General features: G+C 48.0%; 1 protein-coding gene and 1 long non-coding RNA gene across 2 annotated transcripts; both read left to right on the top strand.

The window, feature by feature from the left end:
• The first annotated feature begins 11,492 nt into the window (after positions 1 to 11,492).
• On the top strand, positions 11,493 to 30,569 carry LOC131279014 (uncharacterized). The gene is made up of 4 exons (XR_009186357.1): positions 11,493 to 11,608; positions 11,838 to 11,935; positions 29,736 to 29,807; positions 30,500 to 30,569. It is a non-coding gene; the product is annotated as an uncharacterized lncRNA (long non-coding RNA).
• Positions 30,570 to 31,757: 1,188 nt separating this feature from the next.
• Positions 31,758 to 47,256, top strand: LOC111763913 (anthrax toxin receptor-like). The gene is made up of 10 exons (XM_058299561.2): positions 31,758 to 31,836; positions 31,943 to 31,976; positions 41,253 to 41,332; positions 41,410 to 41,478; positions 41,789 to 41,869; positions 42,124 to 42,184; positions 43,520 to 43,618; positions 45,186 to 45,255; positions 46,154 to 46,318; positions 47,055 to 47,256. The coding sequence occupies exons 1-10, from the start codon at positions 31,816 to 31,818 to the stop codon at positions 47,254 to 47,256; spliced, it is 882 nt and encodes a 293-aa protein (XP_058155544.1). The 5' UTR covers positions 31,758 to 31,815.
• The last annotated feature ends 21,727 nt before the right edge of the window (positions 47,257 to 68,983 follow it).

Genomic DNA, 68,983 nt, shown 5'->3' with positions numbered 1-68,983 from the left:
AGCTGGGACCGCAGAGCCTGAAGAGGACAAAGGCAGGCTGAACCCTCATAGACATCACCTGCCATATTGCTTCAGCATTCGGCCAGTGGCTTTGGGTGGAAAGTACTTCTCATGGTACCTTGAGTTGGGCACTTTAGGGCCTGGTAACTTAAAGCTTCTTCCCCAAATAAATACCCTTTATCAAAGCTAACATATTTCTGATACTTTGCATCAGCACCCCTTTGGCTGACTAATACAATAACCAAAAGCTCTCAAATTTGATGAAAGACATGAATATACACATCCAAGTAGACCAATAAATTCCAAATAGGGTAAACTTAAAGAGATCCACACAGAGACTGATTATTATTAAACTGTCCAAGGGCAAAGAGAAAGAGAAAATCCAGAAAGTAGCAAGAGAGGTGTGACTCATCACATACATGGGAATCCTCAATAAGATTTAGCACCTAATTCCCATCAGAAATGAGGGGAAAGAGCAAGCAGGATTTGAAGTGCTGAAAGAAAAAAATAAAGCCCCAAAATGTATATCCAGCAAAACTGACCTTTAAAAATGAGTCTTACTGTAAGACATTCCCAGATAAACAAAAGCTGAGGAAGTTCAAAAACTACTAAATCTGCTCTGCAAACATCTTAAAAGGAGGTCTTCAGGTTGAAAGGAAAGGTAGGCAGTAGCTTGAAGCCTTAGGAAGAAACGAAGTTCTCCAATAAAGGTTCTCCAGCAAAGGTAACAACATGGGTAATTATAAATGCCTGGATTACTACACTCTTGCTATGTAACTCTACTTTTTTTTTTCTCACATAATCTAAACTACAAAGGCATAAAAATAATCCTATTTCAGGTAACTGGAAATACATAATGTAAAGAGCTAATTTGTGAAAAGAACTAAAAAGAGGGAACAGAGGGGTATAGAAGCAGAGATTGCATATGGTTTTGAAGTTTTTATCAGTTCAAACTACATTGTTATATTCTTAGGATGGTAAATATAAAACTCATAGTAACCACTAAGAAAATATTTTTAAATATACAAAAAAGGTAATGTGAAGAGAATTTCAACACAAAAGCAGTTTCAATACAAAAGATCAACTATACACAAAAGAGGAAGCAGGGAAATGAGGGACAAAAAAGGTATAAGATGTACAAGAAAAAAATGACAAAATGGCTTTACTACATCCTGCATTATCAGCCATTACTTTGAGTGCAAATGGATTAACCTCTCTAGTCAACAAACAGAGATTAGCAGAATGGATACAAGAGCAAGATAGAACTATATGTTATTTAGAAGAAATACACCACAAATAAGTTGAACATAAAAGGATGAAAAAAAAAATCCATGTATATAGTAACCAAGAGAGTTAGGGTGGCTATACTAAAATCAGAAAATAAACTTTGTGAAAGGTTGGGTTATGAACCCCAGGGGAAAAAGGATGTTCTTAATCTTAATCTCATTCATGTGGGAGAACTCTTTTTAAGTAGTACCATTTGAAGATGTTATTTTTAGTTAAAGAATGGCCCAACTGAATCAGAACGGGTCTTAACCCTTTTACTGGAGGCCTATTAAAAAAAAAGGCCCCAGGGAGGAGCAGGAAGTTAGAAGTCAGTGGAACCCAGAAGAGAAAGGAGAGAAAATCACCATGTGATAGCAAAGTCAAAGAACCCAGGAATTACCATCCAGTCTGGACAATACCAACCCAAGGGAGAAGCAGTCCTCTTAGTCTTTGAACCAATGGGCCAATAAATTCCTGTTGTTATGCCAACCTATTTTATGGCCTTTGTCATAACAGCCAGAAAATTAAGATGGACTCTAAATCAAAATCTGTTACAAGAGACAAAAAAGGGACACTATATATTAATAAGAGGGTCAATGCAACAAGAAGATATAACAAATATAAGCATATGATCACCTAATAATAGAGCTCCAATACATAAAACAAACATTGGTGAAAATGAAAGAAGTAGACAGTACTACATAATAGTTGGAGATATTGATGCGCCACTTTCATAAGTGGATAGAACATCTAGACTGAAAATCAATAAGGAAACAGAGGACTTGAATAATACCGTAAGCCAATTAGACCTATATGACATATAGAAAACCATCCACCCAATTACAGCCTAATACACATTCTACTCTGTACATGGATCATTCTCCAGGACAGAATGTATGTTAGGGCATAAGACCAGTGTCAAATTTTAAAACATTGAAATCATACATATTATCTTCTCCAACCACAGAAGAATGAAATTAGAAATCAAAAACAGAAGGAAAACTGAAAAAACTCATAAATATGTGGAAATTACACAATATATTCTTAAATAACCAATGGGTCAAAGAAAAATTTACAAGGGGAATAAGAAAATTTTTAGAGATTAATGAATGTTAAGGAAGACACAACATACCAAATCTATGGGAAGCAACAAAGGCAGTGCTTAGAATGAAGTTTATAGCTATAAATGTCAACATTTTAGAAGAGATCATCCATAAATTAACTACACATCTTGAGGAACTAGAAAAGAGTAAGGTAAACCTAAAGTTACCAGAAGGCAGGAAGTAATAAAGATCAGAGCAGAGATAGAGAATAGAAACACAATCAAGAAAATCAACACCAAAAGTTAGTTCTTTGAAAAGATTTTTTTTTAATTGACAAAATCTTTAGCTGCTCTCACAAAGAAAAAAAGAGAGATGATGCAAATAAACAAATTCAGAAATGAAAGTGAGGACATTCTAATAATCTTACAGAAATTAAGAGTATAAGAGAATACTTATGAGCAATCATATGCCAATAAATCGGATAACCTAGAAGAAATAGACAAATTCTTAGAAATGTAACCTTACCTAAACTAACTACTCTTGCTTCTCTCTGGGTTCAGGGTTCCTCTCTTCCTGGGGCTCAAGCTTAAGGCTTTGGCTTCAAACTCCAGCATCAAAAACCCCTAACTCTCTCCTTTGCCATGCCTTTTATCTGTGAGATCCCACCCACCAAAGGGTGGGGACTCAATGCCCTACTGGCAAGAGAGGATTACATGACTACACAATCAAGCAAACCTCTGAATCCAATATAATCTAATATGCTCAGAGGAAAAGATCAGTTTACAAACATAATCCAAAATTTCTTTTTGGAATTTATCAATAATATCAAACTGCTACAACATCTTTCCAACAAGACTACATTTTCAAAGATGCAATAAAAATGCCTTGAGATAGAATACTTTTACCTTATTCCTCAAAAATCAATCAGCTTTGTTTTTCTAGGCTTCTTAATGTGTCTAAGAAAATCTTTGATATTATAAGATGAAATATTTTCACCCTGGTCCATAATGTATACAAAAACATTAATTTCGAATGCCACAATTATTGCTAAAAAACGTGTAATGGCTCACTCAACAGTGATTATGTCACTTAATTTCTGAATGTCAGCTGCTCTGAGAAGTATATAGGTATTTTAGACATTTATAGTTAATCCCTTGTGTCAACTCTCACCCAAAGTGTTTCAAGGGCAAAGCTCGGCCTCCCTATTGTCCTCCCAGAACCAGCGCTCCACCAGGCCCTGCCCCTCCACAGGAGGAGGGCGTGGGTGGGCTTGTCCCCACGGAAGGCTGAGCTCCTGCCAGGTGGGCGCTCTGTGCCCTTACAAAGGCAAGATGCCGAGAAGAGGTTTGATCAACGCGTCGTCTCAAACCAGCTATTTCCTTCAGCTCCCCCTGAAAACTCCAGAGATTTATGATTTGACCGTGTGTGTATTTTCCCACGATAGGCAATGAACAGATTTTTGGCTATCAAGTGGCGCAAGCTTTACCCCAGCGCCCCGCACAAGCCGTGGCTGAGCATAATGGAGCGGCAGCCACGGGTGGACAGACCGACGGATGGAGGACGGGGGAATGAATGAAAGAACTGCAGCCGAGCTGTCAGCCTAGGAGAAAAAAAAAACAAACGCAGAATCTCGTGTGTGGAGAAGACAGGAAACACGATGAAGACAGACCAGAAGACGTGGAGGTGGGAGGAGAGGGAGGCAGGCGGAGACCGGAAGACGGGAGTGCGCCCAGGGCCGGGCGGAGCGGGCCCCCGGGCCCCGCGTCCCTCGCCCCAGGCGACAGGAGGGCGCTCCCCACCGGGGCTCTCCGGGCGCGCTCCCGGCGCGGGGCCCGCGATGCGGGCGGGCGCACGACCGTGGCCTTGACTCCGCCCCTCCCCCCCGCCCCCCCCCCCCCCCCGCCGCAGTGAACTCAGCGCGGGAGCCGGGGACCGCCAGGTCCCGCCTTCCCGGGCTGCTCCGCCTCCGGGGCGGGGTCTCCGGGCGGGAAGGAACAAATGAATTAAATAAATAAGAAAATATAATAGTAATAACGAGGCAAAATTTGTTTGAAAACTATCCTAACACAAAAATAGTCTTGTAAAATTGAATATAAAGCAAACAGTGTTTCTCATCCTTTTTTTTTTCATTATAGCCCCCTCATAAGAAACATTTTTTCACTTTTTCGTAGTTAATCCCATGACGTTTTTTATGTTCTGTTTTGTTTTAAAGACGCACCAGGGATTGAACCCTGGACTTGGTACTTGGGAAACAGGTGCTCACTACTGAGCTACACTGCTCCCCTCTCATGAAATGTTAATACCACAGATGTGCCCTTTACCTCTTATGTGCTGTATGTGCATCTGCGCTTCACCCGAAGAATGAAGAAGAATCCCCTCTCTCCAAAAAACTAATGTTTGCCCCCTTTTGACGGATACTGTCCTTGTTGAGAATGTATACATTTAGAGAAGGCACAATTAAGCAATAATAGGAATAAGGTATAACTATAAATAGAGCAGAAATACTTTAAAAAGTCAAATATTCTGAACGACTTTACATCAACATGTGAATTAATAATCAAATTCCCAAGTACATAACCTGAGCCAGCTTTTAAAGGAAATGGAAACAATAAGGCTGGAGCTGCTAAATAAACTGCATTTATTTAGATCTAAATAATCTTCTCACAGAGAAAACACTAGGCTCAGATGATATCATGCCAAATATTCACGCAGATTATGTTGGTCATGTACAAAAAGTTTTCAAGGATAAAGTAAGAAAATACTCTCCTAGGTGCACTGAATGAGAATAGTACTACCAAAATATCAAGGTCAGTTAAGGATGGCACAAAAATAGATTACAGGTCAGCTTCCCTCATGCATGATTATAGATGAAAAAAATTCTAAACTATTAGCAAACTCGGTCCATCAGAATTAAGAAAAAAATCATCACAATCAAAGTTTATTTCAAAAATTTAAAATTAGTTAGCATTAAAAATGGATTAATGTAATTGTCCATATTAATAGAGTACTGGAGAAAAATATGGTCACAAAATGTGAATAACAGTATTTAGATAAAATTCAACACTCACTCATGATACGTGGCAAACTTAGAAGATCCGGGTAAAGGATTTCTGCCAAAAGTCTTCTTCAGCGTTGTTGCTAGTAACATATTAGAAGCCCACTACCTGAAATCAAGCCTGCCTCTATCATAGCATCTATTCAAAAACTCATTGAGGACAAGGCAGCACGCTCATTCATCTTTCCTTTCATCTTACACAGACACCCAAGCGATACATCAGGCAATTGTTACAAGTAAGAAGAGAGTATGCAAGGTGGCTGGATTTGTCATTAAATAAAACAAAGTATGTCATGACAGCAATAAGCAGTTGCAAAACAATACAAAACTACTCTAACAAAAGCAGCAAAATATAGGGTATTTGGGGGAGATGCTTGAAAAATGCTAGTTAAGACCCAATGAATGAGATGTCCAATCAACAGGCCAAAATAATAAAATATGACAATTCTGATGGCATGAAGGATGTCAGCCAGGAGACTCCTATAAGCATGTTAGAGTTCACCAATTCTAAAATACTGTTTCTCCAAGATACTCTCTTATTTTAAAGACCTCTACAAAGACGAAAAAACCACGTGTTACACATAATGAAACTTATACCTCTTAGAATTAAATAAGGCTTTTTAAATGTTTTTTTAATCAATTTGTATTCCCTTCCCCCCATTCCCCAGCCTCCCACAAGATGGCGCCCTCATCTGTCGGCTCATTGTCTGTCCCCTTTAACTGATGACCAAACCCAGGACCTCCCGAGTAGGAGAAGCTCACTCCCTTAAATAAGAATTTTATTGTATATCACTCTTGCACATACAAAAACTACTTTGGTTAAGGTATTTCTACATGTTTTTACGTGCGCAGGTTGACATTTTTGAAGTTCTTGCAATGCAGAGTTGTCTGTGCCCCGTGTTGCGCAGTGGACTCTCCAGGCCACTGAAAGCACTGGGGAGGCAGCAGCTTTAAAATCTGGTGGAAGTGCCTGGGCGTCCTCCATGGAGAGGCGGGTCCTGTGTCCCCCCGGCTGACCCCGGCAGGCTCCTGACTTGGGCCAGCAGAGTCCAGGGAAGTGACACGTCTGACGGGTGAGGTGACATCACAAAGGCCAAACCCTTTCTGCCTTTTTCCCTGGAGGCAGAGCTCCTGGAGGCCTGAGCACCTCGTAGGCGTCCAGTCCCTCAAAACCTCGGGGCTGGGGGGAGCCAGGTCAGCTGGCAGGCCCGGGCGGGGTGTCCCTCACAGTCCCAGCTGAGCCCACATCCTGGCCTTCCCCACCCAGGTCCCAGCCCTGGAGGGGAGAAGCCCTGGGATGACCAGTCCCCGCCCCTCGGGGGCTGGCGGCTGCTGGGGTCTTGGTGTCTGAGCCCTGGGGTGTGGAGCTGGGAGCAGCCGTCCCGTGTGAGCCTAGAACCTGTGAGCATGACCCAAGGGCTGCAGCTGCGTGTCCTGAAGGCTGGGGGTCTGTCCCTCAGCCCTGACCCCGGAGCACCCTCATTCCACAGGCCTGGGGCCTCCTGCACAGCCCCCTCCTCAGCCCAGACCCTGCCACCGCGGGTGGCTTCAAGGTCAACCCGAGTGACCTTGAGCACTCTGACCTCCCAGGCCACAGGCCTCCTCATGCCCCGTGAAGTCCCCGTCCCCCACTCCAGGGTCCTGGCTCCTGGTGACACTCTGCACTTTGTGGACCCTGGAACCTCTGGCACCCTAAATCAACATCCTACTCTGATCGACCTCGGCTCCGGGGGCTTATTTTTAACCAACCCCCCTCCAGCGTGATGCCTTCTCCCAGGGGCTCCAGGCACCCTCTGCCTGCCCCTTCTCCCCCAGCAACTGGGATCCTAGGCCCTCCCTTCAACAAGACGTGCTCGCACCCCAAGCCCCTGCACGCCAGCTTCACACTCCCTCCCTCAGCAAACATTTCAGCCCTGGATGAACCCCGTGTCCCCCCAGGAAGCTGCGTGGAGGAGAAAGGCCCCAAAGTACCAGTGGCCCCATGGGGCAGCCCCACCACCGCCTCCACGAGGCCCAGCGCCACTGGCATCTGACTCCAAGGTGTGGGGACGGCTGGTCCCAGGGCCCGAGGCTCCTGGTCTGATAAGGGCTGTGCACAGGGCTCCCCTCCTCCATGCACAGGGCACTTCCCCGCCCCCGCAGCCAGAGGAGGCGGTGGTCGCAGTGCTAAGCCCGTGCCCCCGTCACTGCACCCCCAGCCCAGAGCCAGCTCCAGGCGCCAGTGGACTCAGAAGGACCCTGGGCGCAGGGATTCAGACACTGCACTAACCACCTGGAAATTTTTAATTTCCTCTTGAACTTGTGTTTTGTGGTGACATCTGATGGGACAAGGAGCATAAGTTGGGGCTTGGAGGCTTGGCTCTCAGGCTGGTTCCCAATTCCACCAGACAGGGTCTGCCATCCCCAGGTCCCCAGCCCCATCCAGTCTCCCACTCATTTCTCCCACACAGTGACAGCTGCCACCATCCATCCCCAAGTGGACTGGGCAAGGGGCAGGGTGACATGCTGTACTGGGCATGGGGGGTGCATCCCCAGACCTGGCTGGCAGACCACTCTGTGTCTGCCGAGCAAGTCGGTGGGGGAGCCTCTCTCACCCCGATTCTGATGCTGAGCATATCCTGGCCACCGTGTGGGAGGGGTGGGCAGCCGCAAGCAAAGGAGAGCCTGGCTGACTTCCCTGCACCTTCCGCCAGGGCACGGCACGATGGAGGGTGGAGGCAGAAGGGAAACTCAGGAGCTGGTGGGCTGCACAGGGGGTACAGTCTCAGGGCAGCAGGGCCTCTAAGGAGCCCACTCCCCCAGGGAGTATCCCCAAGCCTGAGGGAACACACATTAAGTAACAACAACAACAAAAAACCAGAAACACCACACCTTGATGGGCCACTCCTTTCTGCACAGGGCCCAGGAGCTAGGCTGTCAGCTCTGCCCTGGCACCAACCACAGGGCCTCATAAGTGTCCACCGAATAAAAGAAGGGCCACAGTGTCCTTTCCAACACACAGTGCAGAACCGGCCCTGCCTGCAGATGGCCTCCGGGGACACTGAGCCATACTCCAGGGGCTGCGTGCTGCACCCAGGGATGGCTGGGGATGGCCTGGGGATTAAGGCAGGGGCAAGCTGCTCCCACTCCCTTGCCGCCGCGCAGACCCAAGTGGGCTCTGCTATGCCCACTGCTTGGTCCAAAGCCAGTCCCCACGCTGCACCCCCACCCATGCCTTGTGCTGAAGGCCTGAAGGTGCCTCCTGAGGGGTCCTTGGGCAGTGCTCTGTGAGGCTGTGTGCTACCCAGGCCTCTCCTGTCCACTCCCAGAAGCGCCCTTCCCAGCTCTGACCCTCAGACCTCAGCACCAGGCTCTGGGCTGAGCAGGACCCCCCCGCCCCTGGAAAAGCAGGCCTGGGGCTTCTTGCCTGGAAACCTTTGTCTACGTCAGTCCTGGCCCTGAAATGCCTAGTTAAGTGACCTTGGCATTGTCCTTAACCTCTCTGAGCCTCAGTTTCCTCCCCTTTGAAATGGGAGTTAGAATACCTTCATATACCTGATGATTAGAAATCATATGTCCAGTCTGTGGGGGTCTCCACCTGTCACCAGGGATGGCACCTGCCACCTGGAAATGTCAAGACCTGGATGATTCCAAAGAGGGAAGGACTGGGTAGCCTGGGAGTCTTCTCTCCATTTAATACCCCCACCTCCAACGCCATCTATTCCTAAGTTCTTAGGGTTTCTCTACAGGATTCCATTCAGGGGTCCCACAGGGGCCACAGGGCTCTGAAGAGGTGCCCTCCCTGACGGGACCACTGAGAGGAAGACGGTGGTTGGGTCAGGCAGGTGAGAGGCCAGGGGCAGCACTTGGGGGCCCCGGATGGGGCGGCACCAGGCCTGCATGCCGCGACCCGCTGCATTTGCTTCCCTTTCTCTGGCTAAAGATGCGTTGGTGGCATCTGCCTCCAACAGGGCCCAAACTTCCTTGAGCCAGTGACAATAAGAACAATGTCCCCAGAGCTGAGCGTGTGACTCTGTGCCTTAGAAAATCTGGGCTCCAAAGTTCAGGCCCTGCTCCCAGTTTAGATTCTTCCTCCACTGCCAACCGGAGGCATGTGCTGTGGCTTTAATGAGAGAGATTGGGGGGTGGGGGTGACAACTCAGGCAGCGAAACAGTCCTGGCCTCTTCAACCCACCTTCCAATATCTCAGGGACACCCCCTGGAGATGCCAGAGGCAACCAGGACCACGGAAAAGACAGGGGCCACCTGGAAAATGAAACGGCCCCATCATCCGGGTAAGTAAAGCCTGGGCTACGTGACCCCAGAGGCAGGGAGGCCCCAAGGGGACTGGGGAGCACCACAGCCAAGCCCGAGCTTCCTCTGACCCCTCAAGGCCCTTGCCCTCCTGGACAAGGGATGAGCCCACCCCCCGCCGCCCACCTGCCGCAGGGGCTCCTCCCGTCCCCTCTGCACACAGGGCTCGTCAGTGGTCCGTGCCCCGGGGCTGCCCGGCACCACGTGCAAAGCCCACCTGCAGCCCTTCTGCTCTCCCCCATGCCTTCCCGTGAGAGCGCCCATGGCTTGCTCGCATCGCCACAGCTTCTCTGTCCTCTCACCCAACACCCGCCATGTTGCATCACCCCGAGGATGGGTTCCGGCTTGCACCCCTTTCCTCCAGTCTGCTTTTCCCAGTATCCGGTCCCTGGGATGCGGCGCATAGTAGGAGCTCCTAAAGGGCTAAGTGGCAGGTGAGGGCAATGGCAGCTGGGCCTCCGGGACCCTGTGTCTTGCGGGTTTCTCATGAAGCAGGGGCCAGCTGGGGGCTGCACGAGGTGGGGAGGGGTCCGCAGAGGCTGTCACCATGGTCACACACGCCCCCGCCCCCCAGGCCTATGGGAGTGGGAGGGCGCTCTTCTGGAATCATCCAGCTCTTGGCCTGGGGCCCGCAGTTCGCAGGGTGCAGGCTGAGGCGCTGTGGGCATTTCAGGGTGGGTGCAGGGCAGCATCAAGGGCGACCTTCTCGGGCCTGGGGAAGGAAAGGCGACGGGGCAGGGTGGGGTGGGGATCGTGGGAGGCTGCTGAGGACCCTCCTACCCGCTGGCTCTGGGCTGGTGCTGGGCGCCCCCCAGCACTGTCCAGTGACACCTTGGAAGGGAGCTGAGCGGTGGTGGGGTTGGGTCTCCACCGTTCCTGGGGCTCGGTCTGCACCAGCCCCAGCAGAGCTTTCTCTCCAGGAGAAATGGCCCTTGTGCCCTGGGAAAGAGCCCCTCGGGACAGACAGGGGCTCCCAGGACCCCTCCCACTCCCCCAGATGCAGGCCCACAGCAGAGCTGGCAGACCCTCGGAGCCCGTGGCTGGCTCCGGCCTGCCCCCACTGCCTGCTGCAGGCCCTCGGCGCTGGCCCCTCCTGCAGGGCCTCGGTTTCCCTCTGGAGCTGGTCAGGGGAGGACCGCCTCCCACTGGGTGAGGAGAGGGAGGCGTCCTCAGCCTGCGAGCACCCTCTGGGTTTCACTTGCAGCCCCCGCAGGACTGAGAATAACTGCTGACCACAGAGATGCCTGAGCCCAACCTCTGCCTCCAGACTCTGCTCCCAGGCCGGGGTGGGGAGAGCGGGTGGGGGGGGCAGGGCGTGGCGAGGGAGTGCCGGGTACTCATCCACAAACACCCAGAACCTAGTAACAAGAAATCAATAAAATGCAGCGATTTTGAGGGTCCTAGTGGCCCTCTGTGAGGGTCTGGGGGAAAAGAGGGCCTGTTTAGCCCCCTCCTACCCCGCAAAGATTCTGTGACTCCCCCTTGCTATTGTGAACTGCCCCGCAGAGCAGCAGGTCACAAAGTGGCCAGGTCAACCTCATGGCCGTCATAATAACTGGGCCCCAGGGCGGGGGAAGGGGGTGAGCAGGCAGGTGCGGCCGGTGCCCAGAGCCAGCCGCTGCCCCTCTTGGCACGCTGCGCGGGTGCGTGGCGAGGACGTGCGGGCCTAGGCCAAAGGCGCGGGCCGGGGCCGTTCTGCACGGGCGGAGGCGGAGGCGGCGCCTGGCGGCGGCCCTGGTGCCTCCGGGGAGCCCAGGGAGATGGGGAGCCGCGCCCCCCAGGTGCCCGGGCCCGCCCTCTTCTGGCTGCTGCTGCTGCTCCTGCCGCCACAGCTGCTGAGCTCGGGACACAGACCCCGCCGCCTTCCAGGCGGGAGGAGCGCTTTGCTCGAAACGGGAGAGCAAAAGGAAAGCTGCAATTCTGAGTTTGACCTCTACTTCATCCTGGACATGTAAGTGGGCGGCGCCGGGAGCAGGGGCCCGGGAGCCGGCGGCGGGCGGTGGGCGGAGCAGGACCCAGCTCTGCAGCAGGTGCCCCGCGGCCCTTCTCTCGCCTGGCTCCGGGGGGCGCTGCGTGCCGTGCTTCCATCAGGCACGACCAGAGAAGGCCCTGGGAACTCCTCGGTTCCGGAGGCAGAAGGATGCTCCAGGCTTTTGTGTCCAAACACTTTTCCTTTTCAGGGGAACAAAGCCACCGTCGTGTTTCTGGAAGGCGTCCGTCCCTCCATCAGGTGGACTGGTCCTTGTCCTACTTCGCCTTAAGCAGGCAGCAAGGGCAGGTGATGGCTAGAGCTCCCTCCTCACTCACCAGTTGGTAGAAGCTCCCAGTGGAGGCTGTTTTCTTTTGGGCTTTGCAGGTCCCAAAGAAGCTGCTCCGTGGCTTCTTGGGGCATTTTAAGTGTCACTAGTGCTCGGAAAGTCTTCTGCTTTGCTTCTTCTGGTGGCTTTGCTTCCTTCTTCAGTCACTTTCAGGAGCAGCTGGCGGGTCTGCTTGTGGCCTTGACCCCTGGGCTGTGGCTCACGTGCCTCCTGGCCCCTGTGGAGTTGTTCCTGACTGCACTGTTGGACAAAGAAGGAAAGGGAGGTGCAGGGTCAGCCTTGGAGAGATTGTCTTGCTTCTACCTTCAGCTCCTCCTGTTGGGTTGACAGTGAACATTGCGTTCATTGACTAGTAACAGAAGTGCAACCAGTGGTAATTCTGCTGGAGCACTTACAGTTTCACCACCCTGGAATGGAGAGGAGCAAAGGGGGGTGTCCATCCAAGTCTGGGTGGGAGGGGTGAGGCCCCAGGGTTGAGTGAGGGACCCAGGAGCAAGTGATGGAGGCAGATCTTGGAAGAGAATCCCTTCCTCTGCCCAGTGGGGGGACTTCTGACACAGCCTGGACAGGTCTCGCCTGGTTGACGTCCCCTTGGAGAGTGGATCAGGGTTGGAGGACAGCTGGGTCTGGAGGGGATGGCAGCCTCTCTAGTTCAGTCTTTCCGGAAAGGGCAGTGAGGCCAGAGGGTCCCCCGCTGCTGGGCAGCCATCCTACTGCTCTCGCAGGCTCTGCTGTTTGGCCCAGTGGGGGCACAGCCCAGCCTGGGATGGAGGAGGAGCTTGGCACCGGTGGGGTGTGAAATCACATCAATTGAGCACTTACTACATGCTAAGCAACGTACTGGACACTAGTCCCCGACAACTGAGGGAGTGCGTTCAATTCCCCTCTTTTAGGATGACACAACTCAGGCTTGGAGGGGCTAAGTGGGTTGGTCGAGGCCAGCTAAACCTAGTTTGCAATAATTCATCAGAAAGTGGAGGATCTTCTCCTATCCTGTCTCCCAAGAAGATGGGGGACTAGAAAGGGGTAAGAATGGATGGCTGAGTGACATTGTCCCCACCGCCCTCTCCACACATGACTACTGTATTCTCTTGGGTTTTGTTTTTTTTTTAATTCTTATTCATTCTACATCCACTGAACAACCCCCACCCCTTCCCATCCCCTGGTAGCCTCCAATCTGCTTTCTGTCTCTATGAATTTGCTATTTGAGATATCTCATGTCAATGTCATCATATACACCTATTCTTATGTTCCCTGCTTCTGCCACTCAGTCTAATATGAGTTTTCAAGGTTCATCCATGTTGCAGCAGGTCTCAGAGTGTCATTCTTATTTATGGCTGAAGAATGTTCCATTGTGTGTATGTACCACATTTTGTTTATAAATTCATATGTTGATGGATGCTTGAGTTGTTTCCACCTTTTAGCTATTGTGCTGCTGTGAGCAGTTATACAGGGGTCTGGAGGAGGCCCTGTCTTCATTTTTTTTAAAATTAAATACTGAGGTGTGGAATTGATAGACTGCATGGTCCTTCTATATTTAAGTTGTTGGGGAACCACCACACTGCTTTCCACAGTGGCTATACCCTTTTAATTTCCATCAACAGTGTACTAGAGTCTAATTCCTCCATAGCCTCTCCAACACTTATTTTCCTTAGTAAAAAAATAGCCATCCTTGTTAGTATGAAGTTTTTCTTCTGGTTTTAATTTATATTTCCTGTATTGCTTATAGTTTTCTTTCCTTGTGATGTTTTTATCAGGCTTTGCTATCAGGGTCATGCTGTCTTCATAGAATGAATTAGGAAGTTTCCCCTCCTCTTGAATTTTTTGGAAGAGTTATAGAAGAATTGATATTAATTCCTCAAATATTTGGCAGAATTCACCAGTAATGCCATCTGCTGGCGGACTTTTCCTTGGAGGAAATTTTTTGATTATTGACTCAGTGTCTGTATTTGTCATAGATTTGTTGAGGTTTTTATTTCTTCTTGGATCAGTTTAGGTAATTTGTGAGTTTGCAGGAATTTTTCCAAATCTAAATTATATTGTTTGTTGGTGCACAATTGTTCATAGCATTCCCTTATAATCCTTTTTATTTCTGTAAGTTCAGTAGTGATAAGACCATTTTTGTTTTTGATTTTTGTTATTTGTTCCTTTTCTCTTTTTTATTTGTTAGCCTAGTTCACCAACTTTTAATTTTGTTGATTCCCTCAGATGTTTTTCTTTTCGCTCCACTCTAATCTTAATTATTGCTTTCTTTCTGCTAACTTCGGAGTTAATTCGCTATCTTTGTAGTTCTTCAAGAAGTGGAGTCAATTTGTTGATGTGCGATCTTTTTCTTTTTTATATAAGGCATTCATAGCTATAGATTTTCCTCTGAGGATTACCTTCATTGTATCACATAAGTTTTGGCATGTTGGGTTTTTGTTTTCATTCATTCTGAGAATTTATAAGAGAGAGTCTATGTTAGGACACAAGAAAGCCTCAATACATTTCAAAAGATTGAAATCAGACTAATACTAGGTAAATTCTCTCTGAACAGTGCAATGAAGCTAGCTCAAAATCAATTAACAGAAGGAAAATCGAACAATTTACAAAATATGTGAAAAAAGCAATCTTGAGCATCCAATAGTTTAAAGATGATTCAAAAGTTAAATTAAAAAACTCTCAATATGAATGAAAACAAAAACCCAATATGCCAAAACTTACGTGATACAATGAAGGCAATCCTAAGAGGAAAATTTGTAGCTATGAGTGCCCATGTGCACTTGAGAAAGATGTGTGTTTTGCTGTTGTTGAGTGAAGTGTTCTATATATGCCTGTTAGATCTAGGTGGTTTATGGAGTTGAGTCCTCTATTTCCATGGTGATATTCTGCCTCAGTCTTCTACTCAGTACTGTAAGTGGTTATTGAAATTTCCTACTATTATTCTAGAGGTATCTATCTCTCCCCTTAATTCTGTCAATGTTTGCTTCATGTATTTGGGGGCCCTGTTAGGAGCATATATGTTTATAATTGTTACATCTTCTTATCGAATTGATGCTTTTATCAATAAATAATGTCCTTATTTCTCTCTTATAAGTTTTTTGAGTTAATGTCTATTTTGTCTTATATTAGTATAGCTACCCTGGCTCTCTCTGGTTATAATTTGCAATTTGTAGGTTAGTTTTTCCCCTTTCTTTTCACTTTCAACCTATATGGTTCTTTAGATCTAAAATGTGTCTCTTGGTGCGCGCGTCGCCACGCGCCAAGCGACACTTACATCCACCTGCCTCCCCACAGGGCTCTGAGCAGAGGCGTCTTTCCCGCCCGCTGTGCTGCGCAGGCGCGCCCCGCCGCGCGCGTCCCGTCTCCTGGCAACCGCCTCTCTCCACTTCTTTCCCTTGTCTTCCGGGCCTTGACAGAGCGGGCATGCGCACAGCAGTCCCTCGTCGTGCCTTCCCTCGGCTCTGAAACGCCTGCAGCGCGGTGCGCCCCTGTCCTCCGCGGTCGCGCGCGGTTCTGGACTCGCCTTTAGTCAGGCGGTTCCTCCCCGGCGCTGCTCCTTGGCGCTCGGAGGTTGGCGCGCTCTCCTGCGTTTGGGGGAGCCCCCCAGGTCTCTGGGGCAGAGCCAGCCTGTCCCGATGAAATAGACACTAGTGTTTTACAGCAGTTCTCGGATGGTCTTGATAGGGTATAGGCCTAGGCATTTCAAAAGGAAGCTCACGCTTTGAAGAGACACAATTCCTAGCATTGCCAGCAACCAAGTTGAAGAAACGTTTCTCCTACCTACAAAAGTACCTGAAAGCCACGTTGATATTTGTTCACCTGTCCCAATGGGATTTCCTCTTAGTAAGTCTGCCCTCAGGTATCTGCTATGCAGATCGATTCAAAAGTGGACGATCACTTAATGCGAGGAGCTGAGGAAAGCAGGTTGGAACCAGTGACTCGGTTATTTCAAAACACCAAGAAGATAAGATTAGAAGACACAAACCAAGGAGACTTTACAAGGAGTAAAGAGACTGGCAGGGGATCTCTTTCAGCAAAAGCTTAGGGTTCAGTGACATATATTAAAGAAAGTGATGAAGTAGAAAGGACAGATGTGGAATGAACTTATCTGTACACATTACAAAGAAGCCAAGATTGCTTTTGATTAAGAGAGGCTATTGAATGAAAACTCAACCTCATTAGGAAAACTTAATCAAATGATGGAAAACTACTGCTTACATTTCACTATGTATGAATCAACTTAGCTTTTTTTTGGAGGGGGGGGTGCTGCCTATTCAAAAGACAGTTGCTTTAGGGAGAACGAGCCTTCCAAAATTCAAAACATACTTCTCTGTTATATTCTATCCTTCTAAAAACCGGAGTTTAGTAACAGTATTTAAATGGCACCAAAACATATAATGTACTTATAATGCATTTCTTTAACAACTGATAGAAAAAACAGTTCTTAGACAGTTTGATAGCAGTATTTCACACTATTTCTGGGGTACCAGTTTTATATATTTCCAGTTTGGGAGTTTGCACTAGGGCACTCTAACTGCATTTTTGCATTTCTGTTCTGCAAAAGATCAGTGCAGATAAATTTGTAAATGACTGGTAAGTTACGTTATCTTCATAAGCATTTTGTATTTTAAATCTTCCTTTAAAAATGTTTTTTCCCCACATTGAATTAATTTGAGTTAGAAAATAATTGTTCCTAGGTATAATAGTTTATCCTTCACTTGCTATCATTTTATAACACCAATAATTGCTATCCTTATTAAAATATCTAATAGTGTGAAATAGCAGTATTATCTCCAGCAATGTTAGATGAAGTTAAAACTATTTTGGACAAAATAAAAAATAAAAACTAAATAAAATGTGTCTCTTGTAAACAGCATACACTTGGATCTTGCTTCTTGATTCATTTTGCAAATCTGCCTATCTATCGGAGTATTTAATACATTAACACAAGGTAATAACTGAAGAGACAAGACTTACTTTGGACATTTTGCTCTTTGCTTTTTGCATATTATATACCTTTTATATCCTGCCTTTCCTCCATCATTTCCATCCTTTTCATTTTTAAGTTCTATTGCAATGAGCCATTTGGAATGACCTCTCATAAACCTTTCTGTAGCTATTTTTTGTATTTTTGCATTTGGTTGCCATGGGGATTGAATCTGATATCCTAAGTTTATTACAATTTAGTTTGTATTGATATCAACTTAACTTCAATAGCTAGATATACTCTGTTCCTATATACTCCACTTCCCTCTTTCCATTTGATGTTATTTTGTGAGAATTATGTTTTTAAACAGTATCCTCAATGTATAATGTATTATCCTAAATAATTGTGGTTGTTTTATGCATTTGGGTTTAAGCTATATAAAAAATAAAAGACATTATTTCAAATGAAAAAAGGGGAAAATAATATTAGCATTTACATTAACTCATGTAGGTATCTATAATGGAGGTCTTTATTTCTTTTTATAGCTTGCAATTAATGTCTTATATTCCCTCCCCTCAATATGTAAGACTCCTTTTTACATTTATTAAAAGGCAGATCTATTGGTAATGGACTCCCTCAGATGTGATTTATCTGAGATATCTTCATTTCTCCCTGATTTTTGAAAGACTGTTTTTCTATTTATCATATTCTTGGTTGGCAATATTTTTCTTTTAGCACTTTGAATATGTCATCCCACTAACTACTGGTTTCCATGGTTTCTAAGAAGAAGCCACAACTTAATCTCACTAAGGATCCCTTGTGCATGCTCTATCACTTCTTTCTTGCTATTTTTTTAATTATCTTTTTTTAAAAGATACATAGATCACACAAAATATTACATTAAAAAATATAAGAGGTTCCCATATACCCCAATCCCCCACCCCATCCCCACTCCTCCCACATCAACAACCTCTTTCATCAGTGTGGCACATTCATTGCATTTGATGGATACATTTTGGAACACTGCTACACATAATGGATTATAGTTTACATTGTAGTTTACAGCCTCTCCCAGTCCATTCAGTGGGTTATGGCAGGATATATCATTTCCTACATCTGTCTGTGCAATATCATTCAAGACAACTCGAAGTCCTGAAAATGCCCCCGTATCGCACCTCTTCTTCCCTCTCCCTGCCCTCAGCAACTCCCGTGGCCACTGTCTCCACATCAATGATACAGTTTCTTCCATTGCTAGAGTCACAATAATTCTATAGTAGAATACCAGTAAGTCCACTCTAATCCATATTTTATTCCTCCATCCTGAGGACCCTGGGATGGCAATGTCCACTCCACCTCTCAATCAAGAGGGGGCTTAGGTAGTACATGGCTGATGGATGGAATTCTCCTGCTTGCAGTTGTATACTCTCTCAGTTCTCTGGTGTGGTGGTCGACCATACTCACCTCCCTGTTAGCTGACCTGGTTAGTCCAATGAACCAGAAAGTAGGTTTTGCCACTCTGCTGAGGCTCAGGGCTCAGCTGGCACATGAACAATCCAGACATTCAAGTCTCCTGAGCACACACCGACCCCAGGGCCAACCACAAGTTCAGTAAAAGTGACAGAAGAGGCATGTGTAGAGAGGTCACATCTGAGTCCAACTCCATCACACTTTGGAGCACAAATTCCAAAGTATGGCCCACTGGCAAGGCACTGGACTCCAGAGCCATCTGTCACAATCGTAGGATCTGGGTGTCTCTGTAGCCCTCAGGAGCACCACTACTTGGGATTGTATCTATTTTGGCTGTCACTGAGATCCTGCTGAGATGTTCATAAAAACAAAGCCTCTAAAGACCTCCTGACTCATTTTGAAGTCTCTTAGCCATATAAACACAATCTGAGGGAGTGCTGAGTTCCCGTTCCCGGGAACTCTGTCCCAATCCCCAATGGAGGAGCAACAATCTCTTGCTATTTTTAATATACTCTTTTTGTCTTTGGGCTTTGATGATTTCACACTAATGTGTCTTGGTGTATATCTCTTCGAGTTTTTCCTGTTTGGAGATCATTGAGCTTCTTAGACTTGTATATTCGTATCTCTGATCAGATATGGGGAGCTGTCAGTCATTTCTCTAATCTTTTCCCCCATTCTCACACTCTTCTCTCTCTGGGACTCCAATGATGAGTCTATTTTCTCCATTGACAGTGTCCCACAGGTTGCTCAGGCTCTTTTCATGTTTTCTTTCATCTTTATGCTCTTCAGACAGGATAATTTCAGTTGTCTTATCTTCAAGTTTACTGATCCTTTCTTCTGCATGCATCAATTGGCTGTTGAAGCACTGTTTTGAATTGTTTAATTGAATTATTGCACATTTCTGCTTCAGAAATTCTATTTGGTGCCTCTTTAGAGTTACTATCTCATTATTGAAATGATCACTTTGTTCATGTATTGTTTCCCTGAAATCCTTTCATTCTTTCTTGATGATTTCTTTTACTTCACTGATCTCTTTAAGTGAGTTATCTATAATCTTTTATTAGTATTTCCAGTAACTGGACTTCCTCTGTGATATTTTTTGTTGAATTCTCTTTTCCTGTGACTGGGTCATACTTTCCTGTCTCCTTGTTTTTTAATTTTTCTTGATAACTGGACATTCTGAGTATTATATTGTGGTCATTCTAGAAACCTAGTTCTTCCACTCCTCAGTCTGCCAGACCAAGAAAAAGAAAAGAAAAGGAGGGGAAAAAAGGAATGGAAAGAGAGAGAAAAAAAAGAAAAAAAAACTACAAAGAAACAAAACAACCCTGTGATGGTTAGGCTAATGTGTCAAGTCGGCCACGTAATGGTGCCCAGTTGTTTGGTCAAGCAAGCACTGGGCTAATTGTAATACAAAGACATTTCATGGACCTTGATCATCAGTAGTTCATTGCATAGATAGATGATTACTACTACAATCAATAAAGGAGATTGAGGTCAGCAATGAGTGATGTCTTATCCAACCAGTTGAAGGCCTTAAAAGGGAAGTGATTTCAGCATTCAGAGAGAGCATTCCCAGCTCTACTTTGGACAGCCACCATCTCCTGGGAACTCACAAGGAGCTTCATTGGAGTCCCTGGTTTGCAGCCTGCTCTGCAGAATTTGGGCTTTTGAATACCCACAGTCATGTGAGAGAATTTTATAAAATTTCATACACTATTTACAGATATCTCCTGTCCATTCTATTTCCCTAGAGAACACTGACTAATACAGCTTGGTGCCAGGAGTGGTTCTTGAGGAACAGAATCTTAAAAATGGGATTTCTAAAGTAGTTCTGGGAGTTTTGCAATTGGCTCTCTACTCTGATTGGATTCAAGGACAATAATGACTCCCTTTCCAATAATCAAGAGGTCACTGACAGTCCATGGCAAGAGTTGGCAATAGAGATATACAAAATGTCACCACTGGATTCAGCTATTTCCATGCTTAGAAGAGGCAAGGATCTGGATGAGAGTGTTTTCAACACCTTAACAGAGTTTTGTGGAGTCAAAAGGTACAATGATGTTGGTTGGTCATTCCTAAATACTCTGTATACAGTAAAAAAAAAAAAAAAAGGAATGATTAAAGCTTCAAATTTGCAACATGATTTGAAAGTTTCTATGCATGCTCTGAAAGAAAACCTTATTTCATGCAGCCACAGACTTGAGACCTCTGAAAACCAGACCCAGAGTCTCATTGTACAAGAGCTGAGTTACAATGGACACTAAAAGCTCAACCTTGCAGGGTGTCTGAGGGCAATGATTGGAAAAGAGTGGAATCCTGAGGATTGAGTTGGAGACATATGGGTTGATAATTATGGTAACAGTTGGCACACTGAAACCCTAAATTTTGCTGAGACTTTGCCAGATATATCTGTAATGGTCTGCCCTGTGAAGACCACTAAGTGTCAAGCTTGTATTAGACAGCCTCTAGCCTGTCCCAGGTAGTCCAGACCTCTTCCCAGCCCTGGGGCACACTAGCCAAATTCCAGCCTGCACTACCCAACCTCCACCCTGCCCTGAAGAGTCTGCCATCCAACCCCTGCCTGAAGAAATTAATCCTGTATCACCAGAGAAAAATGAAAAGGAATGTCCTAAAGTTAACAGCTTGCAAGACATTTCTAATCCTTCTTCTTATCCACCCCCACCACACCTCTTCTCTTTGAGACCTATTAAAAGACTAAAATCAAAACAAGTCTCCAAAGGCAAAGTACAAAGTGTGACCCATGAGGAAGTACACTATACTCTAAAAGAACTACTTGAGTTTTCCAATTCATATAGACAGAAATCGGGGGAATATGTGTGGGAATGGATATTAAGGATATGGGGTAATGGCAGAATGAATATAAAGTTGGATCAGGCTGAATATATTGATATGGGTCCACTAAGCAGAAATTCTGGATTCAATACTGTAGCTTGAGGGATTCGGAGGGGATCCAACAGTTTATTTGGGTGGTTGGATGAAACATGGACCAAAAGATGGCCTAGGATGTCTAAGGTCAAGATGTCTGATTTACCCTGGTATACTGTAGAAGAGAGAATTCAGAGGCTTTGAGAGATTGTAATGCTAGAATGGATTACCATTTAAGACCTGCCCACCCAGGAAAGTCCAGGACACACCTTTAACCAGGACTGTGAGGAATAAATTTGTAAGAATAATTCCATCTTCCCTGAAGAACTCTGTGGCTGCTTTTCTCTTTAACCCAGATATTACTGTGGGAACTGCTGTCATGGAACTAGCATCCTTCGACATTATGGGGATGATTAGATCTCTGGCTGGTGAAAGCCAAGAATCAGCAGTTAATCACCAAAGGCAAGATGGGTGTGGCTACCACAGTGAAAGGCAGACTCAAAGCAGCAATCAAAAGAGTCTGAGTCACATAGAGCTGTGGTGTTGGCTAATAGAACATGAAGTATACCTAGAAGTAAAACACATGGGCAGTGTACAAAATTCCTACTTGATCTGTATAAGCAGAAGAGTTCTAGATCGAGTGAACAAAACCTTAACTTGAACTACAGATGCTGAGAATCATGGCCCCTAAATCAATTCCCAGACTTTACAGACATAGAGCCCCTTGAATGAGGAAAAGACCAGGTTCCCTTGGGGAAGGATCCTGTTAAATTGCCAAAAATTTATACTGTTAATCTTCATCCCAGCTTTCCCCAAAGAGACCTATGGCCTTTTACCAGAGTAACTGTGCACTGGGGAAAAGGAAATGATCAGACATTTTGGGGATAGACACTGGCTCAGAAGTGACATTAATTTCAGGAGACCCAAAACATCACTGTCATCCACCAGTCAGGGTAGGGTCTTATGAAGGTCAAGTGATGATGGAGTTTAAGTCAGGTCTATCTCACAATGTGTCCAGTGGGTCCCTGAACCCATTTGGCAGTTATTTCCCCAGTTCCAGAATGCATAATTGAAATAGACATACTCAGTAGCTGGCAGAATCCATACACTGGATCTCTGACTTGTGGAGTAAGGGCTATTATGATAGAAAAGGCCAAGTGGAATCCACTAGAACTGTCCTACCTAGCAAAAAGTACTGCAGTACTGCAGTCCCTTTCTGAGATGTCCCTGAAGGACCTCGGTGAGTGTAAATCTTCCCAGTGGGCAGAACTTGGAGCAGTGCACCTGGTTGTTCATTTTGCTTGGAAGAAGAAATGACTGAAGGTGACTTTATACACTGATTCGTAGACTGTTGCCAATGGTTTGGCTGGATAGTCAGAAATTTGAAAGGAATATGATTGGAAAATTGGTGACAAAGAGGTCTGGAGAAGAGTTTTGTGGATTGACATTTCCGAATAGACAAAAACAAAAACAAACAAACATGAAAATATTTGTGTCCCATATGAATGCTTACCAGAGGGTGTCTTCAGCAAAGGAAGATTTTAATAATCAAGTGGTTAAAATTACCTGATCTGTGCCTCGCACTCAGCCTCTTTCCCCAGCCACTTTTGTCATTGCCCAATGGACTCATGAACAAGGTGGCCATGGTGGTAGGGATGGAGGTTATATATGGGCTCAACTACATGGACTTCCTCTCACAAGGCTGACTTGGCTACAGCCACTGCTGAGTGCTCAGTCTGTCAGCAGCAGAGACCCACACTCAGCCCCTGATATGGCACTATTCCCTGAGGAGATAGGCCTGCTACCTGGTGGCAAGTTGATTATATTGCAGCCCTTCCATCATGGAAGGAGCAGTGATTTGTTCTAACTGGAATAGATACATACTCCAGATATGGCTTTGCTTTCCCTGAACATAATGCTTCTTCCCATACTACCATCCATGGATTTACTGAATGTCTTATCCACTGTCATGGCATCCCATATAGCATTGCTTCTGATCAAGGAACCCACTTCACAGCAAATGATGTGGGGGGAATGGACACGTGCTCATGGAATTCACTGGTTTTACCATGGTCCCCATGATCCTGCAGCAGCTGAATTGATAGAACAGTGGAATGACCTTTTGAAGACTCAATCACAGCATCAACTAGGTGGCAATACCTTGCAGGGCTGGGGCAATGTTCTCCAGGAGGCTGTTTATTCTCTGATCACTTTATGGTGCTGTTTCTCCCTCAGCCAGGATTCATAGGTCCAGGAATCAAGTGGTGACAGTGGGAGTGGCACTGCCCACTATTAATCCTAGTGATGCACTAGGAAAATTTTTGCTTTCTGTCCCTGCAACCTTAATCTTTGCTGGTCTACAGGTCTTAGGTCCAAAAGGAGGAGCAGTTCCACCAGGGAACACAACAATGTTTCCACTTAACTGGAAGTTGAGACTGCCACCTAGCCACTTTGGGCTCCTCTGAATCAACAGGCAAAGACGGGAATTACTTTACTGTCTGGGTTGATTGATCCTGACTATCAAGGGGAAACAGGACTCCACCTAAATAATGGAGGCAAGGAAGACTGCCTGGAAGGGCCTTTAGCGTGTCTCTTAGTACTACCACACACTGTGATTAAAGTCAATGGAAAACTGCAACAACGCAATCCAAGCAGGGCTAAAATAGTTCAGAACCTTTAGGAATAAAAGTTTGGGTGATCCCATCAGGAAAAGAACCACAGCCAGTTGAAGTGCTTGCTGAGGGTGAAGGGAACATGGAATGGGTAGTAGAAGAAGGTAGTGAGAAATATGAACTTCAACCATGTGTCCAATTACAGAAATGAGGAATGTAATGGTCATGAATCTTTCTTCCTTGTTTTGTTATGAATATGATTGTATATGTACATAAAATGAATATGTAAAAGGTTCTCTTTCCTGACCTTTTCCCTCATCATATGGCAGATGTTATATTAGTTTCTTGTTATAATATTTAAGGATGTCAAGTTTAAGAGTGAATATTACCCAAGGACTTGCACCTTATTCTGGAGGGAATTAGTATGTTTCTGGTTGTACACAGGGCAATTGAATATTGTTGGTGGAACTATGTATGTCTGTCATTGTTTTTATTTAGAGACTTAAGTATGATTTAAGGTAATGTGTTTGGCTGCCAGGTTAACAAGTGGTGGACTGTGATGGTTAGGCTAATGTGTCAACTCAGCCAGGTAATGATGCCCAGTTGTTTGGTCAAGCAAGCACTGGGCTAATTGTAGTACAATGACATTTCATGGACTCTAATTATCAATAATGTGATTGCATAGATGGCTGATTACATCTACAATCAATAAAGGAGATTGCTGTCAGCCATGAGTAACAATCTTCCCCAGACAGTGGAAGGTCTTAAAAGGGGAAATGATTTAAGTATTCAGAGAGAGAATTCCCAGCTCTACTTTGGACAGCCACCATCTCCTGCGAACTCATCAAGGAGTTTCATTGGAGCCCCTGGTTTGTAACCTGCCCTGCAGAATTTGGACTTCTGCATTCTCACAGTTGCATGGGAGAATTTTATAAAATCTGTTTCTATTTACATGTCTCTCCTGTCAGTTCTGTTTTCCTACAGACCACTGACTAATACAAGCCCCCTCCTAATTAATCTACTCCTTCTCCAAGTCTCTCAGTAGATACCAGTAGGTAACTGGAACCTGCTGTTGCATGAGCTGAAACTAAAGCTAATCTGCTTGTTATTCAGGAATCCACAAGACAAAGAAACAAAAAAGAGAAAGGAACCAACGTAAAATAAAGGGGCCCTGTCTCTGTTCATCTCAGTAGATGCTGTTGGAAGACCAGAATCACTACCAGAGAGAGTGCTGATAATGAGGCTAGCAGGTCCCTTGGAGATACACCAGACCAAGAAACAGAGAGAGAGAGAAAATGAGAGAGAGGAGAGAGGAGAGAGGAGAGAGAGAGAAGTAACCAACCAAAAGAAAAGGAAGGAGAAAAAAGGTGCACTGGCTCTTTATGACCTGGTAGATGCTGGTGAGAGGTTAGAGGCTGGTTCTTTTAAGATGACAAAAACCAAAGCTGGCATATGTGCTGGTCTCTCAAGGATCCCTAGATCAACCTCAAGCACAAACCCGAGCTGTGGAGGATGAGGTTTCCTCTGCCCACTATGGCCACAGCCAGCTGCTCCTGGAATCCTGGCTTTGTTTTTATAGCCACCACCATTTCTGCTCGCAGTGTGTCAGCTGAGGAATGGAAGCTGGTCACTGGTTGGAACTTGCATTTATAAAAACTGAACTCAGAGTAGGCTTTCCCTTTATCTTTAACAGCTGTGGTTATTCTAAGTGTACAATCTGGTTCCAGGGTTACCATCTAGTTAATTCTATTCTCTTTTTCAAGCTTACTCATTTTACTGGTGGAGAGAGAAATCAGTAAACTATTCTACTTTTTTGCCCCAATGACTCATCCTTGACTTCTTAAGGGGGAGAGGCAGCATAAGATTCCCTAGCTACCCTTGGAAGGCAGAGGAAGAGGAGAAGCAACTCAAGTCCCTTGTGCCCCAAGATCAGGCCTCAGGATTGAGGCTGCTCTACAGGGCCCCCCTCATTGTTAGTCTTCATATTTGCCATTCCAGCTGACCAGGACAGACTGCTACTGAATTCTGCAAATGGAGGGCATGCTGAGGTTGGCCAAGAACAGCCCTTGCATAGGGATATCACAAGCCCCAAGCTTGTTTGTAGCCAAAGAGGGTCAGAGGAGGCTTATGCAGACCACGGTAGACTCCTTAGCCCATGGGCCCTGTGTTCATCCCGGTGGACATGAAAGATGGGATGCCAACTGGATGAAGAAGTGCTTAGAGGGCAATGGCATCCTCCATTTTGTGGCTGCCTGGATGAGCATGTGGCCAGGGATGCTATCCACTACTCCAGGAAAGAGGGATTATGACCACTTAGAAGGCAGCGCCAGAACTGGAGAGAGAGAGACCTGGCTGACTGGCCCCATGGCATTCAGCAAGTTGCTTCATCTCTTTGCATCACAGAGTCCCCATCAGTAAATACCTGCCTTGCCAGATTGTGCCAATGATGAAGGTGGTTTGTAGGTAGTTTACCTAGCAAGGTGACTGATGCAATATTGGAGGGTGAATATGGAGCGAACTGCCAGGGAGGCGGAGACACAGACTTTGGGAAATGGGAGGGTGCCCTGAACCAGCCATGACTCCTGGGCTCAGTCCTCCTCCCACATGCCACCAGGAGGCAGGGTGTGGGGTTTAGAGTGCCCCTGCTGGAAATTGGACCTGGACCCAGGTCAGGCACATCCAAAGTGCTCTGGGACCTTTTGCCCATGGATTACACAAGTCAGTTCATTTGTTAATTCCTTGACTCACAAATTATTGCTGAACATCTCTTTCAATATAATTCAGTATAACATCTCATCAGTCAACAACTGATTTAGGTAGCAAGGAGAAGGCAGTATCAAAACCAGAAAAAGTCTCTGTCCTCATCGAGCTTTAATTTTATTGGGAGAAAATAGAAATAAATATATACTAAATACATGAGAAAAATAAACAGTGTACTAGAGGAGGATATGAGGGGAAAACCAGGAAGACATGGGGGGGAGGCAGGAAATGCATTCTCAACCAAGAGCTGAGGTGTTCCTCAAGTGTCTAGTGATCTTTGTCTATCCATTGTCATCTAAGAGTGTGACATTAAAATATGATTGTGGTTCTGTGTGCCAGAAGCCCTTCATAATTTGTGTATTCCATGCTGGATTTTCTCATGACTTTGGGTTTCCTGTGATACATTCTATGGGCAATGAGTACTTGCTTCCTTCACTGTTCTAGAGTCTAGACACTCCTTCCAAATCATCTCAGACTGGAAACTAGACAAGGTGTGGTGAGTTGAAGACTATTGCTTCTCATATACTTTTCATAATTATTCTTCTTTAGGAGGTACTTTTCACACAGGGCAAAAAGAGAAGAGGAATAAAGAGAAGGAAAGTGAACAGTGTTAACATTAGCTAGGAAAAGGAATGGTCTTACACATTGTACTAGGGGTTGCCAAGGGTAAAATTTATATTGTGGGTGGGTTTTCAGAAACTAGTGCTTTGCTATTTCTCAGTACTGGGGTAAGATCCAGAGTGTTTGTGCCTCCTGCAACAGGCAGGACAGGTGCTTTGTGACTGGAGATGGGTTCTTATCCATGCTAGCACCAGGAAGTATAGCAAACGAACTGACCTGCCTGAGCCACACCTTTCTCATCTGCAAAATGAGAGTATTGCTTGGATCCTGGGGTTGGTTTGGAATTGGAAATCATGCATGTAAAGTGCCTGGGACATAAGCACCCCATTAGTGACAGTCCTGATAGAATTAGAATAATATGTCCTTAGTTTCCTCATTGACTGCTGGCAGTTTTAGATACAGCCTAGAGGAGGCAGTAAAGAGGGTGGGGAGGAGACAGTTGCTCTTGGGTGTATGGCAACGCATATGAACAGGACACTGAGAATTGTTTTAGTTTCCTCATTGCCAAATCAAATACCATACAATGGTTGGCTTAAACAATGAATGTTTACTGGCTAATGATTTTGGGGCTGAGAGAAGTCCAAGTCAAGATGATGCTTTCTTCCCAAAGACTGGTGTTTTGGAACTGGCTGCTTATATCTTAGATCCTGAGCTCCTCTGTCATGATGCAATGCACATGGCATCCTCTCCTGTCTCCTGCTTCTCTTCTAGGCTCTGTTGACTTCCACCTTCCAGCTGCTCCCTTTGTGGCTTTTTTTCTGTGCCCTTACCTATAAAGTCTTCAGTAATAGGATTAGGACCCATCCTGGACCACATCCTATCTGAAGCAACCTCATCAAAAGGCACTGTTTGCAAGGGCTCAAACCCAGAGCAACAGATTTAGTTTAAGGAGATTTCAATCTCTGGACTGACCATGTGCCAGCTAGGCCCTGAGCCTCAGCAGAGTTGCAGCTCCTACCCTCTGGTTTGTTGGACTTGCACAGGTCAGCTAACAGGGAGGGGAAGATGGTCAACCACCACACCAGGGAACTGAGAGTGCCTACAACTCCAAGCAGGAGAATCACATCCATCAACCCTGTGGGATCTATGCCCCCCTCAATATAGAGGTGGAGTGAACATCACCATCCCAGGGTCCACAGGATGGAGGAATAAAATATGGATTAGAGAGAACTTACTGGTATTCTACTATAGAATTACTGTGACTAGTAATAGAAGAAACTGTAGCATTGATCTGAAGAAAGTGGCCATGGTATTTACTGAGGGCAGGGAGAGGGAAGAGGAGATGAGATGTGGGGGCATTTTGGGGACTTGGAGTTGTCCTAAGTGATATCTCAGGGACAGATGCTGGACATTATATATACTGCCATAACCCACGGAATATTTTTATGGGACACATAGCTCCAAACCACCAGAAGGGTGCACAAGTTTGTGGGTACGGTGTTTACTGGAGGAGAGAGGAAGGGCCTCCAGATGGTTGGGCCCTCTGATGCGTGGCTTAGGAGAGACCTGAGCAGTCGCAGATCCAGAGAGAGAGCCCAGAAGGGAACAGGGAGCCTGGGACCACCCCATCTCCATGGCACTATGCAGGTCGACAGATCTGTGGGCTTGCAAAGACCTTGAACCCTGGATAGATACACAGATGTGAGCAGCTTCCTACCTGGCCAGAAACTTCCTTCAACCTCCTCACTCTCCTTCCAGGCAGTGAATATAACCTGGAGAAGCTTCTCCATTTGCTCAGTGGGAGAAAGAGCCTGAAAGTGGGGGCAGGAGTGGCCTGTGGCTTTCCCTGCTGGGCAGCACCTGATGAGGCAGCAAGGCAGTTGTCTGGGTCTCCTCCTGCTCACCCCCTGGCATTGACAGCTGGAGAACTTCCATGCCAGGAGTGCCTGCACTGTGCAGGTGGCTAAGAAAGAAGGGAGAGAAGAAGGTCCAATCTGCCCCCCTCCCTTCTGCAACAAGGGTTCCAGAGTGAATGTCTTCTGTAAGGGGGAGGTCGGGGAGACTCTGAAACCCAAGAATGCGAGTGTCCAGGGCAGCACGTCCGCATCAGCCGTGCCATGACCTGCTGATCTGGGCTGTGTCCTCCAAGGGACTTTGGATGGGACTGATGCAAAAAGGCAGACACTGGGAATGGCCATTGCCAAGGAGGGGTGGACCCAGGAGAGGAGGACCTTCAGAATCCACTGGGGCTTTGCTGGCCAATCCATCGCCCCCATTCTGGGCCCTCTCAGCCCCACCTAGGGTCCACCCCTCCTTTGGCCTGGGACTGACTTGGGGAAGGCCCAGGTCCAAGAAGCTCCAGTGACCTGGACAAATGGACCAGGGCTCACCCCCCTGCCCTGCTCACCAGATGCGCCTTGGTGCCTGAGGGCCGCTGCTCTCCAAGGCTGTGCCGGGGAGGGAAGAGATTGTTAGAGAAGCTGCTGGAATTGGGGGACACATAGAAACTCTGCTTGCCCAACCAGTGTACCTCGTCCCCTGACCTTGCCTTTTTGTTTTCAGGTCGGGCAGTGTGAACAACAACTGGCTGGACATTTACTACTGGGTGGAAGATTTAGTGAAAAAGTTCCAGAAGTACGGCTTCTCCGAGCTGTGGGCCCCTTGGGCTGTGGGAGCTCGGCCCCAGCCAGGCAGGGCACACATCCCTTGGAGCCTCCAGGGGCCTGCATGTCCCTCGGGTGGGAGCCCCGAGCCCAGGGCTCTGAACCAGAGCAGAGGACAGATGGACAGATGCAGATGCCAGTGGATATCCCCTGTGGTGGCCAAGGGGTGGTGCCAAGGGGGGGGGAGCTCAGTAAAGTCCATCCACGGCCAGGACAGGGAGGTGGTGACCAGCTCCCCAGAGGGGCTAATTGGTGGAGGAGGGAGGACGGGAGATGGGGGAGGGGAAGGAGGGACAGAGCTGCAAGAATATCACAGTAGAAGGGAGACGCCTTAGGGACGTGAGTGCAGGTCTTGATGTCACTTTCAAGTGTGTGCAGGTGTGCACAGGTGTGTGCAGGTGTGCACAGGTGTGTGCAGTTGTGCACATGCATCTTCTGGGGTGTTGGGCGCTAGGGGTGGGCAGAACGCCATCCTGGCACCTGCTCTTGCATGAAGCCTCCAAGTCCTTCACTGAATGAAGCTGTGGGCACTGCCTGGTGGGGAGTGGGCCCAGATGTGAGATGCGGTGGGGAGGGGGCGGCTGGCTGGGGGCCTGGCCTGGCTGCCTGGGTGTGCAGCTTCCAGCTGTAAGCCACCTCTCACGAGTGGGCACTTCCTCGCAGCCCAAAGCTGAGGATATCCTTCATCTTGTACTCCGATCACGGCACTACCCTCTTGCCACTCACAGCAGACAGGTAAGTGGCACCTTGCCTTCTCCAGGCAGAGGCAGGAGGAGTGGGGCTGGTGGAGCACCTGGTGGGCTGCAGGGCTCAGGGCCCTTGGGGATGCCAGTGCCTGGAGCCCCAGCTGGGCTGAGTGGGGAGCCAAAAGACTGGGGGTCATGTGGGCCTGGGGGTGGCGTGCAGAGAACCATGCTGGGAGGCTGGCACTGCCTCTCTGGGGAGAGGGGTTGTGTGTGTATAACAGGAATGGGGGGCTGGGGAGTGCAGGAGATGTGAGCTTGCAGGGGGGACACGTCCAGGGAGCCCCGAGTCCTCAAGCAGCAGCCCTGGGGGCGCGTGGCCTGCAGCAGAGCTGGGGCAGCCTGGACTGATGCTCCCACAGGACTGAGGAGGGGTGGGGCAGAGGGGTGGGGTGGGGCCTGAAGGGTCCCTGGACCTGGGAGCAGAGGGAGCCTGACCCCCTTGGGGGGTGTGGGGAGCGTGTGGCCATGGGTGGCAGGTGCAGGGTCCTGGAGGATCTGCTGTGGGGACAGAGGCCAGAGCACAGGGGCTGAGCGGCCCCCACTAGGCTGTCAGGACAGTGAGATGGGGAGGGGGAGGGGGTCCTAGGGGAAGAGGCACCTGCAGGAGGAGGGGCTTGCCCAGAGAGGCGGAGCCTGCACACCAGCCTCCAGGGGTCCCAGCCCCACCTCCTAGACTGGGTGGGCCTGTGAGGTCACCCCCACTGCCCCCCCCACAGCCCACGCTCCTCCCAGCTTTCAGCCTCTCTCCCCCAGCAGCCCAGGAACCCTCTCTGGCCTGTTGGCTACTCCCTCTATCGCCTACACAAGCAGCTCGTGGGGCTGAGCCCCCCAGGGGGTTGCGGAATGGGAGGGGGAGGGCGGCCGAGAAGCAGGACGAGCTTTCCCAAACTAAACCTCCCATGGGCCGCATGCCGGGGTCCCACAGGAGTTCGTGAAAACACCAGTCCCTCATGAGGCTGACTTGCAGCTGCACGTGCAGGGATGGTCAAAGGCAAGACCCCCTGGGACTGGGGGCCGTGGGCCAGGGATGAGCTCCAAGCAAGCTAGGCCGAGCCCATGGGACAGCGGGGACCTGTCTGCATGTGAGATGCACCCGTGTCCTTGCACGTCCACGCAGAGCGACTGTGGGAGGCCACGCCCACCTCCACTGCCTTTTCTGTGTTTTGTTTCAGGAAAAAAATCCAGGAAGGTCTTAAGGAACTTAAAGCTGTAGTACCTGTAGGAGCTACGTACATGGATAAAGGATTTGAAATGGTACAGACTGCTAGAGCTCAGAGAATTTTTCCAGATTGATTAAGTTTTCAGACTATTCCTTGGATCATCTAATGCCTCTCTCCCAATGTTCCTTCATTTATTGCAGGCAAATGACCAAATTGCAAAAGCCACCGCTGGAGGTAAGCCCCCTCCTGCCCTCCGTGGTCTCAGAGGTCAAGGGCAAGGCCAGGCTTGGGCATCAGCGCATTCCGGGTCCCGATCCCTCCCCCACGTTCTAGCTCTGAGCTGGAGGAAGTTCCTCACGGTCTCCGAGTTACAGATTCCTCCTTTGGACAAGGAGGCTAAGATAATACCCACCTCGCCTTTATGAGAACTAAGGTGCCTTCCTGCACCTTTGGTCTTGAGAGGCTGCAGGTGCGTCCAGGTGAGGCCACTTCCCTCTCTGACCTGCAGTTGGGAAAAGAAAAGGAAGCAGCCAATGTTCCCGCACAGACGTAGGGTTTGGTTTACAGAACGGTCTTCTCGATTGCCGCCCTTTGCTGCCCACTGTGGCCTCTGAGCTGCACTGTGGCTTTCGGCTCTTCTTCCTTCCACCCTGTGCCTCCCTCCCTGATGGTGCTGGGTGCTGTCCTCAGACCAGGACTGACGTCCTTCCGGGTGTTACCGGATTTTATTTAGGTTCTTTGACTATGCTGCAGAAACAAATTTCAAGAGCATGTCAGGGGAGTTAGGCTAGTACTTTACTCAGGTAGGGAGGAACAAGAAGTGGGAGAAAAATAACAGATTAGGGGTTCCAGGTAGAGAGGAAGGGGCTGAAAAGTGATAAAGAGAGCTAATTTACAAGCTACACTTCCCCATTATAGATTATAAATGCCCAGGTTTACTTGTGTGGCCACATGGCAGAGGGAAAATGGTGAGATCAGTGCCCAGAGGGCAGGAACAGGTCCAGGGGCAAGAGGGGAGTAGAGAGTGAGAATGTGCATTCAGGCCCCACGCCTGGCTTTTTGAACTATTAATTATTCTGCCCCTTTGCTAATGGCAGGGGAGGGGTTCCAGCTATTTGCTCTTTTGACTGATTAACTCGCCCATCAATTCCCCCGTGAGCACCCAATGACAAAGTCCTTGGGGAATATCCGGGGCTTCTCCTGCCTTCCAGAAGAAGTCTTTGTTCTGAGAGGCAGAATCTTGGGGAGGGTCCTCCAGCAGCCGTCTTGGGGGTTACTGATGTCCACGTGGGCTTCTTGCCAGGTTCCAGACCCATCTATTGATTCCCTATCTTACGAACCTACTTCCTTCCCCCCTCAGTGAGTTTACACTGTCAATCTTAAAGGGGTGCTGAAGGGAGATGATCATTTTTCTGTAGCTACATTCTACTGGTTAGGGGCAGTAGGCTCTACCTGACAAGTGTAAAACTCCCTTGCTCTTCTATCTCGGTTGGAGGAAGATGGATCTGGCATCCTGTATGAAGCTGGATGAAATCCTCATATGGCTAACAAGATGTTGATTCTGGAAGAAATAAACTTAATTAGAATTTTTAGAATATATGGTCCTACTGAGAGAACACTGGACCACAGAAGTAGAAAAGGCCAGGTGTCTGTAAAGGCTGCATTTCTCTGACAGTGGTGGGTTTTATTTTGCAGCTTTTGAATACTGTTTAGGACTGTTTTAGAGTAATTTACATAGAGACGACATTCTTCCTTAAGGAAAGGACATACTGTTCCCGTGCTGTAGTTAGCATGTCAGGTGCCCTGCGATTTTGCATCACCACAGCAGCAAGAGTCTGCTTGCTGTTTTGGAGCTTCTAAGGCACAGCTGGTTCCATTTATGATGTTAGGTAGCTCTAGGGAGTAGCTAAAACAGATAATGGGATTTGGTATAGATTGCCAATCCCAGGTTTCAATGGAGGTGGTTATGCCTAAAGTAGCCAGGAGGGAGATGAGAAGAAACATTGCCTTTTTCAAATGAAAACAGACAAGCGTTTTCTTAAGGTGATGGGTTAGAGACCCAGATGATACTTAGCTTTGTCTCTTGAAGAGGTATCTTAGGCCATCCAATGGCTGGCACTCGTATGACACATCAGGTGCTTCTGGTGAGTCAGTACATCCTTGGACAGCTGGCTTAACTCGGGATAAGTGTACACAGCTGGCAATGCCTTTAATTTTAACAGTGGTGGGAGTGATTAAAACCACAAGCTAAGGTCCTCTCCAGTTAGGCTTTAATTGAGAGTGAGGCCTGTTTTCTTGCCAGATTTTGATCAGAACCTGGTCTCCAGGTTTACTTTGGGTAAAGATAATTCATGGGTAGGAAGAATTTTGTTTCCAAGCTCCTGGATGACTTTTGATTTTTCCCTATGTTGATAAAATATTTTGTGAGCTCTTGAATTTCTGGATCTAGTACCAGGTCCTGGGTAAGGAAAGGCTGCCCATAGACCATCTCAGAGGGGCTAAGCTGAAGTGGGTCTTTGGGAGCTAAACATAGCCTTAGTAAGGCCATGGGCAGACTGGTGACCCAAGGTGATGCAGTTTCCTGGCAGAGTTTAGCTAGAATCTGTTTTAAGGTGCAGTTAACTCTCTCTGCCTTCCCTGAGTATTGGGGCCTCCAGGAGACACGGAGATGATATTTAATTCTGAGGACAGCTGATAGGCTTTGGGTTAGTTTACTAGTAAAGCCCATTATCACTTTGGAGGGACTAAGGAAGTCCAAACCTGGAACTATTTCCTTATGAGAGCTTTAGGCACCTCATTTGCTGTTTCTCTTCTAGTGGGAAAAGCTTCCACCCACCCAGTAAAAATATCTACCACTACTAAGAGGTACTTAAGCCCTGCAAGATGGCATGTGGGAGAAGTCTATCTGCCAGTCCTCTCCAGGGTATGATCCCTGCACCTGGACAGGGAGGTTTAAGGGGGGAGGATGGTGAAGCCTCCCATTGTCTGAGTTATTAACTGCACACAGGCAGCAACTCCCGGTAACTTCTTTGACTGTCTTCACCAGGCCCTGTCCTTCGAAAACCTGTTTGGCTAAGCTGGTTAGGGCTCCCCTCCCCAGACGAGTGGCTTGGTGAAGTCCATGAAGGACTTTCCACTGCACTGCTCCTGGCAGGTAGACTTGAGTATCCTTACCAAGCCACCCATCAGCCTCCAGGGTGAAGCCCAGGCTAGCTGCCCTGGACAGTGCATTACTGTTATTTCTTGAGGTAACACTATGGCTTCCAATAAATCTAGGATTTCTTGCCTGTGCTTAATAGGTGACCCACTGTTAGTAAGCAGCTTCGTTCTCACCATACAGTAGAGTGAACATGAAAGACAACGAAAGCATACTTAGAGTCTGTAAATATTAGCCTGTTTCCCAGCTACTAGCTTTAAACTTTGGGTAAGGGCAATCAACTCTACTTTCTGGGCTAAAGTTCCAGGGGGGAGAGATTTGGCTTCTATGGTTTCAAATTGAGAAACCGCTGCATAGCCTGCCCTTTTAATTCCTTCTTTAATAAAACTGCTTCCATCTGTGAACCATTCAATGTCTGGGTTCACAAGAGGTGCATCTTTTAAATCTGACCTGCTTGCGTAGTTTTGGTTAAGAGTTTCAAGGCAGGAGTGGAGAAGGGGCCCCTCAGGGTCTGACTTTGGCCGTGTACTGTAGTAGGGTGGCTGGGTTGAGAGTCTGACACATTCTTATCTGCACCTTAGGGGTCTCTAGTAATCGAGCCTGGTATTTAATTAACCAAGTACCTGTAAGCCACTTGTGGCTCCGGGTCTCAAACATGTCCTTCACCTGGTGTGGGGTGAAGACTGTGAGAGGTTGTCCCTAAGTTAGTTTGGTGGCTTTCTCAATTAAAAGGGCTGTTGCCCCCATTGCTCTTAGACAAGGTGGCCATCCCTGTGCTGTACTGTCCAGCAGTTTGGAGAAATAAACTACTGGTGGAGAAATTTCACCCAGTTTCTGGACTAACACTCCTAGACCCATCCCCTTCTCAGTTATGTATAGAAAGAAAGGCTTCCTTAGGTTAGGAATTCTAGGGCTGGAGGGCCAATTAAGGCTCATTTTAGGACAGGGAAGGCAGCTTCCTGGCTTGTTCCCCACTCTCAGTGTTGGTTATCAGCCTCTGTAATAGCACTGTGAGTGGCTGGGCTATCTCCCCAAACTTAGGTGTCCCCAGTCTACAGTATCCAGCCATTCTAGGAAAGTCCTCAGCTGCTTCTTTGCTTGAGGTAGGGGAGTACTAGTGATGGCTTGAACTCTTTCTGGGAAGAGAGACCTTTCCCCTGGGGCAAGGAGGAATCCTAAATAGGAGACTTTCTGCTGAGAGATGTGTGCCTTGGATGCTGACCTCCTATAGCCCCTATCAGCTAGGAAATGAAGGACCGAAAAGGTGTTGACATCGGAAACTTCCTTCATTGGACTGCAAAGCAATAGGTCATCCACGTATTGTAAAAGGACACTGCAGCCAGTGGAGATCAGCTAGGTCCTGAGCTAAGCATTCTCAAAAATATGGGGGCTGTCTTGGAACCCTTGAGGCAACACAGGCCATGTAAGCTGGACTGTTGGCCTAGAGTTGGACTCCTGCCATTCAAAGGGAAAAAGGAATTGGGAATCCAGGGTGAGAGGAATGCAGAAAAAGGCATCTTTCAAGTCTAGATAAACCAAGACTAGTCTTGTCTAGTCTTGGTTTAAATAGCACTGTACAGTGGCTGGGCTACTGTACACCAGTCGCAGTTTCCGGGACCTGATTTAGTAGAGTGTAATGGTTGGGTACAACTGGATGAATGGGTATTACAAAGCTACTGACTGTTGGGCTTTTTCACAGGAAGAATCGGCATGTTGCTGGGAGATTGGCAGGGAATTACTAGGCCATTCCCCAAGAACAATTTAACCGTGGGCTGGAGGCCTTTAACAGCCTCCTCCTTGAGGGGGTACTGCTTTCTATGAGGGTATGGCTGGTTAGTATCATAAGAAATGGAAACTAGGGGAACTGGAAGAACCCTTCTGGGTATCCCAGTTTCCCAGACAATAGAATTTACTCTTGATTGCCTGGGGCATAACTGCTGATGAGACACCTGATTTTGATTGAGAGAACCGTGGCTAAACACAGTTCCACATTCTTCCTTTGAGTCCTGGGCTGTAGGCACCTTAGAGGTTCTATTGATCCCTCCTAGTTGAATGCAGGGTCCCAGGGTACAAAGCAAATCCTTTCCCAGTAAGGGGTTGGGACATTTAGGGACAATTAAAAATTGATGGCTTATGATTAGTTTTCCTATATGGCTGAGAAGAGGCTCAGTGAAAGATCTCATTTTAGTTTTACTGTCAACACCCGCTACCGCATAGGTTCTGGGGGAGGGAGGTTTGGAGTGACAGGTCAGAACTGAATAGGTGGCTCCTGTATCAAGTTAAAAAATTAATTTCTTTTCCTGCCATGTCGAAGGTCACCTGGGGCTCCTCTAGTTCGACGTTCCATGGAGTCATCCAAGGAGCTGCTCTTTGCCCTGGGCCCCCTCAGTCCTCCATGTGGGGAGGGGGGCTGGTGCCACTAGGCCCCGGGCTGGGCGCCACCTCCCCTTCAGGATTCGGTGCTCTCCTGAGCCCAATGCCTGTTTTCCCAGACTGGGGCAGGGACTGGGGGCTCCTTACATAGTTCAGGGCAGCTTTTCTTCCAGTGTCTTCCACAATTGAAGCAGGATCTCACCAGTCTGGAGCCTGAGCTGGGGTGACCCTGGGATGGTCGGCTGCTCTTTATGGCAACTGCAAGTAGCTGAGCCTCCTGCCTGTCCCTCTTTGCCCTCAATTCCTCAAAGGTCTGGTCACAGTTGTCAAAGATGGAAAATGCTACTTTTAAAAGAGAATTCATTTAGGTCCCAGGACCTAGAGCTAGCTTTTGGAGTTTCCTTTTCATATCTGGAGTTGCCTAGCCGATAAAATAGGTTTCCAATACAACCTGTCCCTCCAGTGAGTCTGTATTAACTTGGGTATACTTTCTCCTAGCTTCTAGTAGACTCCCTTGAATCAGGGCAGAATTTTCCTTTTCCATCTGGGTTATTTCCTGCAGCTTATTATAATTAACAGACTTAACAATGTACTTTTTCTTTCCCTCTAGTAGGCATGCTATTGCATGGTCTCTTCCTTATGTCTGTTTGCCCTCTTTGGTAGTTCCAGGTAGGATCAGCCTCTGGAACTGCCACAACCCCTATAGCTTATTGCTGGGGCTGCTGGGCAGCCTTCCCATTGGCATGCCCCTGGGCTGCTTCCCAAATTCAGCAGTTTTTTGCAGGGACGCAGCACAAGACTAGGATGACATGTGTGTCTCCTCATGCCAGCTCAAAATTTAGGGTTAACTTCTGGAATTCCTTGGTAAACTTATCTGGGTCTTCTGAAAATCACCCCAACTGTTCCTTACACTGAGTTAAATCTGTCATAGAGAAGGGAGTATGGACTCTAATTGTTCCTGCTTCCCTTATTGGGTAGAGGCCGTTTTTGCATCCCCTATTAAGGTGGAAAGATGCTCCACTTCCAGTGACTCCCACTGGGGTAGCTATAGGCACATGAGGCATGGAAGCAGGGGCTGGAGGGGGAAACTGAGGAGGGGATCATCTAAGATACTCACCCTCCTTTTCAGGGAGTGGTTTCACTTTCTGAGCATAACATAACTTACAAGATCCACTTCACCTCATGTCCTGATATAGAGCCATAAAAAGCTGAACATATGAAACCTCTGACTGCTTTCTTTCCTTCTCACACAGGAGGTCTGTCTGCAAAATATGGTCATAATATAGGGCACCATTTACAGGCCAATTTTGGCCACCTTCCAGGCTATACTGTGGCCACGCAGTGTAGCAAAAGAAGATCAGTTTTTCCTTCCACCCTTCAGTTGGTAGGGTTGTCCAGTTCTCGAGAATACCCCCCACTGGGGAGTCTGCTGGTATGCTAGCAGCTGCACCCATTATTCTAGGAAGAATGAGGAAGCACTTTTTAGTCGACGGTTCTGGCATCCCAGAGTCCTAGTCTGACTAAAATGTTCACCACTCCACATAATTTGGAGCTGAAGCTCTGTCTCAGTGTCTCGAGAATTTCAATATTCAGAGCCTGCCTGGCCTACAAGCATCCTTGTGGGCGACCTAGGTCCTGGGTGATATTTTATTCCAGATATCAAATCAGTGCACCCAAGCCGAGTTGGTGGGGGACTGAGCAGCAGCCCCAAATCAAAGCACCTGAGATATCTGTCTCAGGGGATATTTGGCTGCTCTCTGAATGGATGGGTCCAAGGAATGGGGCCCTTCAGTTTCCTGCTCTGGTTCTCGGCACCCTGACTTTCCAGGGCCCAAGACCCACTGCACTCGACGTGCCCAAGCCTTCAAAAGTCTTGGGGGACATGCAGAGTTACTTCCCACCACCCAGGGAATCAGGGGCTCTGACGCTGGACATTTCTGGGGCCACCTGGACTTGGAAGACAGATCAAATAGATCAGATGCCCTCCAAGCCCAAGAGAGCTTCCTCCTCCTCTCCTTTCAGAAGCTCAAGGCTGTCCTAGTTCTATGACTTTACTGTCTGATAGTTTCCCAGTTAAACCAGCCATCAAAAGGCCATTAAGTGATTGATGATCAATTGCTCTAGCTAACAGGCTTTGGGGCCCTGGGGCAATAGCTTCCTGGCTAGACAAAGGCACTTTCCATTTTTACTGTTTTTAAAACATTCCAAAGCATTCTAACACAAACCTGTAAAGAGAAATTCATTAGCAAGAAGTAGAAAGGTAAAACACCGGTAAAGGTTAAATCAGGGGTATCCTGGCCTGTGGTCCTCAGGGAAGGGAACAGCATCCGTCTTGGCTCAGCCCATCTTGGCTCAGCCCACTGCCTTCCCACTTCATGCCCCAGGTAACTGGGTGTGGCCAGATAGGAATGCCCTTGGCAAAGTTGTGGATGCACTGGGAGGGGCAAGCCCCCTGCTCCGCCACTGCCAGGCACCTCCTAGCAGACAGGGCAGGAGAAGGCAAAGGCAGGCAGGCCTGAGGACAAAGACTCCAGCTGCTAAAAGGGCTTGAAAAAGAAGTTTCGCAGGGCCCAGTGCTCTGCCGGGAACCTCCATCTTGGCAGGGCCATGATTTAAGCCACTGCCCTATGACACAGCCATCCTGGCTGGGGTCAGATGGCACAAGCCTCTGTGCGTGGCAGTGACAGAGCCCCAGTCTCTTCCCTCCAGGGATTACATCCTGTGGGGGCTCATAGGCAAACCTGTTTAAAATGGGGAGCCCAAGGAAAGCATTAAGCAGGCTGTAGGCCATAGCTTCACTCACCAATAAACTCTAGGACCGGCTCTGCCAAATATGTTAATGGATTTTATCTAGGTTCTTCAACTATGCTGCAGAAATAAATTTCAAGAGCATGTCGGGTGAGTTAGGCCAGTAATTTATTCAGGTAGGGAGGGAAGAGAAATAGGAGAAAATAACAGATTAGGGGGCCCAGGTACAGAGGAAGGGGCTGAAAAGTGATAACGAGAGCTAATTTACAAGCTACACTTCCCCATTATAGATTATAAATGCCCACGTTTACTTGTGTGGCCACGTGGAAGAGGACAAATGGTGAGAGCGGTACATAGAGGGCAGGAATGGGTTCAGAGGCAACAGAGTGGAGAGAGAGAGCACCTCAGGCCCCCCACCTGGCTTTCTGAACTATTAATTATTCTGCCCCTTTGCTAATGGCAGGGGAGGGGTCCCAGCTGTTTGCTCTTTTTATTGATTACCCCACCCATTATTTCCCCAAGAGGGCCCAATGACAAAGTCCTTGGGGAATATCCGGGGCTTCTCCTGGCTTCCAGAAGAAGTCTTTGTTCTGAAAGGCAGAATCCTGGGGAGGGTCCTCCAGCAGCCATCTTGGGGGCTATTGATGTGGACTCTGCCAGGTTCCAGATATTCCTTATCTTACTAGCCTGCTTCACAGGCTTCATAAGTGGGATGCACTGGGGTTTGCAGAGCCCTTAGCTGGGCACATGGTCCCCCATCAAGGGCCTTGGCCAGGGGCCCTGGTGCCCAGGACACTGGCAGGCAGGAACCCCCAGGCCTGATGGTTCATGGTCCCCTTGCCCCAAACCTGCAGCCCACCCTTTATGGTAGGTCAGCCTGCAGCTCTCTTTGCTGTTCTGGAGTCTTCCACCTCTCAGGTGTATGAACTGGGTTTCCCTTCCTAGCACAGGTGGAACCATCAGGTGGGGGAGGGTGGGGCAGCCAGGTGTCTGGGGCACCAGGTGGGTGCTGGGCTCAGGCCCTTCTCCCTCTGGGGTCTGCTGCAAAGCATGCAGAGTAGGGTGGCTGACACATGTGCCTCCCGGTGAGCTGCCCACACCTTGCTTGTGAGGACTTGGTGTGGGGCCCTGGGCTGTGTCCCGCATGGGCAACCCTGAGGTTCTGCCACCTGCAGCCCCCTGGTGCACCCCAGGTGCCGTTCCCATCTGGCCCCTCTTTGCTTGTCCCTCAGGTAAGAAGGTTTCCAGCATGATCATAGCCTTCACTGATGGGACGCTAGAGCCAGTCGTGTTTTCAAACACTAAGTCTGAAGTGAGTTCAAGCCACAGTCATGTGCATTTTGCTCCACATCTTTGGGTGAATTGTACTTAACACCTTCTCTCTCTCAGGCTCGAAAGGCTCGGCATATGGGGGCGACTATTTATGCTGTGGGTGTAAAAGACTTTTTGCAATCGCAGGTAATCAGAACTGGAACGCAGGGGCTTCTCTAAAGCCTGGGTGGGGGAAGGTGTCAGAGGCTGCTTTCCCAGGCTAGCCCAGGGATGGTTTCCTAACCCCCTCCAATTACTCGGGGCCACCCCTGCCCACTGCAGAGGATGGTAACGGTGGGCTTGGGCACACCCCAGCTGACGGTGGACGGGCCCCCCCCATGAGTTCTGCTGCAGATGAAAGGATCTAGTCCAAGGGTGATGGGCAGTCTGCTGCCTGTGGACCCCACCGCCCCTTCAGTCCCCTGGCTGTGGGTCCCTGTCACTCTCCTCCTCATAGCTGGAAGGGTTCACAGACACCAAGGAGCATGCGTTTGGGGTGCTCGGAGGTTTCAAGGCCCTGCAGAGCATCACTGACAAGGTGAGTGGGAGCTGGACACGAGGAGGGGTGGGCGTGAGCAGCTGTGGGAGCTGGACACGAGGAGGGCTGGGCGTGAGCGGCTGTGGGAGCTGGACATGAGGAGGGGTGGGCGTGAGCAGCTGTGGGAGCTGGACACGAGGAGGAGTGGGCGTGAGTGGCTGTGGGAGCTGGACACGAGGAGGGGTGGGCGTGAGCGGCTGTGCTAGAGGAGGGGCCGCTCTCAGCCTGCCCCTCCGCCCCGCTCTGTGTTCTAGCTGGGGGAGAAGAGCTGTATTGAGCTCAAGTCTCTGGATCCTGTTGTTGCCTGCGTGGGAGGTAAGAGCTGAGGAGTCACCGCTGTGGTCACAGGTGTGTGTGTGGAAATGCGTGTGTGTGGGTGAAAGGGCATGTGTGCCCGTGGTTTGCACACGTGAGTGCTTGTGTGCATTTCTGCATGTTTCTGTGTGCCTGCATGTACAATAATGTGGTGATGTGGGCATATGTGTTCTGTGGATTGTGTGCATGTTCACATGTGTCTGCTTGTATTTTTGTATTTAGTGTACGTGTGAGTGTGTGTGTATGGGCATGCATGTGTGTGCATGCAAGTGTGAGTGTATGCACCAGGGTGAATGTGTGCATACGTGTGTGCCCGTGCATGTGTGTATTTTTGAGAAGGTGCATGTGAGAGTGGATGTTTGTGGATGTGTGTGCATGGCATGTGGTCTTGTGTGCATGTGGTTATGTGCATGTGTGTGTCTACGTGTGGACATTTATGTGTTTATGCTTTCTATGTGTTTGTATGTTTGAATTTGTATGCATGCATTGTGTGTGTGGCGTGTGAGTGTGTTTGAAGTATGCAGGAAGGTTCACTTCCCTGGAGCCCCTCAAGCTCGGGGCTGGAATTAGCGGGCCTGGGTCAGGAGGCAGTGCCATGCAGAGGAATGGGTTTCAGGCAGACAGACCTGCGTGGAACAGCGACGGCCTGGGGACCCCCTGCCCTCCCTGCAGCTGCTGTAATGTTTGCCAGGGGTGAGGCCCCAGACGGCCTCTCTGTGTCAGCCCTTCTGACATGCACGCTGAGCCCAGCGTGGGCTGGGGGTGGTCCCTGGTGGCCAGGGAGAGGCAGGAGCTGGTGTAGCTGCCTCAGGGCTCTGCACCCAGAGGTAGGATGGGACTGCCCCTGTCACAAGGGCTTCTCGGGAGCAGGGTCCCGGGGGCTTCCCCGCCACCCTGGGTACCAAGAGGACAGGGTGAAGGAGCAGCCCCTGTGTGTACAGAAGTCCCACGGCTCCAGGCCTGGGGGCCCCACTCAGGCAGCCTGGGTGCCTCGGGCCTGCCTGGGCCAAGCTCTGCTCTCACCTGTACCCAGGGGGTGACTCCGCCCACTGCCAGCACCCCATGGGTTTAGGGAGTCCCGTGGGATTTCGGGGTCAGAAGCCCCTGACTTGCCACTGGGGTTGGGTGATGGTGGAAGGAGCCTGAGGACACAGGGCAGCCCAAGCCCCTCCCAGTGGAAGATGCACCTGCACGGGATGGTTCCTGCAGTGCCGGCCGCCTTCCCTGAGCAGCCTTGGATGTCTCTTTTGGGGAAAGCCCACCTTGAGTGGCAAGATTAGAAGGAACTCAGCCCTGCACTCTTCCTCACAAGCCTATGTCATGTTGTCCTTGCAGGAGAATACCGAGTGGTGGTTCGGGGAAGTGGCCTTCAGAACACAAGGGACAAAAGCTCAGTTATTTGCAGATTTAAGTTCACTGACAACAGCATTTGGGGTAAATATCCGCCTCAGTTCATTGGAGTGAAAGGACCCCACACAACACTGTGTCGCCTCTCAGCCAACCTTTCCCAGCCCTCGCCGACTGTGCACTGGGGTTAGAGGCAGCGTGGGCAAGCAGGGAGTGGGCCAGGCTGGTGGGGGGCTGGGGGCCTGGCCCCCTCCCACCCTGACTGGAAATGCCCCGGGCACCTGGAGCAGGGCTGAGCTCCTTCCCAGGGCCAAGGACGGAGGCCGCAGGCGGCTCTGAGGGCATGGGCAGCCAGCCTGGGCCCTGCGCCCTGCCTGGTCCACTGACCCCTGCAGGGAAGGTGGCTCATCCTGAGCTGAGATGAGGAGCCCTGGCCAGGCCTGGGCTCCAGAGTCCGAGGCCCAGGGCCAGGGCCTTGGCTCCTGAGCCTGTTTTCTTTCCTGTAACACGAGCATGCTGGTCACAAGATCTCGTAAGGAGAGTGGGAGGTGCCCTTGAGGGCATAATAATTGTGTGAAAATGTAAGAAGCAGCCTATTACTTGGAGGCACTGAGGTGCCAGGCACGTGGCTGTGGGTGAGCGGCCTGAGGAAGCAGAGGGCCCGGCAGGCAGCCCCCTCAGACACAAATCCCGGACATCGCTCAATTCATCTGCAAAAATTCTAATTTCTCTAAAAGAGAACTTGTTCCTGTAAAAGTTAGGGCAGGCCACATATCCTAAGTAGATGTCCCTTCACCTCTAATTTCCATGCCTTCCCAGTTTTTTGTTGTCACAGCACTTTGCACTCTGACATTTATTTCATTTGTAATTTCACTTTGTTGGATCGTCTGTTCCTCTACCCAGGCCCTAGAATGTCCCTCCCTTGACAGCTCTCTGCCTGCCTTGTTTCTGTTAAATACCATCTTAGTTTGCCAGAGGGCTGCTGACGCAAAGTACCAGAAATGGGTTGGCTTTTGAAATGGGAAATTTAGTACAATAAAACTTCCAGTTCTGAGGCCATGAAACATCTACATCAAGGCACATTCCGAGACGCTTTCTCACCAAAGTCAGCCGCTGGTGAGCCCGGCGCCCTGCCACGTGGCAAAGATGGCGGCCATCCCTGCTGAGGTCCCTGCCCTCCCTTCCGGGCTCACCATCTCCTCAACCTCGAGCTGCTCGGTGGGCCCAGCCCCCTGGGGGCTTCGCTGCCAGCGGCCCTCGAGTCCTCTCTCACGTGGCCGCATCAAAATGGCAGAACTCCCTTTTCCTGTGTGTCTATGTCTGTGTCTCTGTTTATATAAGACCCAGAAAGAGGGTGGAGGCCCAACCTGAGTCAGGCCTCACTCACGTGATGCACTTGAAAGGGTCTCACACCCACAGGAATGGATTATTTCAAGGCATAATATTTTAAGGGGTTTCACCAAACGAAAACTCACAAATACCACAGCTGCCCAGCATCTTGGGCAGGGCCAGGGATCCCCAAGTGTCTCTAAGGAAATGAAGGCTGAGAGAGAGGCCAATTGTCAACGTGAGTTCAGCTTGCTGAGGGCCGCAGGAGGTGGTGGCTGGATGAGCTGGCTAGTGCACTCACCTGCTCATGGGATTTGCCTTTTAGATGAAACAGCAATCACTGTGGAAGAGAAATTCATAACTTGCCCAGGAGTAGAACTGGAGGAACCTGGAGAGTAAGTGCCCCGGTCTGGGGACCCTCGTGGCAGGAGGCCAGATGGGCAGTGGTTTAGGGGTCCTGGGTGAGGACACCCTCAGCCAGGGCACCCGGGGAGCCCTCTGTACCTACCCTGATGGGTGGTCCTGGGGGTGGGCAGGGATCCACATGGCCCGGCTCTGCTGAGGACGGCAGGAGGTGGAGGGTGCCTGCCTTAGTTTCCCCACTGCTGTGACATCTCCCAAGCCATGGGTTGTCTTGACAAGAGGGATTTCTTGGCTGCTGGTGCTGGGGCTGGAAGCTGGCTCCCTCCAGGGTGGGCAGCGCTCTGGTGCTGGCAGCTGGCAATCCTGGGGTCCCGTGGTTCCCCCACCACATGCCGTGTGCTCTCCTCTCTCTGCCGGGTTCCCAAGGACTTCCAATGTCTTCTCCTCCAAGTGGCTTTCCCTTGAAAGCCCCCAGTCACAGCACTAAGGGCAGTCTCATTCCCCTGACCGCAGCATAATGATGTCCTCAGAAGGTCCTTTGATGATGGGTTACACCCCAGGACTGGGTGCAGGTCATGAACATGGTTTTTTCTGGGGAATGTGCTTCAGCCCATCTGGTTCCAAAGGGCTCCTGCCACTCACCGGAGCTGAGCCCACGTGCCCTGTCCACACAGAGGAGCTGAGGGAGCCCCCATGTGGCCGCTGCTCATGGGGCACGTGTCCTCACGGTGGGCAGACAATGCTGGGCTCCTGGGGCCGGCCGTGTCCCTCGGGGCCTCCAAGCCAGGCCCACCTCGTGCTCTGGGGAAGGAGCTCTCACCCCATTCTCTGCACTACCCCAGTGCCTTGCTGGCAAAGTCACTGCACCCAGGAGAGCTGGGGGCCATGGGGAGACCTGCTTGTCACTGGCCCACCCCCTCTGTGCTTTAGGAAGGTCTTCGTTGAAATCAGCCTCAACAAAGGGAATAACTTCTTTGCCAACAACCTTAGCTTCACCAGTGTCCTGTGCGTGAGTACTGGGTGGGGGCGCCCCCGTCACAGGGCCTGTCAGACCAGCCCTGATGCGGACACACTGGGGGGCAGCTGGCAGCCAGGGTGAGTGGGTGGGGCAGGGGTCCACCAGGACCAGAGTCCAGGCCTGCGGCACCTCTGGCCATGTGGGCCCCAGGCCCACCCCTCCTGGTCAGGGTCCAGGCAATGGAGTGGGGGACCCTCTGCTGAGGCCCCTCCCAGCAGGGGAGCTGGGAGGCCTGTGGGGGGGTCTGGCCCCCTCCCAGGCCTCGTGGCACCGCCCGCTGCCATCATGCAGGCGTCCTCGGCTGCCCCTCTGCCCGCTGCCCCTGAGCCCTACAGGAAGCTCGTCCCTTGTTGTGGACGGGACAGCTTGGCGGGACGGAGGGGTGGATGGGGGTCGGCCCTGGGGAGGCTCGTGGGCCTGAAGGAGCCCCTGCCAGGGCAGCCACCCACAGCTCCAGGCGGGTGGACATCCCGTCCCCGGGCAGCAGGCCTCGGGTGGTGGAGAGCGAGAGGTTGGGGCAGGGGCCCGGGTCGAGGACGGCACTGGCCACAGGCCTGTGTCAGGGAGCAGCCCCGAGGACACGGCCAGCTGCTGACAACGCTCATGCCTCCCCTTGCCCGATGCTCTCAGACCCCGGCCCAGCGTGGGCTTTCTTGGAAGTCTCCCTGCATCTCCCAGGCGCCCGCCAGGCAGGATGGGCCCTTCCCTCTACCAGGGTGTGGAGAGCTGGGAGGGGCTCAGGAGATGGGGGGCCTGGCCTCTGGGCGGCCGGCCCCTGGCCATCTGGGTGCGGTGTCCTCTGTGTCCCCACAGCCCCGTCCTTGTCAGCCAAGGCCTCCTCTTGGGGTTGGGTCCTTCAGCCCAGAAGCTTCCGGGCTATCTTGGCAAGCCTCGGAGGCAGGGGCTCGGGGCATGGTCGCAGGCAGTGACCACGGTCCTGGTCCCTGCCAGGGCCCTCTGGGGATTCGGCCCTGGACTCCTGACCCCCCTGGGGTCCCTTGAGATGGGGGCCTGAGGGGAAAGGGCAGTGGACACGAGGGTCCAGGGGCAGGAGCCGGGAGGGGGCCATGCAAGGCTGTGGTCCTTCCACAGGGAGAGTGCCCTACCACCCCCGTTCGCAGCACTCCATGCCAGGTTCAAACTAAGCCACACCCCAAAAAGACCACCACCACCATGACGACCACGACGACGACCACCAGCATCCCTGCCAAGCCCCGAAAATTCCCCCTGCTTCCCGTGGTGGTCAGCGTGTTGTCGCTGACAGGCCCACTGCTGCTGTGCTGCCTCTGCTACATCTGCTGGCCCGTGAGCACCCGCCCCCTTGGCCCACCTGGCGGCACCCTCCTGGGGGCAGGTCCCAGCAGCTCCCAAGACTGACCACGGCTCAGGCTCCACCCCCCCAGAGCCTAGCGGCGCCCTGGCCTCTGGCCCCGCCTGCCACGTGGTGCTCATGGGGAGGCTGTGCATGCTGGGCCAGGCTGCTCTGGTGCCCACAGCCCTTCTAGAGGTGACCAGAGGCCAGCGTGCAGCAGGGCAGCAGGAGGACAGAGAGGAGTGCTCCTGGGCTAGGAAGGAGGGAACTTAAAGGGGCTGGATGACCATCCCGAGGGCTGCAGGGAGGAGGAGGAGAAAGTGGGGGTGGCATGGGGGGCAGAGAAGGAGCAGGCGGGTCCCTGCCCAGGGAGCGCTCGAGGGAAAGCCTGCGGGGACCATCCCGCAAAGGGCTCTCGGCTTGGGGTGGCCTCAGCCTGCCTGGCCTGCCCCAGCCCTCCAGGGAGGGGTGGTGTCCCTGTGACAAAGGAGGAAACTGAGGCTCAGAAGCAGCTGTGCTGGCCACAGCCCCACAGGCATCAGTCTGTGCCCCGCGGCTCCGAGCAGGGTCCCCACCTCTCCCAGGGGCTGAGGCTGAGCCCAAACCTCACCTTCCAGCATAGGTTATGTCTTTTTTTAATATTTATTTTGAAAGAAGCTTTATATTACATAAATACTACATAAAAAATATATACATAAGGGATTCCCATCAACCTCACTGTCTCCCCCTCCCACACTTTCCCACATCAATAACAACCTTCCTTAGTGTGGCACATTTGCTAAAATTGATGAACACGTATTGAGGCATTGCTACTAACCATGGACTCTAGTTTACATTACAGTTGACACTCTGTCCTGCACAGTTGCGTAGGTTATGGCAAAATCCATAATGCCCTGTACCCATCATTGCCTTGTCCTGGAGGACAACTCCAATGTCCTGAAATTCCCCTCATGTGACACCTCTTCTTCCCTCCCCCCCCAGAACCTCTGATGGCCACTGCCTTTATATCAATGATAGAAGTTCTTCCATTGCTAGAATGTCTATAATAGAATAGTAATAAGTCTACTTTAGTCCAGTGTTCATTCCCCAATCTTGAGGATTTGATGATGGTGATGCAGTTTCTGATTGAGAGGAACCCTGTTTCCCAGGTGGTAGGTGGATGTTACTCTCTCGCTTGCAGTTGCAGACACTCTCTGTTCCTTGGAATGGGTGTTGTCCATCATCATCTCCTTGCTAGTTGTGCTGGATGAGTCCAATGAACTGGAGAGTAGGTGCTGCAACTCTGCTGAGATTCAGGACCCAACTGGCACATGGATGGACCAAAGATTTTAAGCCTCTGGAACATACATTTAATAAGTAGAGTGCTAATTATATTTCAAATAAAAGGGAGCAGAAGAGCCTTGTTTAGGGAAACTATACAAGAGTCTAAGTCTGTTACACTGAGGAGCATAGATTCCAGAGTAAGGCCAGCTGATAGGGTGCCTAACTCCTGAGCTGCTCTGTGCTGCTTTTGGTGTTTGGGTGTCTCTAGCTCTTAGGAGCCCTGCTGTTTGAGGCATTGTTTACCATGGCAGTCAATGGGATCCTGCTGAGCCTGCTGAGATGCGCAGAGTGTAACCTCTGGAATGACCTTCTGATTCACTTTGAAATCTCTTAGCCATAAAAGCTCATTTGTATTGTATATTTCTCCCTTTTGGTCAAGGTCTTTGTCTGCATGCATTGTTGGTTGGTGTTGGTAATAATCCCTTGGTGCCAGGGGGGCTCATCCACAGGCATCATGTCCCATGCTGGGAAAAGGATAGTGTGTTTATATGCTGAGTTTGGCTTTCAGAGAGGCCACATTTCAGCAATAAGGAGGCTTTCAGGAGGTAACTCTTAGGCAATGTATAACACTAGGCTAAGTTTCAAATTCACAAGGAAAGGTCCGTGAGTATGGTAGTCAATATTGAGGGCCTGGTATCATGGTCTCTCCTCCTTCACTAGGCACTGCCCTTGTACTTGGGAGATTCTTGCCATGCTGTTAGGGAATGCAGCAGCCCTCCCCAGGATGGGAATTCAATATTCTTTGGTTATTGTGTGGGTCTTCAACCATCCAGACAGTGAACGCTTGAACATATTCATATGCCTTCGAGGCATGCCCCAGGTGGACCCCTTCCCACATTTCTGTAACCTAAAGCTTCTTTGAAGATAAAGTGGAAAAAATAAGACCCTGGGGGAATATACAGGAGAAATTATTACTGTACATACAAGACAACAGACCTTACAGTGATGAAAGACACAATGTCTAAAAAATTTTTGAACTATTTTAATTTTTAAAGTTTTTATTTTTGTATGTTACTTGTTATTTTAAATACTAGTATTATTTCTTTTTCTTATTAATCTTATTTGGCTATGTCTTTTTAACATTCTAGTGTAAAAAGAAGCCACCGGACCCATGTAGGGTAAGTCCTATGTGCGTCCTGACTTCCTGTGAGCTCATCTGCCATGCACCGAGCCTCCCGCTGCCCATGGAGGGGTCCGCTCCCACCCCAGAAGCTCCACCGCCTGTGCCAAGAGCCTGTAGAGCAGGAGGAGGGCGTGCAGGGGTGGGGGGATGGGGACTGCTAGGGAAGCCAGGCGTCCCCCTTCCCGGGCTCCCACCAAAGGGGCAGTGTGGGCAGCCTGTGGGGGGTCTGCCACAGACCCTCCTGAGACAAGTGGGACACTTGGCCCCTGCTGACTGGCAGGATGGTACTTGCCCAGGACTCAGGGAAGCTTCTGGAAAAGGAGCCTCATGTTGCAAGGACCCACCTCTGGGATCTTCCATGCCCTTGTCTTAATGATGGTCTCCTGGTGAGCAGAGGGGCATGGCCAGGTCAGCCCTTGGGGCCTGCAGGGCTGAGGGTGGGCGAGGGAGCTTACCTGGCATGGAGCTGTGAGGCGCGCCCACCCGGGGGAGCCCAGGGCTGGGTTCAGGGCAGCAGCCGTGGGACCAGGTGGGCCTGGGGCGGTTGCGCTTTCAAAGCTGGAGCCTGGTGGCTGAGGGGCGTCCCCTGCCCATGCGTGGACCCCTGGCTGGCCCAGCACGTGGTGTCTTCATTTGCCAGGGCTGCTCTGACAAATGCCATGCACCAGGTGGCTTGAACCCAGAAGTCACTGTCTCTGGTCTGGAGGCCAGAAGTCCAGCTTTCTCCCGGGTCCACAGGTTCTGGTGCCAGTCACTGCGGCCCTCGGGGTCCTTGGCTGGCCTCGTGCCTCGTCCACATGGCACTGTCCTTGGTCCCCTCTGTCCTCTGCCTTCAGGCTCCTCCTGAGTCACGTTTCCTCCTTCATGAGGCTCCTGGAGTGGACAGAGCCCCCGCTTCTCTGTGGCCACCTGTCCAGTAGTGATGTCCTGGGCATGTCCTGTTACAGATGGCTCCCCCCACAGAGCACAACTGCAGGCATGAACCCCTCTCTTCTGTGGCCCTCGGTCCAGGCCCCACACGGGGCACAGCCTCAAGGAGGCTCTGCCAATGGGGGCGTCAGAGGAGCGAGGGGACAGGGGAGCTTTGCAGCACTTTGGGGATGAGCCAGATGCCATCTTGTTTGCCCCAGAGGATGCTCCCTGGGAGCGCGGGTGCTGCTGATGGAATCCGGGGTCCCTCACTTGATTGTTCCTTATTCATCCCACAAACATCGGCTGAGTGGCAGCACCAGTCCCCCCGGTTGTGCCGCCCTGGAGCAGACGCTTTCTCTTCCTACAGACAGTGTGCTGCAGCCCGCCGCGGCCCATGGTGATGTCCGCCCGCTGTGACTGCCTGGACACTGGGCGTCTGAGCCAAATGGAGGTGAGGAGGGCCCCCATCATGCTGAGCTTGAGGTGCAGAGGTCCAACCAGAAGTCTCCACTTGTGGGGTAGTGAGGGTCCTGGGCATCTGGCTTTCTCCCTAGGTGCCAGGGGCCAGGGTGGGCACAAAGCAGAGGGCCCCATGCCCCCAGGGGCTGCAAGGCTGCCCCCCTGCCCCTCCCCTCCCTCTACCTTGGGAGCACAGGCCTCCCTGCCCCTCCTTGGGCTGCTGCCCAGTGCCCTGTGCCCCCATAATGCTCCCCTCAGGGACCTTTCCTGGCTCCTGGTGTAGCTCCTCCAGCCTGTGAACTTGTCCCCTAAATGAACCACTGACACCCCCACACCAAAAGAGTGTCTTGTTCCAGATTCTGACGCTGTGACCACAGTGACCACCACCCCAGCAGGCACGCAGGCTGCCAGGCTCCTGCTCCCAAGCTCTGCGTGTTCTTGGGGTTCAGCTGTGGTGCCTGACCCTCTCTGGCAGTGTCACCCCACCATGCCGTGTCCTCATGTCATGTCCCCTTTGCAGGGCAAACTGGAACTCCTGTGTGCTCTTGCTAGGGAGAACTGCAGCTCTGTGCAACTGATGCGGCCCTCGTTGGGGAGCATGGTGAGCAGGCAGGGGTGCTGCCCCCATGGCGGGTGGTCACCCACAGTGCTTTTCCCTTGTGACAGTTGCCCACAGATGGAGTCCCCAGCCCTGGGAAGTGGTGCTTAGGAGCACATAGGCCCCAGGGGACTGAACGTGGCCACCAACATGCTCTTTGCCTTGTGGTCTCTATTTTTATTTTTTCTTTAATTAAAGCCATTCTCAGGATGTGTGGTGACATCTCATTCTGGTTTGGATTTGCACTTCCCTAATGGTTGGTGATGTTGACATCTTTTCAAGTGCTTATTTGCCAACTGTGTATCTTCTTTGGAGAAATGTCCATTCAAATTATTTGCCCATGTTTCAGTTGAGTGGTTTAACTTTTTGTTGATAAGTTGTAGGATTCATTTATTTATTCTCGATATCAAACTCTTACCAGATACATGGTTTCCAAATGTTTTCTCCAGTTATGTAGATGGTGTTTTCACTTTCTTGATAATACCCTTTGATGAACAAATGTTTATAATTTTGATGAAATCCAATTTAACTGTTTTTCCTTTTGTTGCTCATGGTGGCGGTATAATGTCTAAGAATCCATTGTGTAACTTATTGTCTATCCTACAGTATGAGCCATATGCACTTGAGGAGAATGTGTATTATGCTGTTGGTGGATGAAGTATTTGTATATACATCAGGTTTGGTTGGTTTATAGTATTGTTTAAGTCTTTCTTTCCTTATTGATCTTCGGTCTAGAAGTTCTATTCATTATGGAAAGTGGTGCATTGAAGTCTCCTACTATTAATGTAGAAATATCTACTTTTCCATTCAATCTCTCAATATTTACTTCATATATTCTGCAGTGCTGCTATTAGGTGCATATATGCATTCTCAATAAATTGACCCTTTTGTCAATATGTAGTGTACTTCTTTGTCCCTTATAATAGTTTTTTTTACTTTGTCTGTTTTATTAGGTATTAGCATCTTAGTATAATATACGAGTGTATTAATATTGTATATAAGCATACCCATACTGGATCCCTTTTGATAATCCTACTTGTGTCTGAATTTAAGGAGAGTCTCTTCTTAACAACATAAAATTGGACCATGCTATTTTATCCATTCTGCCAATCTCTGCCTTTTGACTGGAGAGTTTAACCCATTCACATTTAAAGTGACTACTGGTAACACAGGCCCTTCTGCCAGTTTATTTGGATTTTGCAATTCTTATTCCTTTTTTGTTCCTCAATTCTCCCATCATTGCCTTCTTTTGTATTATCTTTTCCTTTCATAGTGAACCACTTTGAACACTTTCTCATTTTTTTCTGCATGCCTTCTTCTGAAATACATTGTGGTTACCATGGAGTATGCATTTTAATACCTTAACAAATGTGTACCATAGGGTATGCATTTAGCCTCTTAACAAAAGTGGTTACCATGGGGTACAAATTTAACATCTTCAATCTTTAACAATGTTGTTTGATTTATTACCGGCTTAATTTCAACAACATTTACAAACTATGTTCCATAGCCTTCTGCCCCCCATTCTTTATGTGTTCCTGTCACAAATTAAATCTTTATACATTTTAAAGGTTGGGTGTCCCAACCCATGGGTGTATCATTACTTTTATGCATTTGCATTTTAGATCCCATAAGAAGTGAAAACTGAGTTACAAATTGAAAGTACTGGTGTTTATAATTAACCATGCTGTTATCTTTATCAGAGATCCTTATTCTTTTATGCAGCTTTGTTCTACCATCTACTGACCTTTTGCTTTTAATCTGAAGAACTCCCTTTAGCATTGCTTATAGTCCAAGTTTAATGATGATGACCTCCCTATGCTTATGCCTTTATTTATCTTGGAATTTCTTAATCTCTCCCTCATTTTTGAAATACAGTTACTCAAGATAAAAGTTCTTGGTTGGCACTTATTTTCTGTCAGCATATTCAATATGTCATCTGTATTAGTCAGCCAAAGGGGTGCTGATGCAAAATACCAGAAATTGGTTGGTTTTTTAAAGGGTATTTATTTGGGGTAGGGGCTTACAGATACCAGGCCATAAAGCATAAGTTACTTCCCTCACCAAAGTCTATTTGGAGCAAGATGGCTGCCAACGTCTGTGAGGGTTCAGGCTTTCTGGGTTTCTATGTTCCTGGGGCTTGCTTTCTCTGCATTCAAGGTTCCTTTCTTCCTGGGACTGACTTCTCTTTCCTCTGTGAGCTTACTTCCTGGGACTCCAGCTTAAGCCTTCAGCATCAAACTCCAGCATCAAAACTCCAACATCAGAAGACCTCCAACTCTGTCCTTTGCAATGCCTTTTATCTGTGAGTCCCCACCCACCAAGGGTGGGGGCTCAACGCCCTACTGACACAAGAAGATTAACTAATTACTTAATTAAGTAAGCCTCTGAATCCAATATAATCTAATATGCCCAGAGGAAAAGATAAGTTTACAAATATAATCCAATTTCTTTTTGGAATTTGTCAATAATATCAAACTGCTACACCATCCCCCTGCCTTCTTGCCTCAGTGGTTTCTGATGAGAAATTGGAACTTCTTCTTATTGAAGCTCCCTTGAAGATGATGTGTTGTTGTCTCCTGTAATTTTCAGGATTCTCTGTTTGTCTTTGGCATTAGATAGTTTGATTATAATGTGGTGGTTGTGGATCTCTTTGAGTTTATCTTATTCATAGTTCATTATAATTCTTGGATATGTATATTCATTTCTTTACTTAAATTTGGGTAGTTTGCATGCTTTATTTCTTCAAATAGTCTCTTAGTCTCTTTCACTCTGTCTTCTTCTAGGAATCCCATAATGCATATTTTGGTAAACTTGATGTCCCACAAGTCTCCTGGTCTCTCTGTTTGCTTTTCTTCATTCTTTTTCCTTTCTGCCCCTCAGCCTAAATAATTTCAATCATCTTCTCTTCAGGTTCACAGATATTTTCTTCTGCCAGCTCCAATCTGCTATTGAACCCATACAAGGAATTTTAAATTCCATTATTGTGGTCTTTCATTGCACTATTTCTGGTGGGTTCCCTTTTATAATTTCTCTTTATTGAAATTCTCATTTTTTTCACATATAATTTTCCTGATGTCCTTTAGTTCCTTATATATGTTTTCCATTCTCTCCTTGAGCATATTCAAGATCATTTTCTAAAAGTCTTTTTATGTTCAAAGTCTGGTTTTATTTGTTGATGGTTTCTGATGTTTTATCTTGTTCCTGTGACTGGGCCATCAATTCCTGCCTCTTTATATGCCTTGCAGTCTTTACTTGCACACTGGATGTTTTAATAGTTTAAGGTGTTACCTCTGGAATTTAGTCCCTGGGCTTTCTGGGGCCCTGGAAGGAAGTCAGGCCTCACCCTCACTCCCAAGGCGCCCAGTCCATGGAGGAGCAGCAGCCAAGGTCAGAGGCCAGAGCACCTAAGACTCCCTGGGGAGGGCAGGGGAGCCTCTATAGAGGGGGTGACAGCCAAACCCTCCAAGTGGGAGTAGAGGCTGGATGCCAGCACTCCAGGGAGAGAAAAAGCATATAGGACCCTACAGGTCCAGGTGGGGCCTGAGCCCAGCCCACGGGGCCAAGGAAACTGCAGCCTCTGGACCCAAATCAAATGACTTCTCCATGACCTCCTGTCTCTTCTCTGCCCTACAGGGGAGGTGCTGCGCCTTCACCCCAATGAGGGCCTGGAGGGTGCCGGTGATCTCTGACCCAAGACTGCACCTTTCTCCCAACTATGAGAGTGTCCCCTTCCCCGTGTGCCCGGGGTGCTGCCATTCCCCCGGTGCATATTCTCAGTCCTCCCGGATGCTGCCGCTGGTCTTGCCCTGCTCCCGGGCACAGGCCGCCTGCCCTCCACGAGCCCTGCCTGCAAAGCCCTAAGGCGAAAGCACCAAAGGGCCAGGATTGTTGACTTGCTGAGGTGGACACATAGTTTTGGTTTTACAGTAAAAAAGATGTTGGCATTTGTTGCTGATGATTAAAAGAGTTTATTACATCTTGAGTTTTTGTCCTCTCTGAGATGCATGTACACTCCACCTGCTAGAATAACACATCCCGGGGCCCCGTGGGGATGGCCATGGATTGTGCCTCTCACAGCACCTCGTCTTCATCCATCTGCCAAATTCCACTCCATGAAAAAGCCCAAAGACCCTTTTTCATGTGAATCCAGTCCTAACTTCATGCAAAGAGAAGCCTTTGAATTTCTCCTCTCCTTTCTCCATGTCCCTGGTCTCCCACTTTGGAGTCCCACATTCTGAACGTGTCATAGAAGGTGGTGAGGAGCCCCCAAGGCCACTAGCTGGAAGCACGACTTCTCCGTCCAGGTGCCCCGAACTGTGCCCAAGCCCAGAAGGATTCCACTGAACCATGTCCTCTCCACTAGAGAAGAAAAACAATTCCCCATCTGGTTTCATCTGCCCCTGCTGGAGAATCCACGCCCAAGAAGGATGAGTTTTAGTGAGCAGCGTCCTCCCGCCAGGTGTAGCCCACGGTCTCTCTGTGTCTGTGAAATCGCCAGGCCCACAGGCCCCCGGAACCTGGTGTGAGGTCCCTGAGCCCCTCAGGAGGGTCTGCAAGGGCAGCTGTGACTGAGGGCACCCAGGCATTCTCTATTATATTATTATTTCATTTAAAAAATTTATTGAAATATATCATTCATACATGAACATACATAAATAATAGGTATACAGTAAAAGTTGTACACTTACAACACATCATACTGGGCTCCCACACATCACCCCACCACTAATACCTTGCATTGTTGTGAAGCATAGCAAACTATAACAGAGCATCATCAAAGAATTACTCCTAACTACAGTCCATATCTTACATTTGGTGTATTTTTCCCCAACCCACCCTATTATGTTTTTTATTCATAAACCTTACAATTTATCTAAAGTGTAAAATCCATTGGTATAATCAAGAATTGGGTATTCATCATTTCTATCAATTTTAGAGCATTTTCATTATTTAAAAAAAAAAGCAAACCACTGTCATACCTATATATTAGCAATTCTGATGACAAATTCTCTTATGTGCTCTCACCATTTCTACTCATTTACAAACATTTCCAAACTACTTTTTACTGATTCTGTTCAGATTAAACCCAGCTTTCCATTCCCTAACTACACTCTCTTCTCTGGTGACATATTCTAGTTAGCCATTCTTCATTTATTTATTTATTTTTTAAGATTCATTTATTTATTTATTTGTCTCCCCTTCCCCCCCACCCTGGTTGTCTGTTCTCTGTGTCTATTTGCTGCATCTTCTTTGTCCACTTCTGCCGTCAGCAGCACAGGAACATGTTTCTTTTTGTTGCTTCATCTTGCTGTGTCAGCTCTCTGTGTTTGTGGCACCATTCCTGGGCAGGCTGCACTTTCTTTCACCCTGGGCAGCTCTCCTTACGGGGTGCACTCCTTGTGCATGGGGCTCCCCTACGCGGGAGACACCCCTCCATGGCAGGGCACTCCTTGCATGCATCGGCACTGTGCATGGGCCAACTCCACATGGGTCAAGGAGGCCCGGGGCTTGAACCGCAGACCTCCCATGTGGTAGACGGATGCCCTAACCACTGGGCCAAGTCCACTTCCCAGCCTGTCTTTATTGGTCTTACTAGTTAGGAAACTAAACTCTCCACCTCAGTCCTGTCTTCTTGAAACTTTCAATTGAGTGTAAGGCAAGAACAGGTTTTGGTGTTTAATCAATACTGATTGAAAGAAATAACCATAATTTCTCCCATGTTTAAAAAAAATTTTTCTGGAGGGGCCCGTTTCTGTGTATGCAGGTTGTATGTTCAGGCTTACCCTGGGACAAATAACCATTGACCTTCAAAGCCTTCCTGCCTGGCCTTGCTGCTGCTTCAGAGTACCCCCTCTCCCCCTCCCTGCCCCTCGCCCTCCAGTGCAGCCGAGTCCCCCATCTGTCCAGCCAGCTCCCAGGATGGCCTTGGGGAGAGCATTTCCCACTTGCCTCCCAGGCTGTCTGTGTGCCAGCAAATCCTCTCCCAAGCTGGTGGTAAGAAGGTTGTTCCTTTGACAAAATGCCGCATAAGGCGAGGCCGAGCAATGGGCCAACTCAGAGCCAGGAGCGAGGGAGAGGGGCTTAAAGCCCTGGGGAGGGGCTCGGCAGTCAGTTTAGGCCCCATTTGGAGACTCGATCCCAGATCAACTGTACAAGCGGCTTCCCCACACCGCGCTTCCTGGCTTTCTCTGCAGGATGTGAAGCCTGACTCAGTCAACTCTTTTTTCTGTTTTCTTTTTATTTGTTTCACAAAGACTAAGAGCTCCTGTTTCTGTAGATAAGAGAATGCTAATGAGGAAGAACAGGACATTGCACTGCTGGCTGTTGGAGACACTCATTCCGAGGACCTGGCTAGCACGTCCTCCACCCCAGGGGCAGGAGGGGCCACAGGGTCCTGAGGACATATGGGTAGGAGGGAGCTACACCCCTGAGTGTGGTGACCCGCTGGCTGGAGGCCCCAGCAGGCCACGTGCCAGGTGTTCCAGGCAGCCCTGACCACTGCAGGGGAGGGCGTGGCAGGACCCTCTGGACTTCGACACCAGCCTGGGGAGGGGGAGCCCCCATGGTGAGAGGGGGGCTTCAGGAGCTCGCAAGGCTGCAATATTTTTTTTTCAAAATTAATATAGTTTTTTAGTATTATTTTTAAATGTTACATTAAAAAATGTAAGAGTTTCCCATATGCTCCCGCACCCCACTCCTCCCACATCAACAACCTCTTTAATCATCGTGGCACATTCATCGCACTGGGTGAATACATTTTGGAGCACTGCTGCCCCGCATGGGTAATGGTTTACGTTGTAGTCACACTCTCCCCCACCCATTCAGCGGGTTACGGCAGGATATATAATGTCTGGCATCCATCCCTGCAATGTTGTTCAGGACAACTCCAAGTCCCGAAAATGGCCCACATCACTATTGCCTAACATGGAAGCTTCCAGGGACCCACAAAACCTGCACAACTCTCCACAGGCCACTTCCAGATGCCCCCAGCCTGCGGTGTCCCTCAGTGCCTCTGCCCAAGGGGCTGTTTTCATGGAAACATCAAAGCTGCCCTGCCAAAAGCTGCTAACAGCAGCACAGGCCTGACCTGCCTCAGGCTTTGCAGAGGCAGCAACCCCAGAGCAGAGGACAGGGCTGAGGGGGTGGGGCTGGGGGCGGGGCCTGGGTTTGAGCCCGAGGGGGCGGGGCCTGGGGTTGAACTCTGGGGCGGGGCCTAGGGTCGAGCACCGTGGGGGGGCAGCCGCGGGGGGCGGAGTCGCAGGGAGCTGAGCTGCGGGGGGGCCGCGGCGGGCATCCAGGCCCAGGGCTCCAGAAGCTGGAAAGCCTTAGGAACCAGCCTCGTTTCCTCCTGCAGGCTCCTGCTCTCTAGGTGCTGCCCGCACCCCCCAAAGCCCCTGCACGGAGGACTGAGGGGCTCCCAGGCAGCTGCCCAGCGCCCCTACTCATCAGGGTCCCTCCAGGTGACCCACTGGTCACGTGACTCCAACAGAGCTGCTATCAGGGCCCAGGCAGGGGGAGGGGCAGTTAGGAGGGGGGCCCCAGGGCTGTCAGCGACCCCAGAGTTGTCTCCACATGTTGGGGAGCCTCTGCCTCTGTCCTCACGGGAGGCCTTGGCATCAGGAAACCGAGAAGGGACGCGGCTGGAGAGGTTGGGGTGCAGGGCCCTGCCCCGGGTGGGCCGGGCCGGAGTCTGTCTCAGATGCGGCTGAGCCTGGGGTGCAGGGCCTTCCTGCCTCAGCACCAGGCGCCCAGGCGGGGCTGGGGGTCGGGAGGCCCATGTGAGGTGCAGATGGCTCCCAAATGGCGCTCGTAGCTTACATTCATCTCCTTGCCCAATGGCATGCCCTGGCTTCCGGGAGGACAGCTGAGGGGGCTGTGAGCAAGCGGGGAGGGTTCTGGGTGAGAGAAGCGAGCCCTGAGAAAGGCCCTCTTGTGTGGGAAATGCCTTCAGAACCTTCTGGATGTGGAGACGTTCGGACCCCTGAAACAAGGAGAGAGGAGCCTGTCCCCCACAGGTGAGCCCCGGTGACAGGGGAGTCACGGGAGCAAAACGAGGGCCCCCCAGAGGCTGACCGGGAAGGGAAGGCGACAGGCGCGGGGAGGCTGGCGCATGTGCCCCTCCTCACAGAGCCAGCCGGGGGGCCCGAAGGGGCCTTGACGGGCACCTCCCACCGGATCCTCACAGTAGTCTTGGGCTTGCCGGGACAATTCCGAAGTCGCTATGTGCAGATGTGATTTCCAAACTGGGTGTTATTGAGGTCTTCTCGTAGGGTTTATGCGTCCTCTTAATTCTGTGTGCGTCGTTGCCAGGCTCTGTTGCAGGTTCTGTGTGGAAACTGGGTCCATTTTACACACATTTTACATGTGTGGGTGAACGCGTACCAGCAAGCCGTGTATCCCCGTGCCCTGTTTCCGCATGGGTCACTCTGCTGGGATCTGGGGCCCCCAGGGTCCTTCCCAGAGGTGCCTAAAGGATGCACAGCCTGCAGGCCGAGGCCGTGCCCCGCCCTCGTGTGGTCCCCGCGAGTTCCTGTCCCCTGGCCTGGACAGGGCTGGCATCAGCCTCCCTCTCCCGCTTCTCGCAGGGGACTCGGTGCCTGAGAATGGGCTCTGCGGGCGTGGAAAGGAGTCGGCCCTGCACCAGCGCCTCGGCTTAATGATTACAGGGACGTGACCCAGCCAGTCCTGGGAGCATCAAACCAGGATGGGGCGAGGTCACTCACCCACTACAAGGCTGGGCTCTGAGCCATGGTCCCTGGGCTAATGCCCTTCTCGGGCAGACGAGGGCCAGGCAGGGCCAGGAGGAGGTTTGGGTCTCAGCTCCCTGTGGGAGGAGCAGTCATAACAGCCCTGGCCTTGGGCAGGAGCCCTGCGTGGTCAGGAAGGCCATGCTCTCCAAGAGGGGACAGAGAACAGAGCAGGGATCCCTGAGCTGAGAACTTGCCGCATCACAGTCTTGGGGGCACATTAGGGAGCCGGCGGTTCCAGCAGGGCCTGGCAGGAGCCTCTCCAGCGCTGGGCTCCTCCCATCCTTCCATGTGGGGGAGAACACATATTCCAGCCAATATTTTAAGTGACAGGTGGGAGGGATTGCTAATACTACATTATAAGGTACCTTAACTACCTGTGAGGACATAGTGTTATTTGAAGGTGGATTTGAAAATTCCTATTTCAAGCTTTAAAGAAACTAGTAAAATAATTTTAAAAGAAATATATTTCTTATGCTAGGAGAGGAGAGAAAATGGAATCATAAAATGCTTACTCAAAACCACAGAAGACATAAAAAGAAAGAAAAAGATGTTAATAGGGAAAAGTGGTGGGGGAGGAGGTAGGGTATATGGGAATCTATATTTTCAATGTAGTCTAAAGCTTCTTTAAAAAGAAGTGAAAAAAAAGAAGGAAAAAGAAAGAACAAGGACAACAGATAGAAAATAGTTACAAAATAATATATATTAATCCAAGCATGTCAATTGCTTTAAATGTGAATGGTGTAAATACAGCAATTTAAAAACAGACTATCAGCGTGGATTAAAAAAATATAAAGATGACCCAACTCTTTGTTGTCTAAAGAAACCCATTTTAAATATAAAGACAAACATGAATTAAAAGTAAAAAGGATGGAAAAAGATGCACCACACAAACACTAATCAAATAGAAAGCTTTAATAATTCTGTTAACTTCAGACAAAGCAGATTTCACAGTAAGGAAAATATCAGGGATAAAGAGTGGCATTACGTAATGAAAAAGTGGGCAGATTTTTCAAGACACAACAATCCTGAATGTATTTGTGCTTAACAGTAAAGCAACAAATACATGAAGCAAAAAGGGTAGAACTGCAAGGAGAAAAGACAAATCTCTCTGGAGACTTCAGTGCCCCTGTATCAGTTACAAACAGATCCAGTAGGCAGAAAATCCAGAATACATTTGACATGAACAGCAACAATCAACTAGATTTAGTTGACACTGATGGAATTCTTCCTCGTATAACACCAGGATACACATTCTTCTCAAGCATCCAGTGAACACTCACAAAGATAGCCCAAACCCTGATCCATAAAACACATGAACAAATTTAGAAGAATAGAAATAAGGTAAAGTATGCTCTCAGATCACAATGTAATTAAAGTAAAAATCAGTAACAGAAAGACCACTAGAAAATCCAAAAATATTTGAGGATTAAACAACACATTTCTAAAAAACCCATGTGTCAAAGAAGACATCTCAAAGAAAACATAAAATTTGTCTCAAAGATCAGGGCTACCTGCCAGATATTGAAGCTGTTTTCTTCTTTGCCTTGCTATCACTTTGATGGATAATTTATACAATCTTGGCAGAATCAGGAAATGTATTCAATTATATATAATATTTCCACTTAGACCAAATGCATTCCTGATTGTCCTTTAATTAGATACCTCCCAGCAATTGGATACTTATATATGGTGGTAAATTACAGAAGCTTTACCTAGACCTTTGGGATCATAGGTTTTCTCTTAGAAATATCGAATACCTGTCTCCCCTCACTTAATTTTATTTAAAGCCTATAGGCTAAAGGTTTAGATGCCCCACTAGTCCAGAAAATATATCCGTTTGGTTTGAAAAAGCAACATTTTTTTTCTCCACACAGTATGTTAAGAATATGAATGCCAACATGAATTTTTAAAATAAGGAAATCCAATTTAATTATTTTAGCTTATATACTTTTATTGAAACATATCTCTTAAAATTACAAATTTGAATACTGCTAAGGATAAATTATATTTGCACATATTGCATAATAGGAAACATACAGAAATTCCAATACTAACTTGTTTCTTTTTCTGTAGATACCTAGAAATGTGTTACCTTAAATCTAATTCATGGCTTCGGAAAAGAGCATTTTGCCTTTGCTTGTCTTTCATTATGAGCCAATCTCCTATAATAGATTGATCACCATTGGCAGTACTGATCACTAGAATTTTAACTGGATGGCAAAGTTTAAGTAACTCTTGCTTAATTGTATTTCTTCTAAGACTCGCTTAAATATCAAATCAAATTTACTTAACTTATGATTGAAGCAGTTCTATCAATTTCAGACATAACACTTTCTGTCATGTTTGAAACAAAGTACTCCCCAAAATATACCACTCTATGAATATCAGAAAATAGGGCACTCTCAAATACCAGGCACATTAAATTCTGAGTCTACTTAAGATTGGTTTATATTGAGAGGAAAAAAATGTGTCTGCTTTCAGGAGGAAAAAGGGCTTCATTCAAACAAATTATCCAAAATTTCCTCCTGATGATGGTGCAGCTATCAAAATAAACATCATCACACTTGGCACATGTGCAATAGAATGAAGTTAGAGACACCAGTCAAGGTCTTAGTTTTCCTTCTCTGCAAAAAAGAAAAAAAAAATGATGAAATGCATTTATGTTTCTAAGCTGCCAACTTTCAAATCACCGGTATCTTTTTATACCAAAAATATATATTCAACTCCCATCCCAGTCCAGAGAATACCATAAACATTTTATGTATAATATATCAGTAATAGGTCACTTATTTAAAAATAGAAAATATTAATTAACAGAAATCCATCACCATCTCATATTTCCTGTCCTTCCAAAGCAAAATAAATATTTCACAAAGCCATGAGTGTTTCATGCAATGTACATATACATTGTACTTGGGAAACTATGTGTATGCTAGTGTTCCAATATATTTGTTTATAGATGTGCATTATTGCCATTTGCATGTGAATAATGGTCAACCATTTTCTATTTGAGTCCCTTTGCTTGGAGGGCAGCATTCAGCCCTGCTTAAATTATATGCACTTTGTAAGATATTGGAAAGCTAAGCTGTAAGACAAAACTCTCACTGTTGGTTTTCCTTCCTGGAAAATGGTGCATAAAGCCTTGTTTAAGTGAGTGATACTACTGAAAATAGAATACATCCCTCTGAGCCTCTCCCATGACCAATCAAGAATGAGTCAAATCTGAAACATGAATCTAGAAGAATAATGCAAACGTCCAGCTTCAATTTACAAACTGAAATGTACAAAGCCCAATCTTCGGCAGATCAAAGGTAATAGAGACATTCTGACAGTAAATTGTGTGGCTGTCCCTCAATCCTGTGACCCACGAGGTAAGACAGTGTGTGAGCAAAGTGGCGAGGCACAGGAACACAAATCACACTTTGTAGGAGGAAGAAAACTAAGAGGAAGTTTCTTTTTTTGAATTTAATTTACATCTATTTTCTCTAGATTTACATTTTCACATTTGTCACATCACAGATTCAAAACATAGGCACGCAAGTTTGACCCATTCATTTTACAGATCTGGAGGAAAACCGGGATCAGAAGATCCTTACTGGCAAGTTATAATACATGTGGCACAGCTTGTAAGTCAAATGACCCACTGTGTCTGGGGTCAAGCAAACAGTGTCATAGATGACATTATAATGTGTGGGAGTAACAGTCCCCTGTTTCACAGGCTGACTCACAATAAAGAAACCATACCTGGAATTATAGGACACATGAGAATCAGCTCATTGTAGAAGAAAAGCACGTAGTGAGTGGAGGCTCTGAAAACATTTAGTCTGTTACTCAATAGAGACGCATTCCCCAAGCAGAAAGTGTTTCCTTATATGACTGTCTGTTGAACAGGTAAACAATGACACAACTCCATAAAGGACATTTAAACCATTGGGATGGTACTGTCAGGTGCTTTAGACTAATAAGGTATACACAGATGTCTAGACAGAAAAATAAAATTAGCACATTTGCTATTACTTACATATTATGTCTCAACAACATACATTTCAAAAATTTATATTTATATTGTGTGTGTGTATATATATATATGTTGTAGGTTGTATATGTCAAAAGAACTTTTATTTACTCTAGTTTAAAGATTTACCCACATTGTTGAAAGATCTTATTATCCAGAATTACATAATAAAGTGTTCCTAGTCCATTCCGTTGCCTGTTGAGTAATTCCCCATCATACACAGGCTTCAAAATTCATTATCCATTCTCTTGTTGATAGTTTCCTCCTAATTTTTTTTCCAGATTAAAGACATGAGGAAGATTCTAATGGGTGGTTTCTTGGGCACAAAACGCAAGTCTTTCTCTAAAGTATATAGCCAGATTGGAGCTTAGGTTGAGCACCTACAAGTTCAGAATTGGTCTCTTTCTGGTGAACTGTCAGTTTCATTTATTTCTTTATATCAATATATCCAAGGCCAGAATTTTGGGTTAATATTCTGGTGTATTTTTCCATCCCTTTTTTCCCCCAATTTTATCATACTTTTAAGATTTATTAGGAGTGTTTCTTCTAAAGAACAACTAACTTACTGATTTTTCTCCAACCTGTGTTCTGATTTAAGAGGCAAGGTTAATCTGTTTAAATTATCGGGTTTGTTTTATGTGGACCCTATTATTTTGTTCTTTAAATTTATGTTTTATCTGTGTTTTTGTGTAATCCTTTCCTGTCTTTTAGTAGATTGATCAATATTTCTGCCTTTATTTCATTTTCATTTATCCCTCCTCCCACTCTATTGAGATGGAAGTCAAGTTTTATTTCACTTCATGGTTTCCCATATATTTTAATATATATAGTCAACTTAACAAGTCTGAAGTTAATCATTTAAACTTAAATTTAACCATTCTACCTAGCAACTGAGGATCTCTGGATTCTTTAGCCCTGATCCCTATTTTCCCATGCAAATGGTGCTTATGTGCAATATTTTATATCTACCTAGTTCTTACATACTCCCCAAATTTGACATTTATAAGGTCAGTGTTTTAAACTCCCAAATATTTTTGATAGCATTGCTTCTTGAATCTCATTCCTTCTTTATTTGTTCCCTTTCCTTTCCCCTAAATATATACTTTATGGTCATTATATTTCAGGGAGGGTCTGATGGACATATACAATATGTGTAACTATCTAAATCTTGTTTTATTTCACCCTCACCTTTGAATGATAGTTTAACTGGGTACCAAACTTTAGGGTGAAAGTTACTTGTTAGCATATTGAGGATATTATTTCAATGTCTTCTCCTTTCTATGGCTGAATGGAATTTTTATTGTTTATCAATAATATATTTTCTTCTTCTGATTTTAAAATCTCCTGTCTCAGATATTTTGATGTTTCACTATGTGTCTAGGTATGGATTTATTTTAATTGTTCTTGCTTAGGTTCTATTATTCCTGAATCTAAGGAGTCAGGTTTTCAGCAATTCTCTCTTTAATATTGACCCCCTTCCTGCTAGCTCCACCTTTTTGAACTTCTACTCAACCTATAGCAAATCTGCTCACTTAGTTTTACATTTTGATAATCTGTATTCATACTTTCCATCTCTCCATGACTCTGCACTGAGTTCTGTGAATTTCTTTGAATGGATTTTACAGTTAATTATTTCTGTTCTTTTGTGTCTAATCTGCCCTTTAAGCGTTCTATCTAATTTTCTCACTTCTACCATCTTTATCATTGCTAGATATTCAATTACAAAGTTATCTTTCTATTCAACATTTATCAGTTCTCTTATGTTCTGTTCCATTATACATATATAATCATTTAAAAATTCATTTATATAAACTATTTTTTTTTCATGTTTAGTTCTTTTTATTAGGGTAAGTGTGTTTTCTCTCCTGTAACTTGTTTCACTTGCAAACGTATATAAACTATTTCTAACACTTTACCTGAAACTTGTGTGTTTAGCCCTATGTTGTATTGCCTGCAGCTTCCCTCTAAGAGTTGCTTCCTCAAAAAAAAGACAAAGTAATTTCTGAATATCATTTTCAATTATTTCATGATGTCCATATTATCCAGTCCTGATTTTTAAAAATTAAACTCTGTATTTTGTTGCCAAATAACTGTGAATATTACTTTGGTATTGAATCACCCCAGTTCAGAGGAGATAGGTATTACATGCAGAAAATTTGCACATAAGAGAAAGTGGGCTTTGGTTTAGTTTAGATGTTGTCCCCTAGAAATGCAAGAAAACATTTAAAAAGAATAAACCTCCTTAGTGTGTTAATTAAATACTTTGATTTTTAGGTTATATTTACTAAGAATTGACTTTGATGATTGAGGAGTGTCAATACAAAACACAATTTACTCTCTCCTATAATTGTAACATACAATTTAGGGCCCCACTAGAAAACAATGTTTTTGGGTCATAGACTCCTATGAAAGTGAGTTTAAGAAACCGATCTGGCCAGACCACCAAGCACATTTCCTATGTCCAAATAAAGACCCACAGTGTAAAAGTAATAATATAAGCTCAAATTGGTGTAAAGAACCAAAAATACTTTTTAAGGAGAAGTTATTTGAATTAAGTGACTTTGCTAAACTGAAGTAATTTAAGAAAAGTATACAATCAGATCTTTAAAAAATGAAAATAAAACTACAAAAGGGCTTATCATTCCCTCTGGGCAATCATGCCTGGAAGTGGAATTTGAATTCTTCCTTGAGACTCAACAAAAAGTCTGATGTTGATACATTTCTTCATCACAATTACAGTTAGTTTGGTACTTAAAAAAATTATGATAAGTGCTACTGTGTCTACTCAGTCTTATCTTGAAAGCATTCAATATGTGAAAGATCATATACATAGGATCTCCTAAAAGAGTTTGCAGGGAGTGGGTGTAGCTCATAGGTGAGAGCCTGCTTCCCACGTAGAAGGTCCTCCATTCAATCCCCAGTACCTCCTAAAGATAATAATCATATGGGGACAGCAGCACTCTAGGTACTGAATATCACTGTTTTAGGTTCATGTGTCTATTTCAAGATGTAAATAAAGAGGTATTTACTCAGAGCCAGCCACCCACTCCCCAGGGGAAAGGTCCTTTCCTCCAGCCTTAGGAGCTATTCCTGCTATTCTGGCAGGGCAGCAGGGCCAAAAGACACACAGATGGGGCTAGAGAAGCCAGCTGGGAGGGTTCCCCCATCCTGGTAACTGCAAAACTCTGGGTGAAGGGGAGAGGAGTGCAAGCCACTGGCCAGGCTAACATCATGGATCTTGTGAAAATCTGAGGCCACCAAGCCTTCCTACTTCAGGGCTGGAATGGAGATTGAAAATGGCAAAGTTTTTACCCTGGAAGGAAAGAAATATCTGCTCCTCCAATATTCCAATTCTGCCTTTTTTCCCTCTGACTCTGGTGTGGGACCCAAAGTCAAAAGCAGTAGGGTCTCTCTTCTCTCCTCCCCTTGCCTGAAGCCCACCATTGGTGTCAAGTTCCTGGTCCTCATAGTTAACACTTGGAATTCCTTTGGAAATATATATATATTTTGGTTTTTAGTTTTGCTTTGGAAATGTTAAAGACTCAAGTGCAGATCTCACATACACACATGCACACATACACATAAAGGTGGCCCTTTGCAATGTAGATACTTACTCAAAGGACTTAGCAACTAGTTTTAAGGAGGTCGAGCTGTGGTAGTCCATAATCTAGCAATGCTTGAAGATGTCCATCTCCCACCCTATCCCATTACATGATAATAACAGATGGCAGGGCTCTTAGCCCAGGCCTTCATGGCAGCTGAAAAGAAACCAGACCCCTGTGTTAATAAACAGTAACCACTGGTAGTTTCAACAAATTTGAGGCTCCTTTTTGACACTACAGCACTTAGGGTCTTTCACAGCCTAAACCTTCAGTCTAGTCCAGGACTTCTCACCACAGGACTGTCGACATTTGGGGGCCAGATAATTCTTTGCTGCAGGAGGTTGCGCTATGCATTGTAGGGTTAGCAGCGTCCCTGACCTCTGCGCACTAGAGGCCAGTCACCAGGCACACCCCCACCCCAAACTGTGAACCATGACATTTGGAAAGTCTCTAGACAAGGACCAGTGTCCTCTGGGGATGGGGGTTGGGAGGGCAGAAGGTTGCCCCAGTTGAAAACTATTAGTGTTGACCACACAAGCAGGTCTTCAGCCCATCCACAAGCTCTTGCCCTGATTTTTGGAAAACACATCGAGAGTACCATGTGCGCTGAGATTATAAGTGATTGGTTTGGAAAACAAGAGCCTT

The sequence above is a fragment of the Dasypus novemcinctus genome, chromosome 6, assembly GCF_030445035.2.
Source record: "Dasypus novemcinctus isolate mDasNov1 chromosome 6, mDasNov1.1.hap2, whole genome shotgun sequence".
NCBI classification, from domain to species: Eukaryota; Metazoa; Chordata; class Mammalia; order Cingulata; family Dasypodidae; genus Dasypus; species Dasypus novemcinctus.
This window is presented reverse-complemented; position numbering and strand designations above follow the sequence as displayed.

What these genes read in the sequence shown, in the direction of transcription:
- LOC111763913 (XM_058299561.2), top strand. Translation starts at nt 31,816, where the DNA reads ATGGATAAAGGATTTGAAATG. An exon ending in CACTGACAACAGCATTTGGG is followed by an intron (nt 43,619 to 45,185) that starts GTAAATATCCGC and finishes TTTGCCTTTTAG; the next exon opens with ATGAAACAGCAATCACTGTG. An exon ending in GAACTGGAGGAACCTGGAGA is followed by an intron (nt 45,256 to 46,153) that starts GTAAGTGCCCCG and finishes TCTGTGCTTTAG; the next exon opens with GAAGGTCTTCGTTGAAATCA.